Source organism: Aulonocara sp. 'chitande type north' Nkhata Bay, linkage group LG18 (assembly GCF_057382095.1).
Source record: "Aulonocara sp. 'chitande type north' Nkhata Bay isolate Kocher_YH1m ecotype deep benthic linkage group LG18, A_spYH_male_GT1.1, whole genome shotgun sequence".
NCBI lineage: Eukaryota > Metazoa > Chordata > Actinopteri > Cichliformes > Cichlidae > Aulonocara > Aulonocara sp. 'chitande type north' Nkhata Bay.
The window spans coordinates 9,563,712-9,631,178 of record NC_141361.1 but is presented as its reverse complement, the minus strand read 5'-3'; the positions used below and the strand labels follow the sequence as shown (position 1 = coordinate 9,631,178).

The 67,467-nt window shown below is 39.4% G+C and overlaps 5 protein-coding genes across 7 annotated transcripts; 2 read left to right on the top strand and 3 right to left on the bottom strand.

Annotated features, from left to right (window-relative positions):
• Positions 1–10,232: 10,232 nt before the first annotated feature.
• pip4p1a (phosphatidylinositol-4,5-bisphosphate 4-phosphatase 1a) lies at positions 10,233–37,277 on the bottom strand. Its single transcript, XM_086272364.1, has 7 exons — positions 37,040–37,277; positions 35,964–36,157; positions 27,319–27,425; positions 24,798–24,903; positions 18,433–18,485; positions 16,371–16,461; positions 10,233–13,053 (listed from the first exon to the last, which is right to left on the bottom strand). Exons 1-7 carry the CDS (start codon positions 37,155–37,157, stop codon positions 12,910–12,912), a joined length of 813 nt encoding a protein of 270 aa, XP_086128490.1. The 5' UTR covers positions 37,158–37,277; the 3' UTR covers positions 10,233–12,909.
• A 1,143-nt stretch (positions 37,278–38,420) lies between these two features.
• Positions 38,421–41,893, bottom strand: dnaaf6 (dynein axonemal assembly factor 6). 2 transcript variants are annotated; one of them, XM_086270500.1, is made up of 7 exons: positions 41,761–41,893; positions 41,533–41,660; positions 41,107–41,173; positions 40,908–41,013; positions 40,596–40,692; positions 38,984–39,069; positions 38,421–38,743 (listed from the first exon to the last, which is right to left on the bottom strand). In XM_086270500.1, the coding sequence occupies exons 2-7, from the start codon at positions 41,626–41,628 to the stop codon at positions 38,614–38,616; spliced, it is 582 nt and encodes a 193-aa protein (XP_086126626.1). In that variant the 5' UTR covers positions 41,629–41,660; positions 41,761–41,893; the 3' UTR covers positions 38,421–38,613. The 2 variants fall into 2 exon arrangements, with proteins under 2 accessions (XP_086126626.1, XP_086126625.1); XM_086270499.1 differs by having other exon boundaries at positions 41,533–41,791.
• A 980-nt stretch (positions 41,894–42,873) lies between these two features.
• On the top strand, positions 42,874–44,029 carry LOC147307981 (MICOS complex subunit MIC26-like). Its single transcript, XM_086270498.1, has one exon. It carries the CDS (start codon positions 42,943–42,945, stop codon positions 43,549–43,551), a length of 609 nt encoding a protein of 202 aa, XP_086126624.1. The 5' UTR covers positions 42,874–42,942; the 3' UTR covers positions 43,552–44,029.
• Positions 44,030–44,916: 887 nt separating this feature from the next.
• Positions 44,917–48,378, bottom strand: eif3f (eukaryotic translation initiation factor 3, subunit F). The gene is made up of 8 exons (XM_086270497.1): positions 48,222–48,378; positions 47,748–47,818; positions 46,786–46,865; positions 46,564–46,701; positions 46,380–46,471; positions 46,078–46,214; positions 45,808–45,921; positions 44,917–45,206 (listed from the first exon to the last, which is right to left on the bottom strand). The coding sequence occupies exons 1-8, from the start codon at positions 48,331–48,333 to the stop codon at positions 45,129–45,131; spliced, it is 822 nt and encodes a 273-aa protein (XP_086126623.1). The 5' UTR covers positions 48,334–48,378; the 3' UTR covers positions 44,917–45,128.
• Positions 48,164–66,435, top strand: kcnj9 (potassium inwardly rectifying channel subfamily J member 9). 2 transcript variants are annotated; one of them, XM_086270495.1, is made up of 11 exons: positions 48,164–48,440; positions 48,742–48,943; positions 49,076–49,321; positions 49,451–49,566; positions 50,157–50,592; positions 51,720–51,933; positions 55,101–55,302; positions 56,957–57,149; positions 57,395–57,592; positions 59,704–59,834; positions 64,834–66,435. In XM_086270495.1, the coding sequence occupies exons 5-11, from the start codon at positions 50,295–50,297 to the stop codon at positions 65,098–65,100; spliced, it is 1,503 nt and encodes a 500-aa protein (XP_086126621.1). In that variant the 5' UTR covers positions 48,164–48,440; positions 48,742–48,943; positions 49,076–49,321; positions 49,451–49,566; positions 50,157–50,294; the 3' UTR covers positions 65,101–66,435. The 2 variants fall into 2 exon arrangements, with proteins under 2 accessions (XP_086126621.1, XP_086126622.1); XM_086270496.1 differs by lacking the exon at positions 49,451–49,566 and having other exon boundaries at positions 48,742–49,321.
• Positions 66,436–67,467: the final 1,032 nt, after the last annotated feature.

Genomic DNA, 67,467 nt, shown 5'->3' with positions numbered 1-67,467 from the left:
TTAGCCTATTACAACAGACTACATACTAGTTTACTACTTTAAGCTGGCTTTGGAAATGTTTTGGCCATTATATTTTACTATGAGCAATAGCCGGTGCAAACATTGCACTTAAGCTACATTACGATATAAAAATGTCTGTATTTGGAGGGAGAAACAATGAGGATTTGACATTCAGTGTCCTTCACAGTGCTGCAAATCTAAAATGAAATCTAAATATGTGGAAAATGATCAGATAGACTCCTGAACACTGATATTAGCCATAAGTCTCATGTTATAAAATACACAAAACTAAAGTTTGGTGAGCTGATGAGTGAGGTCACTCTGACAGAGCAGAGTGAGTAACTTCTCAAATGCTTTAAAAGATTATGGTATGGTTCCATACAGGAAAAAAATCTACAGTGACTTTAATCACAACATGTGATCTTTTAACCTTTAACCTTAACCAAAGTACTTTTGTTACAAAAGCAAAAGCACATGATCCAATCTCATGTTTGCACACTCTCCATCAACCCCAACCACCTCTTCCTGGCTTTAAATTTATTAAAATATATTTCCTAATCAAGCCAGGCTTTTCTTTTTACATTTCTTTGAAGGTAATAATAGAGTTGCACATAAACTTATTTCTAGGACATCTGGTTTGATCTCACATGAGATGTAAAACAGGCCCCAAGGGGTTTGACAAAAGTAAAGACTGGTTCATCCATGGTGCAAAAAGAACAGCCCCAAAAAAGACTTTAATGGAAAATGACTCATTATTTTTTGTTTTTATTTCATCTAATATTAAATTCTTTTTTAATTTTCCTAAAGGACAAGTTTTTTGCTTGAATGATGCGAGCAGAGCTTTTTGATTTAATATTTGTCTAAGCATGTTTTACTCGGTTTGAATAAAAGGTTTTGATTTCCTCCATATTTAAAGTACATTAATCCAACTTTGGATAGTTAAGAGCGAAACAACTTTTGTGCAACAGATACATTTAAAGTAGCTAAAGGCTCGCTTTTAATTAGATCTAAGCTGTTGTCAAAGTCTGTCTTTTTATGAATCCAGAAATTGCTTTTAAGGTCTTAAAAAAGTAATTTCACTTTCTTCCTGTGAGATGAAAAGCTCAACACTTCTTTCATGTTGGTGCAATAGATATGCAGCTAATGTTAAAAAATACTCCTACCATCACCTCTAAGGCTCACTAATTAACACACACACACACACACACACACACACACACACACACACACACACACACACACACTGATACACACACTCACACTGATACACACACGCACAGAAAGGAATATAAAAATTACATTTTGGTGATGTGATGTTTCCTAGCGACCAACAGTCACTTTGAGTTTCGGAATCTTGTTAGTGGGGTTGCCGGGCAACAAGGCCAAATAAAATTCTAAGGAATTAAAATACAGCACTCAGCCTGAAACTACATATCGTCATTTTAATATTTCTACAAGATGTAATATGTTAATGAGCTTTAGATGTGCCGGCTGGTATTATTATTATTATTATTATTAAAGTGCAGCACAGGATGAGATAATAGGGGACATGCCATTGTTCATTTTGTGCTTCATATTTCCCAGAAAAGTATAATTAGTTAAATTAAGAAAATGGAAATTACATGCAGTAAACTATGATTTGAAGGGACCAACCTGGGGACAGTTGCCGTTCCTACACTAATTTAAATTTAACAAAATGCACTGCAAGCTACATTTAGTTTCTTCTGCTTATCCAATTTGGTGGATGGGGTGTTTGGGTCACAGGTCGCCAATCTGTTGCAGGGCTAACACATAGAGTCAGTTTAGAATCACCAATTAACCTGACCCAATGGAGTGTGGGAGGAAGCTGGAGTACTGGGAGAGAACCCACACAGTCACAGGGAAAACATCCAAACTCCACACAGAAAGGCCTTGAAGCCAGGACCTTCTCGCTGTGAAGTGAAACTGCTGTAACACTGTTCTTGGTTTGAAACAAACTTTGTGATTAGTTTAAATATTGTTTGCTCAATCAAAAAAAAATTGGGTTACTAAAAAAATTATATTTCATTATCTATTACGCCTAGCTGTCTTGATTCATTATTGAGTTGCTCTTTCTGTAAAATGTAACAGCTGAAACTGACACCATGAACATGAACATCAAACTGATGCCTTCACTTTGCTGTTTTTGTGTGATCTACAACTTAAAACCCCTTCAAAAAATAATTAAAGGAACAACTGGGGCTATCATACTTAAGCAAATAACTACTGAATGGTTACATTTGATAGAAAAGTCAATATAATTATATTTGCTCTTAAATCTGAAACGTTTTTGAAACCTTGTGGGATTAAAGTCCCTTTTAAACAATCAAAGGCACTTTAAAGACAAAGTTAAAAGATCTCCGGATCTTTTAACTTTGTTAGAGAAGCTTTATGTATGATTCACAAAAAAAGACCATCCTTTTTCATCTCAAACTGGTTGAAAGGTGTATTGTGAGGGTCAAGTTTGTTTCTTTTTTTAACTCTTAAACTGCCTTATGATACCACGAGGCATGGTGTAAATAACCCCACTTTTCAAAAATACTCAACTTCAGAGCAGTCCTAACAAAGACAGCTGATAGACAGTAAAAAAAAAATCCTGCTGTTAGTAGTGGATTTAAACAGACACTTTGGAGACACACATAAACACACAAACACACAACAAAGGAAGTGGCCTCATAGTGAGTATAAAAGCTGACAGTTTGGAAATTGAGCCTTCGGACTGATGGGACTGCAGCACCCAGAAGCAGATGACAGAAAGAGAACTGAGGCTTGCAGCACTGTCTGGGGAATATTACAGTAAAGATGCAATATAAACACAGAGCTATGTGAGGAAAACCCCCTTCTCTGCCTCGCTTACTCTCTAGTGTTTCTGTGCCAGATATTAGCCCAGTCTATCACCAAGAGGAACTGTGCAGGGGGATAAAAAAAAACAAAACAAATATAATGAAGGACTTCTGCCAGGGTATAATAAGACTTCACATTCCCTGAGGAGCAATTTAGGTAGTGGCGCACAAAAATGGGTCCTGAGACGGGAATTTGCTTTCCACCAAGATTGTCATCCTTGTTGTTTTTTTCCCCCTGCTCTTTTCTACTTGAGCAAGCTGCATTATCTCCTCTGTGTGTGTGTGTTTGCGTGTGGACAGAGGATGAGGAGGATGAGGAGGATGAGGAGGATGAGAGAACGGGGGGTGGGGGGTGGGGGGTGGGGGGGTTAAGTCTGGATTTGATCCCTGCTAAAAGGACTGTTTGTTTTACAGCTGACGACCCCAGAGTTTAATCTGGTGCTTAGCTGCCTGCTCAATCTCTCCTTCTCCTTCATCTCCCTGCATCCTCTCATCCTCACTGCCTCCCTCTCTCTCTCCCTCGCTTTCCCCTTCGTCTCTCTCATTCTCACTCATTCAATCGTATCATCCTCTCACAGAGAGTTACCCCCCTCTCCCTCCTCCCCACACTGAAACCTCTCCATCCATCCTCCTCCCTCCGTCCTCCATCCCTTGTCATCTCCTTATTTCGCTCCTCTTTCTTTGTAGTGCCAGGAGCGCTTGTTCGCGATTTACATTTAACTGGATCCATCAGGTTGTGTGTTAGGCGTAAAATTAAGCTAGTGTTACATCATGCGGTACAGTGTGTCTGTGCGTGTATGTGTGTGTGGGAGTATGTAGAGCTGGAGTGCAGTGAAGGTTTGAGTCCCTGAAATGTCTCAGAGTTCCTGTTTGTGTGGGCTTCTAGACGTGCGTGTGTGTGTTTGTGTGAACTGTGTGTGAGTGAGGGCAGGAGGACAATAGTGAGAGTGTATGTTAAACAGGATGATGGTATTGCAGCAGATGAGGGTCATGCTCCAAGTCTTAAGGGTCAAATCCTGTTAGAAGTAAGAGGGATCAAGGCTTTAGCGAGGCACTGCCTTTTTTCTTAACTGCTGCAATATTCACTGAGAGTGTGCAAGAGAAGCTCTGTGAGTGTGTGTGATACATCCTGTGTGTGTGTGTTTGTGTGTGTGTGTGTGTCTGTGGAATAACACATAACCTCTTAAATAAAGCAGGAGATAAGGTGGCGGAAGAAAATTGTGCAGGAAAGGTGAAAAAATCTTCAGGAAACAAAGACGGCATCACTTAGATTTCCCTTTTTTTATTCTTTCCCTGAAGCAAGCAGTCTCAAAGTGTGGCCCGCAGGCCAGTGTTGGCCTGTGGTAATAATTTATAAGGCCTGCGAGTGTGTCAGTCATCCTGGTGCCTCCTCTGAGGTCTAAATCGTCGTCGGTGACGGTCCAACCCCTAATCTGAACTCCGGGCAAACTCTTCTGTTTTTACTAATTTGTTCTCCCAAGTCTTGCCGATCAGGGAACAAAAAAGAAAATAATAATTTTAACTGACAAACATCAAAAACTATTTACATTTTTCCTAAGTTATGTCCATTGTGCCTTTCTACAGGGTTACCATTTAAACCTCATAGGCTTAAACCTTTATCACCCAAGCGTCATACAGGCCGCCTGGATTTATTTGTAATCATTGCTGTAAAATTACAAAAAACTGTTTTCATCTTTCAGGAACCATTTGAAAAATCCACCCTGATGATGATTAAACATCTCAAAACCGACCCAAAAAAGGACAACTAACACAAAACCCCCAAACCTTCGTTACACAGGAAGCACACCCGCATTTTGAAGCAGAAAGCAGAAAACTTGGCACAGTAGAGACTAACTGAGCAGTGACTACTAAATCGATCACAGGCCTGATGGGAAATAAGGGCGATCACTCATGGACCTGAAGGAGAGCTCGAGGAGAAATGAATCTCATCTTGGGTGCACTTCACACAAACAGCGAGAATGGACTTTCAGTTTGAAAGCAGAGACTTTGATAAACGTTATAAATAATAATAATAATGATAATAGTAATCCAAGCCAAGACCCAGGCGTACAGGTGCCAAATATCAGCCCTTGATACATCAGCAACAGATATTGAAGAACAAGAGGACTTTATGGATGTGACAACAAATGTAAAAATCACTGTGATCATTGTGTGCAGCTCTGGAAGCTTTCTGCTATTTTAATCTTTAATAATAAGAAAAATGAAGCATGGATTTGTAATTATTTTGTTTAATGTATATGCTGGCTCCGTTAATTGGCACTCAGTCCTTAAAGCTTTGAGATTGCATTTGTCTCTGTTTGACTGTATTTAATTTAATTTATGCATCAATATGTCTCAGCTTTAAGCCCTCGCTTGCATTGTCTCCCATCAGTTGTGTGTTATGTGTAAGCGCAAACAATGTGTGAGCGCAGGCAGTGCATTATTTCATTATGTTTGCCTTGTTGGAAGACAGAAATCAATCAGTCATCACCAGACTTCTTGTTTTCCTGGCTGTACCAATCAAATATTCCTCATGCATCATTTCACATACATCAAAACAAAACCTGAACCCTTGACCCTTGCAGTAAGGTGATCTGGTGGCTCTGTTGAAAGCGTTTTGCTGGCTTGGATGAGCTCACTTATCGCCTTAAAAGAAAGAGTCACTGCAACTGAGTGGAAAGCTGATCGTCTTTATCCTGCCAAGACACATGTCTGTCACGAGGGTTTTGACACATTGGCACACCATCGATGTCATCACGGCGCATTAGGGAATCTCTCTTGGAAGAATGGAGCAGAGTTCTAGTGTCTTAAAGAAACAATTTCAAGCTGTTTGATGGTAATCAGGGCTCACCTCCTTACTAAGACGCTCTGCGCTTGTATGTTATATTGTTTTGAAAATGTAAATATTCAGTATTAATATATAGTACTTTAGGTGGAAAATGTTAAAACTGCTTTATTTGATAAAGATAAAGACTTGGATCAGTTTTGAGCTGTGCACTGATTACTCCTGACTTCGCTGAGATTTTAACCTGCAAGTGACCTCAGCATACTTCTGCTACTACTTCTCCAGCAACCTTTCATATTTGTTTCATTTGTCCAATAATTTGAGTCATTTAAGGGCCTGAAAATATATAAATGTTTTTCTTGTTTTGTGTGTGCAAGTGTTTAATTTTATTGTTGATTTATTGTAATGTTTACAATATCTTATAGCTAACAAAAGCTACGCCTTTAGGAATTTCATTTCCAAAGCGAGGCTATAATTGCCTCAATTAATTGTGATGAGTGAGTTAAGTCTTTTTTTTACACAAACATGATTGAAAACAATAATTATATTATCATATTAATCATCCTGGTTGAAGCAGCCATCAAAAGATGGGTACACTGTGGTCATGAAGGGAGTAAACAGCAATACTCAGGTGGGCAGTGGGGTTTAAATGATGCTCAGTTGGTAGTGAGGTCCTCAAAGTGTTGCAAGAAACTATCCCCACACTGTTACACCACCACCCTGAACCGTTGCTACAGGGCGGGTTGAATCCCTGTGTTCATGTTGTTTGAGCCAAATTCTGACCGTGCCATCCAAGTGTCACAGCAGAAATTGAGACTGAACTGTAGTTTCCTGTTTTTAGCTGGCAGGAGTTTTCAGTCTTCTGCTGCTTTAGCTCATCTGTTTCAAGATTTCGCATCTTGTCCATTCAGAGATGCTCCTCTGCTTACCTCGGGTGTAATGAGCAGTTACCGGAGTTACTATTGCCTTCCTACCAGCTCATAGTCTGGCCATTCTCAACTGTCCTCTGACATCACCTGAAGAACCGACGCTTGATGGATATCCTCTCTTTTTCGGACCATTCTCTGTAAACTCTAGAAATGGTTGTGCAGGAAATTTCCAGTAGATCAGCAGTTTCTGAAATACTCTGACCATCTCGTCTGATGTAAACAACCACTTAAATTACTTTCCTTCCTCATTATGATGCTCAGTTTGAACTTCAGCAGTTCGTCTACATTCCTGAACTCACCAAGCTGCTGCCATGTGACTGTCTGATTAGACACTTGTATCAACAAGTAATTCAGCAGGTCTACTTAATAAAGTGGTTGGTGAATGTAAAACACAAATAGTGGCATTAAAACACACTGTGTGTAATAGCATAACGTGGGTCATAAAAGACCCCAATCTGTCATTGTGTTTGTTAAAATAGCTTGGTCCCCCGAGGCTACAATGTTGAATTACAGTGGTATGATTTTGCCTTTTTTCCCCACACCCTGAAGACACATTAAGTGTTTAAAAATATTCTTCAAATGAAAACAGTTCAATTAGCCAGAATGCCATTAGTACTTTGACACATGCTCTAATTATTAGGCTGCCGTTCCTCTTCGTTGCGGATTCTCTCTGAATGTTGGCCCAAAATAAAAGCAGCTCTGTCAAATGTGCACGATGCACATTGAATATACAGAATTAATTCCATTGCTCCATTTTAAAACAATCCCACCATGCTAATATAAAATAAGTGTCTTTTTCCCTTCTTTTTTTCCCCTAATACTGGATTAGCCAAATAACAGTGCCTTTCATACATTGGCGGCTGTACAAGGCAAACTGATTTGAGTGCAGTGCTGACCCTCATAATCCGAAAGTAGAACAAATACGATGATTTACAGCTTTGCGTTCTCTTTCCTGTTATTTCATTGTTTTTTAGTCCCAAATCATCAAAGCTGTCACTGAAGCACCTCACAAGGGAAAACTGTCAAGATGGCAACGACTGAACAAAAGTGAAGAACAGAGACTGTAAAGCTCTCCGAGGAGGCAGAGCGGTATAATTTCATGAATGAAAAATTAAGTCAATACAATTACAATAAAATGGCCCTGGAGCACTTTTGAGTAGGAGTGCGTATTTATGTGAGACAACGGCTCAGTTGTTGTGTTACAGAATAAAAGTTGGCTAAAGCCTGAAAACCAGGAGGTTATGAGTGCAATTGTCTTCTTCACTGCTTTTTTTTTTTTTGTCTACTCCCCTCCAGCCTCCGTGGTTCATGCGGCCCTCTGGGGAGCTGTGGTTTCTGAAAGGTTTTTCAGTGTCCTTAATCTCTCCATCTCTTTGTGTCCAGGCAAAAAATATATCCGCATGAAACTCGAGAAGTCGACAGGGGCCAAGTTGTGTGAGAAAATGATGAGCTTCTTTCCAGCATTTTGTAAGAATAAAAAAAAAAAAAGTAAGAGAGAAGAAGATAAAACTAATTTGGCTTCAGCACAAAGCTTTTAATTAGTGATTCTAAAACGGGAGACCTTTAGATTCAGCAAAAAGAGGAATGCTTTGATTTCACTCTTTTTAATAACTAGGAATGATCCTAATTAAAAGAAAGGATGACAGTTTTAATCACGGGTTTCTGCTTCCATCATTATCCCAGAACCCAAACAGTACATAAATACAAATATCTCGTGTATGTGCAAAGGTGAATAGTGTACGTCGGTGATTCTAAACAAACCCCAGACCACCAATTATTTCACTAACTGCAAGGGTTTTTTTTTTTTTACACTAGAAGAGCAAGACATCCAGACGTGTTAATTATCCCGTGGCTAGACACTACCTGGACCTACATATTAGCAGCACATCCACGTTACAAGCCTTTGGAATTAAGCATTTTCCTCTTTCCAGAAGAAGAAGTGAAGATTTAACCAAAGGGGAGCTGGATTTATAAATTAAAGGCCACTAAATATCTTGGCTTAAATGAGGACTTTATTTTTCTGAATAAATTTTGCTGCTTATAGAATTTTAATTGAAATAAGATGAATACTCTGGGCCAAATGGATGCCATTTTCCGATATCTTATATCTCAACACCCTTTTAGTCTCTTACATACAAAAGTATAATACATTCACTTGGCCAAGCATAAATAAATGAATAAATAAATAACAAACTGCTGTTTTTCTGAATTAACAAGCTATCTTAAAATTCCCAAAGAGCCTCTATCGACTCGAAAGCTTGATTTCATGAGCAGTAAGCCCTCCTCCCATTCCTGCTTAGTTTAATGCACTTTTATTTGGTTTAGGCTTGAAAAATGTGCAGATACTGGCATCGCTGTATCCTGAGTCATCACACAGCCAGTCTGAATGATCCTGGAGAAACACTGCAGTGTCCAGTAAATAAACAGTCTGTATCACCACTATGTGTAATGCTTGAAAATGCCAGTATATCCCAGTGTTTCAAATCTAAACAGAAATAAAAGTGTGTTGGGTGCAAGGGGAGCTTATTGCTCTAGAAATCAAGTTTGCCTCTACGGCAAGATACGAGAAGCAGTACTGTGCATTCGGAAAATCTAATAAAAATACAATAAAATTATAGAGGAAACTGTAGTTCTAACCAGTTTTAGTCACGGCTTTGATGGGCATGTTTATGAACATGTGGGATGTCTACGTGACTGTGAGTCGAATGCCTTCGCAAAGTGTTGTGTTTGTACTGCGACGCTGCTTCTAAACTTTTGAAATTCTGCCCCTGACAAATACAGCTCAATTATAATATTGATGATAAAAATGTAAAGATAAAAACAAGTAAAAGCTGAACTAAAACTAAACATTTTAACCCTTTAAATTGTGAATCATGACACAATTGCCAGAAAATTGAACTGTCTTGAAACTGGAGTGTTGATCTACAGCTGGCATTTTTGATGCAATTTCTTGCTCATAGCTTGTCTGTGAAGGTTCTCAGTCATCCAGGTCATCGTAGTCAAAGGAGCTTGCAAAGAAAAGAGTCTGGACTTCTTTAAGTCCAGACTCTTTTCTTTGCAAGCTCCTTTGACTTGCTCATAGCTTTTTTTTCTTAAACAAAAACATATGAGGGGGTTTAAGATTTTAAAAATCTGACATGATACACAATAAATAGGGTTAAGCAATGGAAACTGAACTCAAATGGTCAAATCCACTCTAGAGTTTAACTGAAAGCAAACTGAATGTTAACCAAAAAGTCAAAATGAAAGAGAAAAAATAAACTATAATAACTCTGGTTTGGGCCTCACCTGGGAAAAAGTGTGATGCAACATTAATGGAAGCAGATAAGGCTACGTCCCATCTGAGGCAGCTTCTTTTGAATTATGCCGTTGATGGCTCAGAGTTGAGACACGTTCATTTTTCCCAGCAGATATTATAAAAGCACTAATCCGTTTTTACAAACATGACCATGGCATGAAAATAAAACCATTGTAAATGTTATTCCAAAGAGAGCGCCTTGAAGTTCTTTGATTTTTTTAAGCTATAAACAGTTTGATTATTCCAGGAAGCACGAGCAGTGAAATCCTCTTTTCAAAACCCCAGATCTGTTTGGAAGACATGAGCAGAGAATAAAGGCATTCGAAAATTTTATGTTGGTAGATAAAAAGATCTCACATCTCCAGTTTTGTACATCATCATGTCTTTATTCGAGTGTAAACAAACTCCGAAAAGAGCATCAGCCAGGTTCTTGATTATTGGCGTTAACATGATTAATTTGTTTTGCAGTCGTGGGTAAAACACAGTCACTCCACTGCAAAAAAGGGTCCTTTAAACAAGTCATCTTGCACCGCCTTCGATTATCTCATTTCTTTTTGTTTCCAACAGTCTTAAAAATTAATGCACCGACCATAACTTTAAACAGGCAGATCGTTCTTTAAAAGAAAGAAAAAACAAACAGAAATAAAACAAAAACAACAACAAATGCCCTCGGAGCAAGAAAATGAAATCACCTTCCTCCACACCCCACATCGTTCACAATAAATAAGACTGTAAAACTGTAAAAAGCTGAAATGTTAAGTTGATCCTAGTTTGCAGTGTGTATAATAAATAACATGATGCATCCATATTGACCTCAGTTCAGTCTAGCAGGGTAACTTTATCTCTTCATTCTTGCTGTATGCAGTGTTTCTTACTTCCGGCTAAGGTGCTGAGAGTGTGTGTGTGTGTGTGTGTGTGTGTGTAAGAGTAAGAGAGAGAGAGAGAAATGCCATCGCTCAGGAATGTGATTCAGTGTTGTTTTGTTGGTATGTTAATAGTTATGTTTTGAACACGAACGTGTGTCCAGAGGCTCATTAGGTTAGTAGTTGATCACAAAAAAAAAAAAATTTAAAAATCATTAAATATGTAACAGTTCAAGGAGCTGCAAAAATAACCCTCTCAAACAGAACAATTAAAAGTTGAGCAGCGATCACAGCAGTAGTGTTAAGCTCAGAGTGCAACAGAATCCGTTTAATCACTTCCATCATACAACAAATATATTTACAATCAAAAAACAAAACATAAATCATTAAAGAATTATTACCACATTCAGATTCAGAACCACAGACGAGTTACGGACTAGCACTGTGTGAGAATGTATTCATAGTGTGTGTTTGTGTTACTGACCTATTCTGACCTTTCCACGTAACATCTCCCGCTGGCCTTAATGTGGAAACTTCACCAGTAGCAGCCTCCGTCTTCAGTGACCAAAAAAGCGACGTGTGTACTGTTAAGTGATCCTGAACTGTCCCAAAACACAAAAAGAGCAAAGCGACGTGGTTTTTTTAATGTTGAAATAAGGTGACTTATGTGAAACTTGATGCATTTGGACGCAGATCTTGAAGTGGTAAGGGTTTCTACCCTCAGCTGTGAAACTCTCATGTCCTGTATTTTTGCAGAATAAGCCCAGATTTCAGCACTTTAAAAAAAAACAAAAAACAAACATCCTGTCCCTGTGGTTCAACAACTAAACACACGTCTAAAAGAAACTCCACATATACTCTAAGGGTTTTGCAGATGCAACAAGGCAGATATCAGTATTCTAAAAGTCAGTACCCATTTGTGGTTTATTTGTTTTGGTATTCTGTACTTCAGAGAGCCACGCTGTACAAAATGCACCATGAGCAAACCGCACGCACGTATCTTTTGGAAACGGGAATAAGTGGGGAGGAAGGATTCTGTCAAGCTCTGCTGTTAATGTTATTTTGACTGCAAAGAAGTTGGTGCAAACCTGTTGGCTGGATTTTGGCTCCAAGAAAAAAAGAAGCTTTCAAATGCGGTTACATTCTTGTCGGACCACAACTTTCACGCGTGTCACTTCTTTCCCGGCTGAAAAAAACAAACCGCGGTGTGGAGGAAATCTGTCTCCAGGTCTGGCTTTGAAGACGGAGGCTGGTTTGCCTTTGACAAACTGCTTTCTGAGCTGGTGCAACTCTAAAAGAGCATCCTGCTTTTGTTGTGTGATGGTATGCATTAATGTGGCTGTGTATGTATGTTTGTGTGTGTGCGTGCGTGCGTACGTGCGAGTGTTGAATCCTTCTATCACACCTCCTTTTAAGGCTTTCAAGCTGCTTTGGATCAAAGTCAGTCCCAGGGGATAATTCAGCATAAACACAGAGTTCAGAAACATCATAGCCTACCTTCACACGCTGCTGAATTCAATTTTTCAGACACTTTTCAACACCTACTTGATCTTTTAGATTCACAAAAGGAGGCTGATGTCCCTCCAGCCGCCTATCTTCTTACTGGCATCAATTTGTTAGCTTCATCTGACTTTTGTTTTTCAGTTTAAAAGGAAATGTTAAATGCTGAAATACTCAACCTAATGACAAATTAGGATTAGAAAGGGCAAGTACCCCCTGCCACCCAAAAAAACTAAAGGCGGCCCGATAATCACATCTAAGACTTAACTTTAAGCCCTCGTCTTAGAAGTCGCAAGTGCAGCAGATGCGCTGCAGACGAAAAACAGCGCAGGGGTAAAGAGCAAAAAAAACTGTGTTAAAAAAAAAAGTTAAAATGAGCCCCACACTGGCCACGAGATTAGAACAGATAAACAGTACATTAGGCTATACGCGTCATCATAATTACCGATAGATATATATAGCAGTCGCAGCCGCCACCATCCAGTTTTGGAAACACGTTGGACTAAAAGGGAAAGGGACAGGAGGAGGAGAACTGTTTCTTTCTGTAGTAGGGATTTAAATAAATATCGTGTTTTGTTTCGTTTTTCTTCATTAAAGCCAACTTTCCTCCGGCCAGGCGGTTTGGAAAGAGAGATACGGCAGATGATGGAGAGGTGTTGGTGGTGGTGGGGCTTTATGTGAAGTTCTGCAGGGGCTGGCTGACCCTCATGCAGGCCCAGTAGAAGGCCCGAGCCAGGGTGACGAGAACCAGGAGCAGCAGCACGGCCCACGAGGCGTAGATTCCCTTGTAGGTCTGAGCCTTCACCCACGTTCCAGCCTGCAGAGAAACAACAAGCAGAGGGAGCATTCAGGCATCCATCTGCTCCCCACAAAGCCCTTTCAAGAGGGACATGTAAGCAGTGGCAGAGCCAGGCATTTTTTATAAGGCTGGAGAAGCTTGTTTATTTATTTAGTTTTTTAGGTGGAAAATGCAGGTATGACGGCCATGCAGAAAAACAAAAGGATGAGAAGAAGCCAATTTTATATAAATCCTAAAATAAAAACAAAAACATGTGGAACAGTCACTCCTATTATTATTGGTGATTAAACACAAAAGATATTTATAATGCACTGTTAAAATGTGTCCATGTGGGAACAAGTGTGGCTCCACAACAAAAAAGTCCTGCTAAAAAAACTGAAGTTACTGACTGTAACTCCAGTTCTGGGATTACGTGCGACCCAGACGGAATTTTGGATGGCCAGAAAACGCCGATCAACCTAAATGTAAGGGAACGAAGGAGCCTAGTCTGCAGGTACGTTTGAATAGGTTTCCTGCATTTATCCTCAGATCAGTTTTGTTGCTGTAATCTGCACAAGTTTGAAGTAATCTCCGCCACGACTTTGCAGAGATTATCATGTCCAATAATCCTTACATAAATCTGCCAATAGGTTGATGAAAAACAACAACAACAAAACAAACCTGGAAACTGCTCTGTGTTTATACACCACTACTGTGTTTAATCATCAGCAATTATTATTATTATTGGCTCTTGGGTTGTTGTTTTTTTACTTACTAATATTGTAGTATTTTTATCTTCCAATATAAAGCACTTTGGTAGGACTGTTATTTTGAATTGATGGTATAAAAACGAAACTACACCGAAATGCAATAAATTGGACTGGATTACTGAGACTTTACAAGATTACTCCTTTAAATCAATAACATTTATTTTAACCTTAAGAAATGTCTTTAAAAGTGGATTTTCTTGAACTCTGAGTATAAATCAAACAAAAAGCAAAACAAAAATACCTACGTTTTAAAAGTCTCTCGAGTTATGCCTGAATTATGATACTACATTAAACGGTGTAACAGGTCTTTTTCATACTATATTCATTAGCACAAGGAAGCTGCTTTCAAATAAAATATAATGGGCCTGTAACTGATAATTATGATAATGGAATAGATAGTAGTCTGTCAGTGTAGACGTGTGCCACTTTTCTTGTTTCCATAGCTCTGAAAATGTGTGCACACATCACAGTCTGTTCTCAAGCTTCCTCGCTACCCTGCGTTTCCATAAAAGCAGCTGCTCAAGATTTACTGTCTGTAAGACCAAGATAGACAGCTTTAGTTTTACTCGTGATGGCAGAGTGATGCAGACACACCAGTGGACAAGGACAAATGTAAACAAGCAGGTCGCCCACTGCAGCGAGTACTCAGCAAAGTAGTATAGACTGGGCTTTAGATTCGGTTAGACTGTGTAGTCTGTCTTGCAAGGGAAACCGCCATTCAACAAGGGAAGATGAAGAGAAGAGGGTGACTTTACAGATGTGTAAAGAAAAGAACTGCGCTGGATTTATAAACTAAGAAAAATATCATACATTTAAATGAAATTTCAAGGCAGCCCAAACTAAAACGATCAGATTTTTAGCTTTTAAACTGACTTGGCAGCAACACAATTTCTCCTCTCAAGGACAGAAAAACAAAGACCAGTTAACATTTAGCCCCATATCCACACTTAGTGATTAATTCACCAGCACCACACTAATGCAGTGACAGGTTTTTTTCCCACAATTTTTCAAGCAGAAGCTAATATTCAATACGTAGGAGTGACTGAGAGATAAGAGAGAAAACAGCTTTGCCATCAAATATTAAGTGTGCAGCTGCTCAGAAGAAAATTATTTAATGAAGATGGCAAAAGTGACTTTGAGAAAACCCACAGGGATTTTCTGGGAGTACGGAAATATAAATTCCCTTTTCAAAGTCAAAACACTCAAGCAAAATTCACATGGGTATTAAAAGAAGCAGGAAAAGAAAAAGGATTTAGAGGCGTTTCTGTTGTCAAGAATATCTAAACTTAATATTACCATCTATAATACACTATTATGCTTCCAAATGTTCAGGGCCAGAAGCAGAAATCCAAAAAAGCTCGATAAAAATAGAAATCATGAGGTAATCTTAACAGTTCAAGCAGGCCAAAAGACATCAATATGCTTTCAAGCTTCATCTTTCTTCTTCTATAAACGATGTGTGAACGTTTAATCATTCATGTCGTTCTCAAGGGGTTTTTTACAGTTTAACAGGCAACTCTCAAGACAAAATCCAGGATGTCAAAGCCGTCACAGAGTTGAATCTTAACTTCTTTTTTCCCTTTAACTATTCTGTTTAAAACTCATAATTAAAATTCAGCCTGGAAAGTCAGCTTGATCGGTTACTTGTCTCTGGTTCTTGCTGTTAAAAGGTTATTGACGCAAAACACCCCTAAAGATTAAACTGTCAAAACTTGCTGCTCATGCACCACTCATATAATTAAAAACATCTTTTCATAAAACACAACCTCATTCCACGTCGTGACATTTATTGCCACAACACCAGCATTACGCAATGCTTTCAATGCAGCACATTTAATGTTTGGATTACGGTTCTTAAAGCTGCCAGGCATGCAACCCTCTTATGCTCAGCCTCTTTTGATGCTCATCTTGCGCCCTCTGCTGTTCAGAAAGCAGAATGTCCTGACCATTTAGCCCTTCTGTGCATCACTGTTAGACTTTTACATCCCTCATTTACTCTAGACTCTCTAAAACAGCTGTTATCTCCTTTATTATTCTGATAATATTCCACTGCAGCATCTATTTACAATCACTTAAATGCAGGCAACAACAGAAATTCTAAAAAGCACCGTGAGCTCTGATGGATTTTTGCACACGTCAAACTGAGAGAACAAGAAGCGACGAGGCAAAGCAGGAGATCAGAACTCAGCACAAATGTTCTGTTTTGTTATTCTGTGGGTGTTGAAGGCAGCGTCGCAGCGTGACACAGCTTACAGTTAAAGCAGGTTGTGTTTGTGCTTTTTCTCAATGACAAATAGAGGCCTGTCACACCGTGTCTGCAGAGCAGCCGCGAGGCGCCAACCTTCCATGTTAAACAAGCGACGACAAAAGAAAAGATAGCAATCATGTTGCTTCTCCCTGCTACCTTTGTTTTATCTATAATTGTGGACTTTTCGCTTCATAAAACAAAACAGGAAGGACATGAGAACCATTTTCTAAAAAGATAAATGCCCGGCAGACAGCTATTCATAATCTCTTTTTTAATACTGAACAACAGCTCCTTGACTCATGTGGGTGTCAGACTGGCGTTGGGCGGCGTGTGCTCACCATCAATCCGGCGGTTGAAATGCTGAATAGCAAGCAGAGTAGAAAACACCACAAGCTCCGCCTCCGTGGATACCTCTGACCAATTGAAGACCTGTAGAGGAGAGATAGAAATTAATATTGCTTATTTAAATGCAGCAAAAAACCCTGCAGGTTTATGTATTTTTCTGTTCAGACTCATAGTGTGAGAAGTTCAGCCATTAACTATATCAAGTGCTTCCTGTCTTTTCCTTACTCATAACTGCTGTCCTCTTTATTTTAATATCTCCAGTTTTTCCCCAAGGAACTCCAGTAATTTGCATGACCCTTAAACTTATTAGGAATAATATCTGCATCAGTACCGTTTTGTGTTTATCTAAAACTACCCAAGTTGCCACAATGTCCAGCCTCTCAGTAAAACTCTACATACACAACCCACAGAGTGCATACAATTTTACTTAGAATACAATTGCACTTAAGCCCTCCTTACTGTGAAGGAACAGGGGAAAAAAGACTTTTAAACATACCAAATAAATGGTAGTTAGAGCCACATGTGCCACATGAAACAGGGAGTTTCAGACCTCGATGAAGTAACAAAGATATTAACCGATTCCAGCTTTTTATAAACAAAATGTTAGAAACACAAACAACGCCTCTTTCCTGCCATATTGAATTAGGAAGGTAGGACAGTGAAATTAATTTTCCATCTCTGAGCTGGCCAAATAACACCAGGCTGTCTGTGCAGCTGGCTGCGTGACCAGTGTGCAGAGATACTACAGTAATATTCAATATTACTTAACTCACACATCACTGACCTCCCTTTGAGTTTATTTACTTAAGAAAATGCACTTTTGTGAAAACATGCAGATGTTCAAACCTAATGTTGGCAGGTTTGTACAACTAGTGTGTTCACCCTCACAAATAGACTGCATGCAGTACACTACAAGTACCCAGATTATGCAAAATGTAGAACACTTGTCACCCTCCATGGCTGCCATCGTGCCCAAGTGGCAGACGGGGAGGGGCCACTGAATAATTTTCAGCCAGTAGGTTGGCATTAAAATTACATGTGTTTGCTGTTTATGTGTGTTAAAATTTTCCTCAGTATTAAAGGATTTAGTATTGGGCGTGTGGACAGTGCCTCAACAAGTTATGAATGCATGCAAACTGTGGCTGCTAGAGCAACAACCTTGGATCATTTGCCATGTTTGGTTTGAGACAACGCTGCTACCTTTGTCACATTCAGGTTTTCCAGTCAGGTTCAACAGCGTGACAGCAAGCAGCGTGAACAATATCACCCCGAAACTGGAGCAGCTAAATATAATTCAGCCATCATTAACTGTGTGTGTTGGTTTTTTGGGTTTGTTTTTTTCCACCAGAATATTTCCTTTTGTGTCACATTATAAAAACAATTACAATAACTACTTTTGGTAGCTTCATTTTAGTTTGCATTTCTACATTCTTCATTTTTAACCTGCAGAAACGCACCTGTCCAGACTGAATGGAGGTTCTGTAGATGCTTTTGTGTTGACAAACTACAGTCTTGTGACTAAATCTGTTCACAAAAACTGCACCTGCACACCTGTGCACTGCAAGACAGCTGACATACTGGCACGTCTCTTCAGTACCAGAACAAAAGGCAGCTATTTGCTTTGTATATCCGTTCTGATTATTCAGTTTCTTTTTTTTTAAACGTATAATCAATAACATGTATTTAACCGCATCCTATATTATTTCAAATTTATCATGCAATTGCAATAGATACTAGCATCCTGCATCCATTTCTCACCATGTTAAGAAGCTCATGCAGACAGTGATGCAGTAATCTGTAACCTGAGGTACTAAACATATATGGACATACAATGTGACAGATCAGAAGCCTCATGACATTTAACACTAATTGAGGTCTGTGAGGAAACGGGAAGTAAGAGATTTAATTAAAGTGTCCCTGAAGTCACTGCTTATTACCTTTTTGTTACTGTGTCTGAGTAAAACCTTACAGCTTAATGCCAAACGGTGTAAAAGCAAAAACTGCGTACGGTGAGAGGAGAGTGGTGTAATGGATGATTTGCTTATAGCTACTTACACTTTCCTGCAGTGTGGGCACCTGGCCAGCGTCCGATCTGTGAACTCTGTCCACTGAAATTACAAAGAGAAAGATGTGAGCTTCGGCTTCAGCTAAAAACGTTTGCCAACTTAGCAGTTATGGTGGCGACACACTTACACTCACATTAATTCTCTTTTTGACCTCTAACAGACAAACTAGTGATTCTGCTTCTGTTAGGTTTATAATGAAACAGGCACAAAAGTTTGCCTTTGACTTCACTCAGAAAAATAAAAATAAACGTAGCACCAGGTAAAAATTAAATAAGTATAGCTGTGCAGCAGATTGATAAGCAAATGTGAGCAGGTGTTGGAGAGAAGTCCTATACAGTTTGTTTATAAAGTGCTAACAGCAGATAGATTTGTTTCCCCCCCCCCCCCATCCATTTGGGCTGGTCAGAAGATTTTTATCATCAGGACAGGATACTGAAGGGAGTGAGAAAGTGTAAAGGGCCTGCAACTGAAACACTGCAGTAAAATAACACTCTTCCAAATAATCAAAATTCAAATACAATGATGTCTTCCAATGACTATCAGCATAAATTATCCAGATGAAAACACGATGTTTCTGCATTCTTTTTGTGGCCGACATTTTTTGTCTTTTCTTTAGCGCGTCTCTCCAAACTCAGTCTGAGGTGAGTTTATCCAGGATGACAGGAAGAACAACTTTGATTAAAATCAGAAATAAAATTTTTCTTTAAAGTTAAAAGAAGGCATTGTGTTTTATCAGGACTTCAATACTGAGCAAAATAAACCTGATTAGGATCGCTGCTATAATTGAGCAGCCCCAGGGTAACTTTCTTTTTGTTTTTTAAATAAATGTTGAGTTTTCCTGGCTCAAAATTGGCTTTTGGCACACACAGGTGAGTCAAAGTCAGTTTTAATTGACTTTACAGAGGTCTGACCATTAGACATTTTACCAAAATTTTAAGCTTGAGTAATGAAACCCTCCCTCTACAGAAAAAAAAAAAAGTTTTTATACAAAGCATAAAAAACATGCAAATGTAATGTAAATGAAGAGGACTTTCTTTCTTCTGACAGGAACATTTGTCGTTAACGTCTCTCAATCATATGGATATCAGCTGCAAGGAGCAAAGAACTCCTCGTCTCTCTTCAAGTCACATCAATCATAAACGCCACATAAGGCTCTGCTGGGGTGTGAAGAGCTCAGATATATGTTAATGTGACGTCATGTTAATTTATCAATAGTGCTTGGACAAAACAAAATGCTCCTGATGTAACAGTGCACCCAGCTCATTTAAAGTAAAAATGAGCTTTACCTGACAATGTAATGTGGGAATTTGACACTTGAATTCAACAAACGTGTGATGTTTCAAAAGGAAAGTTAACATGTTAAATAATGAAAAAATAATCAGGATTATAATTTTTGCTACAATCGTGCTCCTCTACATGCAGATTAATTGTCTTTAAAGTCCTGCAATTTCCTTCTTGCAGAGAAATATGTAACTTTCAGTCACATAAAGTAATAAATGAGAACATAAAAATTAGGCTTGGTTCATAAATCATTGCTTTAATTCCAATAACATGTTAAATCAGGGCTAGACAACTTTCTTTTTCTTCCCCCCCACAGGGAGGTACAATGATAAAGTGCGAGAAGGACCACTATTTATGTTAAACTTGATGAATTTTGGTAGGCAGAAAAAAAGGCCCTTTTTTCTAAAACCAAGAATTTCCTATTACAAAGACATGAAACATCATCTCCTCCTTTAGGCTGCTCCCCCTAGCGTATGATCTGCCACTTAAGATACTGCACAATCCCAATATTCTACAGAACATATTAAACGTTTAAGCTGAGAAATTATATTATTTCACAAAAGTTTTTGCTCTTTCTAAACTCAATGGTAGCAACTTGTCTCAGAAAAGTTGGGTTGGGGCAACAAAAGCCTGGAAAAGTAAGTGGTACTACAAGGAAACAGCTGGAGAAACATTTTGTTACTAATCAGGTTAATTGGCAACAAGTCAGTAACATGATTAGGTATAAAAGGAGCATTAGAGGGGCAGTTTCTCAAAAGCCAAGGTGGTTAGAGGTTCAGTAATCTATGGGGAAAAAAAATACCTCTAAAACTTGTGGAAAAATTTCAGAATAATAATCTTCAATGTCAAATTGTGAAGACTTTGAATATCTCATCACCTGAAGTGCATAAAGCCATCAGTTTCATCAGAAATCTCTGTGTGCAAGAGTCAAGGCTGAAAATCAATATTGAACGTCTATGATCTTCTGGCCCTCGGGCATGATTCTGTCACGAAAATTCCTGCATGGGCTCGGGAACACCTCAAGGAATCATCGTCTGTGAAGACAGTTCACTGTGCCATCCACTAATGCAGGTTAAAGCTCCATCATGCAAAGAAGCTGTATGAGAACATGATCCAGAAACACCACCAGCTTCTCTGAACCAACGCTCATTTAAAATGAACTGAGGCAAAGTGGAAAACTGTTGTGTGGTCACACGAATCAAAGTTTTTAAGTGTTTATGAAAAACATGGATGTGAGATCCTGGACTAAAGAGCAGAGGAACCATGTGCCTTTTTATCAGCACTGTTTCCTAAAGCCAGCATTTCTGATGACATGGGGATGTGGGGTGTTAGAAGACGAGGGAATCCTACTCAGCAGAAAATATGGATGGACCTGTCACAACAGTTTGACACGTGTTGCTGTCATCAAATTCAAAATGACCTTATTATGTTCTTGAAATGGTACATTTCCTCAGTTTAAACATGTTCTATTGTGAATAGAACATGGATTCATATGAAATTTGTTTGCTCCCAAGTAATTCACTTCAACACCCATTAACCAAATACTTCCTGTTAATTTTTTTCCCTTTAGTAGTTTCCCTTTAATGTCTAGGGCCAGACTCATATGGTTCACAGGCTAAATGTGGCTATTGAGCCCTTTGTTGCCCATGTGTGCAATAGATTATTTTGATATAAGGTAATATTTTGCTTTTTATGTCAGGTACAAGTTATGAACTAGTCTTGAAGGCCTTTTTTTTTCTTTTTTCTAAATACACCTACTGATATTCAATCCAAATATCCAAATTCTTGGCAGCAGGTGCTGCTTGCTACACAAAAGCAAAATAAGAAAAATTGTTCTCTCTCACGACACAGACAGTTACTTTCTTCCCAACGTTGGGCCGTGATACATTTGTAAACCCTGCAGGGCAGAATTCACTGTGTGCATGCTGTACATTATTCTTGTCTTGAAAGAAACACTGAGAACATTATCACCAGGATCTGCAACAAAAGATTAACTGGAACGCCACCCAGGGCACAGATCTGAACTTTTTGTTCAGCCGCCCTGTCTTTAAGCATGTAGGAAAGGTCCAGCTGAATGCTAAACGCCCAGCACCATCCATCTCACCTCGGAGGTGGGTATAGTCAGAGAAATCGAGAACGGCGGTGTATTCTATTCTTCTCCCAGTATACCCACCTCCTCTCATCCACCATATATCTAAACCATCCTACCTGTCCCACTGATTGTTAAAAGAGCAGCAAGAAGAATTTCCCTTCCTCTCTTTAGCAGAAAATGACCATAATATATCAGCAGAGAGCTGATAGGGTTATTGATCTGTACCAATAATTCAACATATACTTGGCGTAGTGCTTTTTGGATGTTCAATAATTCACTCACTACAGTACATTTCACAACAAAAACCTTGCAGGGCTACTCAAACTGTTACAGGTTTGTAGCTTTGGCTGCAGACGATAAAAGCGTCACCCGAAAGACAGTGTTTTATTCAGCTGTTCTGCATAGTAACACATCCCTTCTGCAAAAATGTGTTTTAATGGCTCTGGACCTTCCTTAGTGACAGGACTTTCATTGGTCATCTACAGTATTTTTAAGAAAAATACAGTAAATAGAGGTTATGACTTTAGCACAGTTAATAACACCATGCAGAAATATTACATTGATACTATGAATGAATGAATATTCTGAGTTACAGGCCCAATTTACTCTACCAACTAAAATGTGTATCTCATAATATTGATGCTCAGAGTTGGTAATAAAAAAAATATCTTTTTGTCAGACTTGGAGTGGGAGTAAAATTGATTTGATTGCAGTTTTTAGTAGAGATTAAATATATTTTTCAGCCTTAAATTTAAATTTCAGCACTCCCCTCTGAACCTTGAGCTCCTGTAACTGTAAAAATACTCCCAGTATTAAGTAAAATTTTGCATGATTTTGTTAGATATGCTAAAGTTATTGTACAAAAAAACAAAAAACAAACTCAAACAGCTGAATCTGAGGGGAAACTTTTTTTAAGATTCAGCTGATTTAATATGGAATATTAACCACACAAATTGTACTGATGTTTCAACTCCTACACGCTGCTTCAGAGGTTAATATTTATAATCAATAGATTTTTAATATTTTTAAAGGGGATCTGGTGTGCTTATTTCTAGTTCCATAGTTATATATTAGTGAACTCTCCAGATTAAATATGCATGACTAATAGTACAAAATAATCTTTTGTTTCTCTAACAATGTCTGAAGCAAGCTGTTCCTCTCCCTTTTCCTTGCAAACAGAAGGTTGAAGGTGGAGCGAAGAGCTCAGGATAGCAGAGCCAACAGCAGAAAAAAACGGTCTGAAACTGAATATTCAGATGAGTCTGAAGACTGATCTGTTGACTTGTACAAACCCTGACATCATTATTTAAAACTATGATCAGCCGCCACTGTAATATAAGCCTGGAATTAAGAAAAGCAAAACATGTTTCTTTTAACTACAGCAAATATTAATGACACCCTAATAATTTGATTTTAGGAATTACACATCTTAAAACCCACAGCACTGTATGCACACAGCAGATGAACAGAAAACCCAACAAAAATCTATTGATTAGTTTTTGGGACTTGAACCATTACCTCACCAAACTGCCAGGTTATGGTCTCTCTGAACTGCTTCGTAAGATGTATTGTTGTTCCAAATGGCTACACAGGAAGATGAAGTCAAAGGCTGGCCATCACAGCGAAGGGAAAGGCGTGATGTCTTTTTAAAAACAGTGATAAGGGCGTCAGCTTCAGGGAGACACTGACAGGGCTGTATTGAGTTGTACGTATTAAATGTGCCACAAATAAAAATAATGAAAAAAGGAAAAGTAGAAAGAGGAATACACTGCTGTTTAGAGATAAGAGGAAAGCATGTGTGTGGTGGGGGTATGACAGTATCTGACCAAGTGACACAGAGTTCAGACAGACCATAAATCCTGCTTAAGTGTGTCACGCGAGGACACCTTGGAGAGCATGGCCAGTTCGATTCACTGACTCTATAATTTTCACAGCTGAGCTCAGACTGATCTCGCATGTACTGGTTTTATATTTCTTTGCACAAAGGATTAGATTTCCCTTTCAATCCTAATCCAAACTACTTATTGAAATAGTAGTATAACATTTTAAGAAATTAGTGAGGTTTAGTTAAAGAAGAAAAGATCAAGCCCTTCTCAAAAAGGAGTCATCTTGGCACCAACTTCAGGCTGTTAGTTTGTGGTAATACAACTATATATTACTGGACATCTTACTGGACACTAAGGAGTGCCAATACATCTTTCTCTGGCACGTATACTAGAGACTCGAACAAAATTCAGGATAATTCGTGTCGTCTTTCATATAGAAAACCTAAATAAAAACCTGTAACTACAGAAATCTACCACTGCACAGCTGAAGGTAAACCTCTACTGAGCTTAGGCGCCAGTAAAAGAAGGCTGTGTTCCTTTAATGTTTCTAATATAAGTGTGCCTTCATACATAGATGTGCTTTCATATACATCTATGTATGAAGGCACACTGTGGTTTTACAGGTGGTTAAACCTCTTCTAAGGTTGGACCTGTGACATAGATTAACCTTGTCTATTTAGTCAAGCTCTCCATTGAATTAAAATAAAGGTCTAAGCTTAATTCAGGTCTTGAAGATACTGGGAGATGGGCATCGTTACCTTGAACCTTAAGTCAACTTAAATAAGCCTAATCCACAGCTGATTCGGCATTATACCTGACAGACACGTTTGAACCCACCATCATTTAAATCAGTAATTCTCAAACATTTTCTGGCATACACCATTTAAGGAGGTTTATTCCCACATCCCAGAGATTTTTAAATTAAAAAAAAGAAAAATTATTCAAGTTGACTTTTAAACCCTACCCATATATTAATTCGATTCTGCTTTACTTCCCTCACAGTTTGAGAACCACTGCTTTAATCTAAATGAGCAAATTCCCCAAAACCTTGAAGGCAGAGCTTTTTATGATTTGAAATCCTGTGGTTATTTCCCCTAAAGCTTCTCATTTATTCTAATTAAATAGATGTTTTTTAAAAAAGCAAAGAGCTGGTACCAGGAAGGTGTTGCTGCAGTGTCCACAGGAGACGCGGGCTCCAGCTGGCTGGGGATCAGGACTGGCCGGACCAGGGTGAACCGGGCCCAGATTTATTATCCTCTTACTGGAAGGAGACAGACAGACACACAACGTCAGCATTCGCACCAGAAGCGACTCGAGATATTATTCAGTGCAAGTGCTAGCTAATAATGCAAGCTGATGCTGGGAGCAGTCGTCTCAAGGGCTGACTGCAGCCTCATGAAATTCATCAGCATTCACTCCTCTCATTACTACACACACTGCTTTCCTACAATCAGCTTTCTCACATGGCTACAGTAGCTCAGAATCACTGATCAGGCCGCGGGGCTGAGATGTGTCTGGTTTAGTCAGCATGTCTGGTTTGAATGCAAAATAGTAATACTGGAGGTAAACTCTTAAAAGTAATTTACTGCAGGAAAAGTGGCCAAAGAGGAATGTGCATACACAACATATTTTATTACTACTTGAGGTTAATGGATGTCTTTTGCTAAACTGTAATACAATAAACTATGACATATGAACAGTTCATTCAGTACAATTCAGTTTTGTTTATTTATTATTCACAACCTTAATAATATAATATTAGAAACTCCAACAATCGAACAACTCCTACAAGGGAGCACTTGGCAACAGCGGGAAGGAAAAACTCTCTTTTAATAGGATGAAACTTCCAAGACTCAAGGAGGGGCAGCAATCCACTGCATCCGGTTGGGTAGTGAGAGAAAAAGTGCCAAGAAAGGCAGGACAAATGGCAAACTACAGCAGAGAGGGCCAGAGTTTAATAATTGTTCATGATTACATATAGCAGTGATATAAACACACTACTGTGAAAAGAGATGAATGAAGAAGATCCGCTCAATCTATCATAGGAAGACCCCCAGCAGCCTAACTAAGGGAGGATTCAGGGTCCAGTCCTAACTATAAGCTTTATCAGAAAGGAAAGTTTTAAGCCTAATCTTAACAGTAGAGAAAGTCTCTGTCTCCCAAACAGAAAACTGGGAGTTGTTTCCATAGTAGAGGGGAATGATAACCGAAGGCTCTGCCTCACATTCTACTTTTGAAAACTATAAGAGCCACAAGTAAGCCTGCAGTCTGAGAGCGAAGTGCTCCATTAGAATAATATTCAACAATGAGGTCTTTAGGATAAGATGGGGACTGAATATTTAAGACTGTGTATGTGAGGAGAAGAATTTTAGATTCTGGATTTAACAGGGAGCCAAACAGAATATGGTGGAAATAACAATCGCAAAATATTAATGTCAAATTGTGTTGTTTCTCCTGCTAATACATTTACATTTTGTATGCCATTGTTAAATATGCAACATATTCTCATTCTGATGAGGTCAGGTAGGATATTTACTCGTTGTTTAAAATGTATACAACAATCTCAAATGAAATTAATGGCTATAGAATTACTGATGTCAGAAATATTTGTCTTCAGCTGCCACGCCAGATAATGCAAGCCTTTTTATCCCTGAGCCTCACTTCATGATCTGCATTTACAACGACACATTAACTCTGAGTTTCACATCTTTATGACAACACATTTTGTAACAGTCAGTTGATGCTTGTTTACATAGCAGCATAAATCTAAAAATTAAAAAAGAAAAAAAAAACATCTAAAAATGTTGCTCTTGCACATTTTATGCCTTGGGCATAAACAGAAATCTTTTCTGTTACAAATTACACATGGCAGCTGCAACATAATGTTGAGACGACATGCAAAAGCTGTGCATCTCCAGTGACTGACATCAGCCATCTGCTTCTTACTATAACAGTCCCATACTATGAAAAAAGTCCCCTCTTTATGTGTTTAGGTAATTTCCTGTCAAGAGAGAACCAACTGGATCTGAACTTTCAGCAACCTTTAAAAAGAAAAAAATATAAAAGACATATCCCAAAAGTTACATTTTCATAAAACTAACTTTTCCAGTTAACTTTGCCCTTCTTTGTTCTGAAGAGGCTGCTGTGCTCATTATGCCCTCTGAGATTATAATATGAAGGAATTTGCTAAGTGTTCATTTGGTTGGTAGCTGCTCCGCAGGAATTCGGTGCATAATTAAAAGCAGATAGATGCTGAATGAATATTGTGATTTTTTTTCTTTGCTGCGAGGTTCAGAATAACAATTAAATCTCAACATAACCCCCACATCTCCAAATACACATTTAAGAAAAAAAAATACACATAATGCATCCACTGTATCATCCACACAGACACACCTCTCATAATTCTAATGACATGCAGAAGTGAAACTCACGATGCAGTTGTTCTAATTAGGCTGTTATTTCCTCATCCGGCTGGCTGAGCACTGCATGTAAACTGTGCTGGGAGCATAGCCTTAATTGAGGGACTGCTGCTCCCATTGCACCTTGTTTCCTCTGCTTCACTTCTCTCTCGCAGAGAGATGCAGTGTTATTGCAGTCTCACAGTGGCGTGCACACACACACACACATTCACACACACACACACATTCACAGACATACACAAATAACTTCTCACCAATATGGTCGGGGACAGGCAATCCTCTGGGAAGTGACTTTGCAGATGAGCAGACAGTTGCAGGGGCATCGCACGTACTTCTTTCCTGCTGGGGCATTCTTAATGGGCTGCAGAGGGAGACAGAAACACACAGGAGGGAGAGATAAAACCGCAGAACAACACATTCGAATAGGAATAGATAACAAGCCAATTATTCATGATGGACGAGAATTAACCAATACTACACGAGGGAGAGGAGTATGCCAGAAGATATTGGCGTGAGTGTACAGAAGCTGCAGGTTAAGGAAGATAGTTGTGATTTATTATGGGAAACTGTTTAAAAGACTAATAAAGAGTGCAGTCAACAGACAACTAACCAAATGAACATCTATGGGAGATTTTGGACTGATGTTTAAAGCCTTGTCCACATATAAAAACAATTCAGGGTCTATCGCTTTGTACCTGGTTGTAAGTGGACATAGATGGCGGTGACTGTCATAGTAAAACCACTATACAGGTGGTGTAATAATCACATTTGAATTTCAATTACAATTTCAGCTTCTGCTGACAACTAAAACAAGATAAAGTTTTGCAATAATGGAGTTTGCTTTTGCTTGTGCCCCTCCATAAATGTTTAAATTCACTCTCTGCCAGACTGTGGCAGGTCTAGTTACGCTCAAGCTTATTTATTTAAAGCTATTCAGTAAGAAAAAAATAATTATTATTATTTTTTAATTTTTAAGGTTTAAAAAGTCTATATTTTTACCCCCCAAGCATGTAATCGTGTCAAATAACCACAATCTTTTTTGGGTGTTGTTGTTGTTCATCCATCTCTACAGTCTTGTACAACCTATAGAATATTTCTCAATGAATCAAGAAGTGCTGAAGTCCGTGCTGAAATCAGTTAACAGTGTTAAGGATGCACTGATATATTGGCTGACCATTAGCATCATCAGGCTTTGAGCTTGGATGACAACCACTGGCCAACAATGAAAGTGGGCAGTGTTTATTTGTTGTGTAAGGGCCAAAAGCACAAGCTATATAAACGATATTACTCAATTTCGATTCAGTTTTATTAATATCGCGCCAAATCACAACTTCTTTTAGCAACCTGAAGCGTTGCCCCCTGGTGGTCTGGTAAAAGAAGGCAGGCATAACATATTTCCCATTTACATTCACTTCATGTTCCTAGACGCCACATCATTTCCATACTTTAAACAGTCTATGGATATTCTGATAATAACAAAAGCAAAATCAACAGCTTTTTCAGTCAAGTTATTACTTGTAAGCAGGGAGGTGGGTTGCAACTAATTTTTTTGTTTCGTTTTTACCAGCCCAATGGTATGATGTAATGCACTTCTATTGCCAGATGGTGGTGCTAAAGTACCTAGAAGAACAAAAATGAACTGATATAATGCCTTTCTACTCCATTTAGCACTTAAAGCTAACTAGTCACCCAATCACACACGCACATATTCATAGAATGCTTTCTATCAATCTCACACACAAACATACCCACACACACTCCAATGGCTGTACTAGGGATCATTCGAAGTTCAGCATGCCCAAGGACACTTCAACATGCAGAGTGGAGGACTCAGAGATCGATCGACCTGTTCCAGTTGGTAGATGACCAACACTACCCCGTAAGCCAAAGCTGTGAGGAAAGGATGCTAATAATAATAAAGCGCATGTGGCGCAGTGAGATTAGGGACCGATTATTTTTTGAAGTCGTCAAATATCGGAGCGCAGCACACCATGACCCCATGTGCTGCTGCGTACACAGCAAATTAAAAAATAAAAATAAAACAGAATGCATGAAATGATTTTTGGTGGCTGTGGCGGGGCGTGGTCGGCGGTGCCGCTGCAGGGGAGGTGGACGCACCTGCAGGGCATCTGCCAGGTTAAAAGTGTGCTGGGTCCACTGTCGTTGTTGTTGTGTAGTTAGGCTGGCAGCTATAAAGCTGCAGCTGTGTTGTAACAGCAACTGAGTGATAAGTGTGAATAAAGATGCTGAAAAGCATGTTTGTGGAAATGTCATCGTCGGATCTGCCATGGTCCTCTCACAGTGGCCTTCATGTCTGCTCAAACAGCAATGTTTCATCAATTTCATAGCACACACTTGGAAAAAATAAAAATAAAACAGGGTCACTGCTTAACAGATGGGCAGCAGCCTGCTCAGCCTCCTAGTACTGAAGCCCAAGATGGTAAGTTTCAAAATAAGAGCAAGAGGGCTGTCAACTCGTCACTTGGGAGGAATAAAAAAAATAAATAAACAAATAAAAACAGAAAAATTCTAAAATGAGTTGCCAAATATATTTATTCAGCGATTAATATGCATAGGCAACCTGCCCAAGTGATGTTGGAAACACCACAATATTACACAACATCACCCAGAATGAAATAACATCCCGCGTGTCCATCGTGCTGCGTTCTCGCCACAGCGTCATTAAACCCCGGCTAACCAGATCAGAGTGTGCCTTGTTCGTTTCCAGATCCATTATCAATTCCGCTTACAATGCCCGGAGGAATGAAGTTCTTTTCTCCACTCAAGTGAAAACTAATATTAGGAGTGATCATTACACAGTGGATTAGCCAATTTTGTACAATTTTAAAGTTGCCGTGGTAAAATGATATTTCAGTCTTAATATTTATTTCCTACAAAAAAAAAAAAAACGTAATTAAATTCTCACTGTTACAATGATCCGTTTCGGTATAAGAGATTAAAAAAGGGTGAAGTTCGTGTTCCAGTTTAACTGTGTAATATTACAGTCGCAGAGGTTTCTATCATTCAGCCCATAAGATAATCTATCAGTTAAGCAAAATAATGAGCAGTTACAGGAAATTAACCTTGACCACAGTCTAAATATTGTCTTCGGTGAGACAACAACTCATCCAACGCTGCATGTGACAACTCCATATATAATCATTTCTTCCGCTCTATGAGCTATATCGCTGCTCCCAAGAGACTGCATCATGATTATAACCATTAACTGCGATAATAAACATTTTTTTAAATGCAAATCTGAGGCTGTAAAATAACAATTAATACTGCTTGCAATTACTGTTCCTGATTGCCATCCCACGCCTGCTGTCAAATTAAAACAGGAATGAGCACATCAAAATCTTACTAATTCATGAGTCTAATTAAGGATAATAAACATCCCGCAAATTACACATATTTACTTAAAACAAATAACCGCTGTCTGACATCATCCTCTGCATATCTTTTGGATTTGAGCCAACCCCTGATGTATGTAATAAAGCACGTTTGCACTCTCAGATCGACATCAGTGTAAATGTTTTGCATGTTTCATGAGGTGGTGGAAAACAGGATATCCTCACACCTCTGACATATTTCTGCATATCTGCATATGTCGCCTCCATCTGTAAATTCCTCATTATGCCCATTGGTACATCTGAACACACTTCATATTTCTTCTTCCATGCGCACACAGATTTGCATGGCTAGTGAAGCACACTTGTGGAGCCCCATCAACCTGTGAATCTGGCAGCGATAACTGTACAAATTACACAGGGTGTTACCATCAGCACGACTGTCAAATTGACCCAATCATTGGGATCTTCTTCCACGGTCAAACCCGCGAGTTAAACTTGGTAATTAAAGTTGCAGCTGAGCATCTGTTTACTGCACACCTGACCAATCTTTAGCTGGTGGTAGCAAATGAAGAACTTCATTATATTATTGCCAAATTATTTGCGATACCTGTGTAATTACAACATTAGAATAATTAGACTGGCTTCTAAACAATGTCAAGCTTCGTTTAGAGCTATTAGTATTGTTTGCTGAGCCTTTCACAATGTTTGATTGTGTACCTCACCTCTATTTTCCCATCAGCATTCACTCCAAACAAGGCTGGAAACTAGAGCTCAACTATTATGGGTCATTTGAGGCCTCTGATGATTGCTGGAAGTAAAAATGATTGAGATTCATCAGCCATACTCTTCGTGTTTATACATTTTAGAGATGTTCCCGGCAACTAATTTACCAATTGTTTATTTTTGTAAAAAGTAATCACCTAGAATCTTACAGCCAAGTGTGTGTATTTAATAGCCATTTGTAGTCAGATTGTTCAATAATCATGCTGTTTAATTGACAGGTGTCGCTATATAACAGCACACAACACACAATATCAGATTAGCTAGCAGAGTTTGGTTAATATTAAAGGCGCCACATGCATGCATTAAATAAGAGAGTGAAAAGGCAATCTGTGTGGGCTTGTGGGGGAGGGTATCATAAGATTTTAAAACCAACAGGTAACTGCTATTGTGCACGATTAAAATAAGAATAATTATTTTAACCAACTAAATATCTGCTGATGACTAGCTAGGGCGGCAACTGTTAAACGACTAGTTGTGCATCTCCATAATACACACGCATACACATGTAGAAGGTTAAGTGATGAGGTTGCTGTTAATCAACACTCCAGCAATGCAATTCCCAAGCCAGTTTCCAACTTGTCATTAAGACACCACTAAAATCTGCTGTGAGCAAAAGAAGGTGACCAGGTGTCTTCCAGCATTTTTAATTGTTGTCCCACCATTCCATATACTGGGACTACGTCCAACATTTTTGAGTTTTTCTTATTTACTAAAGTCAACAATGAAGAGCAGACATTTACTCTAAAGCCTGCCTTTCATCCAAAGCGGTCCTCATGGGTCAAGGGCAGCTTTTGTTACTTATGCTATGCTCAACAGGGAAAATTTTATGTCAAGAGAATATGATGCAATGGACCACAAATAAAGGGAAATGCAAAAGTAAAGAGTGGAAAAATTACTTGAAGAGGATGAAGCTAGTAAAAAGCTTTTCCTATGTTTCTTCTTCTACATTACAAAAACATTGTGGTTTAAAAAAATGATATCCCAGTCTATGCAGTCCTACTGAAGTTCAGTTATGATTAGCAGAGGGAACAGCAGCTGAAATAACAGTTAAAACTTTTAAAAGTTATTGTACATAACTAGAGAGAGAGCTGTGAACGTTTTATTTATCATTAATCCCTCTATAATCTGTCCGTTTTTATTTTTAGCAACAGTATTGGTAATATGTATTATAAACAGTGGTGTTGCAATGCGCTCTGCTAAACAAACTGTAATGAAACCACTTATGATCAACTCCAAACCTCTTTTTTTGCCCCTTACATTCAGTTTAAAAGTTAGTCATACAGGATAACATATACACTGATAGCAATAGACTGATCGGCCGTCTAGGCAATTATTATCCCAATGGGCTCTATGAGACACTGGGCCTGCTGTGGAGGGCCACATGAATAAGTGGAACTCAATTCAATGTCAATTTTATTTTTTTATTTATTTTTTAAATGGATGCGGCCCTGCTCTACTGGAACTAAGTGCTAATCAATAAATTATTTCTAATAATTTGCTAAATTTATGAGTATTAGAGACATATATCCTATAAACACCTACTGGATTGCTAATGTGAAACTGTACAAATCTGCAAGCAAGTCTCATCATGATTTGATTTTTCTTATTTCTTTTATTTTTGCCCCTTCATCTCCACAGTCATTTAGCCTTTGACCTAGAAATCAATCTCACTGTGTCATCCCGGATGACTCAATCCCTAACATGCAACTGCAGGACATAGAAGAAAGAAGAGGAGGCTTGACATAGGTAGCTATAACTGAAGATGTAGAGCTATATCGCATGCCAAAGTATATTTAACTTGCAATATATTAAACAGCTGTGACACACAACTTGAATAGCAGGGGTTACTTTCTGGTATTTCTGTTATTCACCAATGTTGTATGTGAAAAATAAAACAAAGATAAGTGAAACATTTACATTCTTGTCATGGTGCAATGACTTATTTGACAGCTGAGATGACACATTTGAAACAAAAAAACATAAAAATATGCATAGCGGATTTCAGCTGAGTCATGTGATACTTAGCTGAATTCCCTCTAAAATAACATTTTGAAAGTGAGGATGTCACACGTTGTTTAAATGCTTTTTGCCTGACTTGCCCCTTCCTCCCCTCCTCGTATCGGACATCTTTCTCTGAGAGGCACCAAAGGAACCACTATACCCACTACATTGGTCACCTTGCATGCCACCAGTGGCTTAATAACAGTCACATCCATTTATGCTCATCATTATAGTACAGGTACCTGTTGCATTATTCACCTGAACAACAGGTGTTGCCACTCAGACAACACCTCCACATCAGTGCTGGTACAAGAGCAGAAATTCCAGTGTTTGGGGTTTTTTTGTGAATCTGACATTGCCATTTTATCATTAAAACGGCAATGTCATATGTTGCCGTTCGCCAGACACCGGACAGCAGGTATAATGGGACCCTAACACTTGAAGAGAGGAAGCGAGGAGAGAAATGAGTTCAAATGAGATTGCACTCTCCTGCCCAAAACAATCAAATTAAGTTTAGGACAAACTAGTTTGCACCAGATGAGCCCTGGAAAAGCAACTGTGTTTTCAAACCCTGAGACTACTCAGCTGATTTCCTGCAAATCTAACTTGACGCGTGGCGATTGGGAAACAAACAAACAAAAAAAAAAGTATGATGTAATTTATAAATGTTTAATGGTGTGTGATTGCTATGCACAGTAGGCTGAAAAGTGTTTCATTACAGTATTTTCACAAGGATTATAGGAACCATTAGTGACCTCACAGCAAACTCTGGGGATTATCCAGAGTAATGAGGATGTTGATTCTGGAAAAAAAAATGCTTTTAAATTTTTTGATGGCTCTGAGCAAAAAAAGGGGAAGATTACATCCACCTTATATTAACATAAAGGGTGACAACACCAAATTTGGCAATGTGGTCACAACACATGTTTTGTAATTGTAGCTGGGCAGTATATCGCTTTATTTTAAAGACCGCAACATTATTTACATTTTGTCTTGCCCTATCTATCTATCTATCTATCTATCTATCTATCTATCTATCTATCTATATATATACATACACATATATACATACATACACATATATACACATGTGTGTGTTAGTCTGTACATTAAATGCATGGAACATATTGATAGGTTACCTATATTAAATGTATATAAACATACTTCTGACAGAAACATAAACTATTTATAACACTAACAGTTTACAAACTTATACAGCTGAACAGCATTCTGGGTAATGTTAGCCAGCCAGGTAGCATAACAGTCTATTAACAGCTGGGAGGAGCTCTGTTAATATATTCAAGACTGATGGAGGATGAAGGACTGTGTTTACAGTATTTCAGTTTAAAAAGTTAAAATATGAATTTTGCCTTGATTTCTGAACCTGATTGTTTCTGTGCTGGATTTTCACTCAGGGTACGGCTCAAACAGCCTCCAGACATATCTATAGTCATGTGATTCTAGGATCTCATGTTACTAAAGACTAGCAGGAGTTATTCCTGGAGACATAAATAATAACTCTAAATGGAGATTCCTTCACAGCTCTTCTGTAGAAACATTAATGCTAAAGACCCATGTGCTGATTTTGTTTAGAAACAGCTGAAAAAATAAAGCGGGATTACTGCTCTCATGCCCCTCTGAAACTCTCTTTGGCCTTGCAGTAGTGGTACATGAGTCTTTTGGGTGTCACGTGGGCTTAAATGCTAACCGTTTACATCTCACAAGATATGGATATAGGAATGTTTGACTAGTGAAGGTCGGAACTGTCACAACTGTGTTATAACAAATGAACTGAAAAGCAGAACAGACACCCTGCTGAAGACTGGCATTATATCCCTGTGTTGTACATTTAACGTTTGTTAACAGAGCTTAAGAGCGGATTATTTACCGTTTTGATCGTGTGGTTTCATTTTAATTATGTTTTCTTTCTTTTTAAGTGTTTTATACTTTATATACTCCTGGAGGAGAATGGGCCACTGTAAGCCTATAGAAAGGGCCACTGTAAGCCTATATAAAGGCTCAGTTACACCAATATATTAATAATACTACAACTACAACTTCTAATAATACAGAGATGTACTATTGAACCTCTATAATCTTAAAAATACCACAAAACAAAAATTTTGCTCATACCTTCCCTACATCACACATTGGTTTGCGCATTAACATACTGGAGGCTCTGGTGTGAAGGTGCTCAGTACCTAAAGATACTGCACACACAGTAGCTCCTTGTAAGTCACAAGGTATTTACGCTCTACTCATAATACTCAAAACGTTTTTCTAATTTTACAAAATGAACCTCACGTTATACTAAATAAGACGTGTTCTTTTCTATGTTCTTCTGTTGTCCTAAATCTTTTTTATGTGTTAAAACAGTTTATAGTAACAATTCAATTACAAACAGCTAGATGCTGGGCTAGTACAGGAATAGTTGTAATTTGTGCTAAAAAAACAAAAAAAAACAAAAACATAAAACAAACAAAACAAAATACAATCCCTCATTTTCAGAACCAAAAATGGGGGGGGGGGGGGAAAGCCAACTTAATTCATGTTGAAATTGTTTGATTCATACTGGGGTTCACCTTTTTCCATCTGGACAAAGGTCTATGGTCGCAAAATGTAAAACAAATATCTTTGTTTCTGCAGCCATCATTCAGATCAACAAATTGTATCTTCTATTCCTTTGAGCTGACATAATGTAACCTGAAGTAGCCAACGGGCTTTACACCTGGGTCTACAGATTCCTCTGGAAACCAACCTACCGTAGCTTCATTGCAAACCCCACACTTCACCACGTGCTGGTGAATCTTGCCCTCCACAGAGATGAGGCTCTGACACACCCTGCAGCTGATAACAGGGGCACTGCCACTCTCTGGTGAGGTGAGAGGGGAATAGGGCGGAGGGTCCTCCCCTAGGAGCACCGATGGCTGCGTGGGGCTGGGGAATGGAGGGAAACCTGAAGGCAAGGGGAAAAATACAACAGTAGTAAGGACTAGTGAAGGGACACAGTCATAAGAGTTGTGCAGTGAGCTGGAAAAAGCCTCAATTCCCATGACAAATACCCTGTTATGATAAACAAGATAATAAGATTTGGTCTGGAGTTCAGCAGAAAGGAGCTTTAGAAGAAAAACACTCCTGGAATGCTGAGCGGGCTGAGCTTTAACAAATGAGGCTGGGTATTTGTGAAAGACATTTGTGAAAGGTATTTGTGAAAGCCATTTACTCACAGTGTGTGAGTAAATGGCTCAGTTCCATCTAGAAGTCATATGCAGCATGCAGCCCATGTTTCTCAGTTGATCTATTCAGGCACATTTGTCCCTTTCTAGGTGAACGATCATTGGTCGTCGCTCTCCTTTGCAGAATCCCTCGGCAGCCTCCATAATGGCTTTCTCACATGCCAATCAAATCAGGTGTTTCTCGTATGCTAGCTAGCTTAGAGAAACAGTTATCTAGCTTGTGAAGAAAATCGGCTCTCTTAAACTGCCAAATTATATGCACTAATTTGTGTTAAACCCGTAAATGAAATATAATTTGATAATAACGTTACCGAGCTGCATGACTGAGGCTTTGCGGATGGTTTGCCGGTGCTAAGCAGCGCTAGCTGTCAAGCTAGGTTAGCCAGTGAGCACAGCGTTGATTCCCTCCTGTGCTTTCTTCCATTATTTTAAAACTATCGGTTTTATTCAAACAGTAAATGCTTTGTAGCTTTACACCACATACTGACCAAACACAATCACACTAGGGTGACCCCTTCTTGTTGTGATGGCTGAGCTAGAAGAAGAGGCTAATAAAAGCTAAGCTAACTGAGGGTGGAGGAGAGAGCACCATGGATACTCACTCGGTGGTTTGTTGGGCACACCGTACGGTCCCGCACCGGGGGACAACCCGCCGTTACCGCTGCCGAGAGCACCATCGCCCAGATCTGATAATAACGGGGACCTCTCGCCGTCCGCCATACCGAGAGCGAGGCGTGGGGATTAGGGGGGGAGAAAGCGGAGAGAGATTGCAGACCGATACGGTGTTGTATTGTTGTGTCGGAAATGCAGGCGTCACATGATCACACCACCACCACTACGACCGCTGCTGCGGTAACGATGCCCGGGGGTGTGGCACTGCTCACCGGGGGGTGCTACGAGTTGCGAATGTAGGAAAGTTACATTGGAATTATTTGTGAATTATTTACCCCCAGTATTCGATGCACCAGTATAACAAACGCAGGTAGCTAGTTTTTCTCTCCAGTCATCAATGGAAAATTACTAAAATACTCTACTTAGATACTTTTCTTTGATCATGGTAAAAATTAAACAGTCCTTCAGACACTTGACTTGAAATGAGGAGAATGAATGAACAATTAATAGTTAAAGTTTAAGCCTGCATGATGAAAACTGTCTATGTGTCTTTCTATATAAGTTGTTATTAGCAGTAATATTACTTGCAGTAATATTAGAAATAGTAGTGGTGGCGCTGGTAGTAGTAGTATGATTGATTGTTTCCAAAACGAGAACAAGTATAAAGATGATAAGAGTTAGTATGTAATTCAGTAAATGCAGCATCTCCATTAAGTTTTGTGTGAATATAAAAGTATTTTTTTAAAATGAAGGCTGAGCAATTTTCTTGTATATCATCTTCAGGCAGCACTGAGCTCTGGGTACTCCTGTATGGAGTTTGCATGTTCAAAACTCTCCCCACAGCCCAAAGACATTAATGAGGAAAGATTGACTGGTAATTCTAAATTCTCCTAGGTGGGACTGTGACATGAATCTTTTTTCGGTCACTATATATTAGCCCTGCTGGGATAGGCTCCAGTCCAGTGAAAAGTTGTATAAAATGGCTTCAAAAGACCCGAATTCAAAGATTAATTAAGCTGTGTACCAAATTAAGATGTGTACACCATGAAAGTCAGTAATAACAGCTACATTAAGTTGTTGTACTGCAATATACACTATGAATGGTAAATGTTATGCAGATAAAAGATTGTTTAAAAATAGACAGTTCCAGGTATCATGATCAGTGTTCCTCAAAATAAGGGTTTCCCCAACCTTACACACAGTACGCTTGCATAATGGTGAGCAAAGGCTGAATACATCTGTACATATTGTATGTTTTTTGTTTATTTTTATCAAATTTGCAAAAAAATTTAAAGTAAATTTTTTCATGTTGTCATTGTAGGGTATTGGGTGTAGAAATTTGAAGTGAAAAATGAAAATAATCCATTTTGGAGTCAAGTATTTATTAGAAATCCACAATTTAACAGTCATAGAGGCTGTGATGGCACAAGCAATAGCTTAAACTCACAAAATTCATGAAGAAATTCATAGCAGAGTTTTTGCTGATTATTTTCCAATTCCTTTCTGGTTTTAATGCTTAATGTGTCAGTTTGTATAATGTTATTTGCTGCTAAATCATCCTTTTTCATTGCATATTGATGAAGTCCATAGGACGCTTCATTAGTAGAGTCACCTCCAGTTCCTCCCTCTCACTGAAGAACTGGGCCTTGCTCTCATTTTTGTGGACCGGATCGGGGAGATGGAGCCCCAGTTTGCTGAAAACAGATGGAAAGGCAGGTTAAAAAAAAAAACAAGTAGCACTGAGGGGGGGATGATATATGTCTAACACTGAAAGACATTAAGAGTTGTGTGATAAAGCAATCAAAGCTCAGATCTTGGCATGCACCTCTGATTAAAAGGAAATATCTGAAACAGGGCGCTTCTGGCCTTAAATGTTGCCTCTAAGTCTTCAGGGAATTAAAAATGAAAGCAAACATTTTCAAAGGATCTCTTACTATTTCGGCGTCCGTAGATCAAGGAACTTTTCTTTCACATCCAGTACCACCTCTTTTGCTTTAGTGTCTGGTAGTTTGATTTTTACCTACAAGTGAGGGAAAAGTTAGCATTGTTATTATTCTACACTGTTCACATTAATATATATATATATGTATCATTTTAATTTTAAAAACATTTCCCCTTTTTTATTCTTCAATTGTAATGCAAGATTAGGTTTTTAAAAATACTTTCCTCCTTCCAGTATATGTGATGCTGGGTTTTTTAGATTGTTAGTTGTTTCCTACTTTGAATATTACTTCTACTTCTACTTCCACTTTTTAAAGGTTAACACACATTACATGTGAAACATCCCAGTTTGAGATCCTGAAACAGCTAGTGTACTACAGTGTTGATTTCAAAGCCGGATAAATGGTTGCATCATGAAGGGCATCCAGCATAAAATGTGTGCCAAATCAAATATGCGGATCTGCTGTGGAGATCCTTCCAGTAGGTGAAATAGCTGCTGTAATTATTGTGCCATATCGGTGATTATTCCAGAATCAAGCATCTTACTATGACCAATCTAAAAGAGTGAATGCATGTAATCTCAATATTTATAAGTGTTTTAACACAAACTATTTTAAATACACACTCCAAATATTATTTATTGGAAATCTTTTTACATATGTTTTAATGCATGCTCAATAATACAGGTGAGGAAATCCCAGAAAGTTGATTCTTTTCATTTGGATTTCAGTAGGAGAAACACTACATCACCCATCCAAGTGACTTTGTCAGTCTCAGCTAAATGCAGGTTTCCCCAACCTTACATACAGTATGCTTGCATAATGACTGAAACTAGCAGCATTGCTTAACAAAGAGCCAGAAGGTCTGTGGTTATGACAATGCGTGTTCTGATCATGAAAGCAATAGTGCTTTCTCTCATTATGCAACTGTATTGTTTATAAGTTTGGGGAAACCTGCTGTCAGCTGAGACTGAAGGAGTAACCCGGTGAAATGTTTCTCCCACTGAAATCTAGATGAACAAAATCAGCTTTATAAATCTATAAACAAGACTTTTGTTTAGATTTTGTTTAGAAGATTGGAAGTTAAAGACAATGAAAAAACACCCTGATCTATGATGTCTTCTTTGTAATTTGTTGCTGATCGAAGTATTGTAAGTCAGTTCATCTGTATTTTGGAGTGAAAATGATACAAACATACTAAAACACACAATTCCCTTAAATATACATAACATTTCATATTTACACAAAGTAACAGACAAAGGCAATCTTAGCAATTTGAGAACATTTTGAAGTATCTGTCAGAGATCAGGTGAACAGTAGAGGAAAGATAAACACTATTAGAAGCATTTAAATATTTTTTACATATATAGAGCCTGGTCACTATAGCGTTAACCTGTCTCACCTGTGCTCCTGAACATTTTTAGACTGTTCCTTTCTAAAGTCTAAAACTAACTACGTCTTCAACAGAATTATCTGAAGCCAGCCAACATTTAACAGGAGATTCATGCCTTGCTGCTCTTGATCACAACCTTGTGCATTTCATTTTAGTATCAAAAAAGTGCACTGAGTGAAGTGTTAAGAAATCTTGTGACACTTGGTAAGTTACCAGCATGGCTTCACAACACATGGAGGATGGATCCTTTCTGCTTAATCCCAAGAAGAGATCCTCTGTTCCTACACTCTGCTTCAGGATTATTTCATACCTGCACACAGAGGTTATAAATGAAGCAGACACACTAAAACCAAACACAACAAATATCACATTACCAGACATTAAAAGGAGATTAAACTCAGAAACAGACAGTGTTTGAGAAAGTATGAGGACTCTTTTGAACCTTTAAATATCCGCTTTTCATAATGTTTGATGCTTTTTTACATCCACTGTTGGTGTGTGTCTCTTTCTGCATTGCAGTCTTACTCAGGTTGTGGCCTTGGGTCAGTCAGATCATCATACTGTGAGCCTTCGGCCACTTCTTCTTCACACCAGATATCTTTGCTGTTCTTCTTCGTGTTTGCGGTTGACACTAATTAAACAGTCACATAAAGAGAGAAAGACAAATGCAGAAACAGTATGCTTGAATAAATACTTTTTTAGAGTGCTTATAATTGAAAAATACCTTGTTTTTCGTTTTTGGGTAGGGGGCCAATATGTCCGGGACCCAAACGTGCATATGCTTTCACATCCTGTGAACATAAACTAATATTAGTGTGGGGAGAGACTTGGCTTAATGGTTGCTGTAGTTGAAATACAATGATACATATTCTGTCCACTTCGTTTTACTCCATATTCTCCCATTGGTCCTCCCTGCCCACACCTGCAGACTAATAAACTTTACACCATTTTTCTAAATACCCTAAAATTTATATTTTTATTGAAAAATTATTTTTAAAGGTTCATTTTGCTAGTGTTGATTGATTATCCTTCCTATATACATAGGATTAAAATGTTGCTTTTTGAAAAATGTAAAGAGACTACAATTTCTGAGGAATATACTAAAGGCTAGTGTTAGCAGGGTTTTAACATGAACGCATGTAGATCTTACTTTACACTCATCTTCCTCTTCTTCATCCTGCTGACTGGACAACAAGGCAGACAGAGCCCGGAGGCTCTTTGCGGAAGATACCCCAAGACAATCCATTCAGAAAAAACTAATAAACAAAATAAAAAGCGCTGCGGACACAAACGAGGAGAAGAAAGCTGCTAAACTATAAGTAACTATGACAAAACAATTATTTTAATTGGTGCTAGTATACTAATTTTAGCAGCTCACGTTTGGATTGTTGACGCTTTCTGTTTCCCTGGAGACGCCAGGCTTTCCCGCTGCCATGGCAACCAGTGACGTCGAACAAATTACGTGGCCAGAGTCACGGTTACGCAGATCGCCGTGAGCTAAGAAGCCTTGCCAGGGAATTTCTAATATCACGATCTCCTCTTGCTCTCTTTTTTTTTTTATTGCAGCTTTGAGAATAATGCATACTGTACTGTATACGAGAAAAACTAGGCACTGAGAAAACAAACAACAAAGAAACAAAGACTTATTTTAGCACAGAGTTGTATAAGAATGAACGACTGCTTCATTAATGTAATGTCCCACTGACTATTTAAATTTAACTGAAAGTTAATTCACGTAATGGTTTAAAATAGGTGTCATATTTATGCCTGAATGGGTTAGCAAGATGGCTGCTGGGTGACTTTTATAGGACACTGTTACAGGCTAAATGCTTTATGCACTGTAAACAGCTTTGCTTTAGATTAGTCCGGCAAAAGTGCAGTCTAAATATCAGTGGTGTATCTAAGATTATAAATAAAAGAAAGAATGACTATAAGTTGTTAAAACTGTTTAAAAAGAAAGTGATGTAAGTACTAATAATTTCATCCAATTTAGCCTACCTCAGGTAGCAGACCTTGCCTTAGCTTTGACTTTTACGTGGAATATTTGAGTATCGTATTATGAGGGCAGTGGATCAGAACAGCAGATATCCCAGTTAAGCACAGAGGACTTTATTGTAGACTACTAAAATAAAGCAGCTTGCTTAAGTCCTCATTCTAACTTCCTATTTTAAAGTTGTCATTAAAAATATAGTTCTTACAGTGTATTTAGTTTACCCATACCTTCACAATCTACCTTTAACAAGTAGGTTATTCCTTTTTTGCAACTTTATTGATAACGAACCCATTCAAACATATGCATGACAGGCAGTCAATTTATGGTGAAACTTTTTTAAACTGCATATCTTTGGAGTTCCATATGAAGCACGGTTTGGAGATGTGGGCACAGACATCATTACTATCTGTAAAGAAAGCCTTGTCCTCACTGATATACTTTATTCCTCCTGCCACTGTTGGCGCGCTTTCAAGCGTAGTAAAAGCGTTTGGGTGAGAATCAGAGAGGCGGGGCTATCTGCCTTGTCCCTCCGTGAATACCGTAGTGAATGCATGGCCCGCGGGGATCATGTTGAAGGTGACAGGTAGTGTCATGCCGGGAGCCCTGCGATTTTCACCGTTCACCGTGTTTGCTGCTGCCGGTGACGGCGAGAAGGAACCAGCGGTGGCTCCGTTAAACGTGGACGAACTGTCTCTGTACACCGCTCCCCCGGAGAAGTTTCAGTACGTGGAGCCTAAAGCCGGGCAGCTGGAGGAGCGAGTCGCCACCCTCAGGAAGTTATCGGAGCCGTACACTGCTTGGTGTCAGGTCACCTATGAGAAAATTAAACCCAAAGTTCAGGGGGTCTTCCAGTTTGGGAACGACGCATACGCCTATGTGAAGAACCCCCCGAAGGACTTCTACCCCCGGGCGGGAATCATCGGCTTTACCGGAGTCCTCGGGCTGGTTCTTGCCAGAGGTTCCAGGATTAAGAAACTCATCTACCCGACCACTCTCATGACCCTGAGCGCCTCTCTCTACTACCCGGAGCAAGCAGCGTCCATCGCAAAGTCAACCGGAGACTCCGTGTACGACTTGGCCGTGCAGAGCTACGCAGCGGCGGAGAAGATCCTAAACCCCCAGAGCAAAGCTGAGAAGGTCAATAAACCCGAAAAGAGCAGCGACTCCGAGACCTAACAGTGACGACCCCGGCGTGACTGCAATAACCGAGCAGTAGCCAATCACACAGCAGCTTTATCCCGATACTGTAAACTGAGCGCTTTCTAGACAGTGTGACTTTTTCATGCCTACACTTTGCACTAAGCTTCACATGAAACTCAGGCCAGGCAAAGGGAAGGGGGGATTTGCAACTTGAATGACTCCCTTCCGATTTGAATGTGTATTTATGTAGAGATAAAGCAGTGTCTTACATTAAAGTTGCTTTACCGCCTTGATTCTGTGTCTTATAATGCCACATGCACAAACAAGATGGTCAGCACCAAAGAGAAGAAAACTAATTCAGGATTTTAATAATCAGTCGTTTATTTTAACAATTTTGTTCAATGGAGTGACAAAGACCAAAGTAGGCAAGTCACATTTGATCTGAAATTGTGTATTAGTTTCAAGTTTTATTTGTCATATACAGGAAACAATTATTATACTCACAGATTTTAAACATATTTTATAAAATAGGTTTTGCTAAAAAGTCATTATCCTACATAAACTCAAAACATTTGTAGTATTAAGTACTCATTAGACCCATTTGCATTATACTGCTCAGTAATGCTGGATATATCTCAGCTTTATATTTGAATGCTTTTAAAGTAAAAACTTCAAAGTCATTCTAAAGCTTTAAAGTAAATGGTATGGAGTAGAAATGGCTAAAAACACTGAGTGGAAGTAGAAAACAGCATGACCCAGAAGTACTTAGAAGCACTACTTAAAACGACATACACACCCACCATGACATCACCTACTAATTAGTAAAATCTCAGCTTTGAGTTGAGCAATTTTGCTATTGCCAGCTTAGCATTCTGAAACTGGATACGCCAAAACAACCAGTGGTTCAGTCTGAAATTAAGCCCATGCTCATTGGGTAGCAACTTGCAAATAAAATGTCATTAGCCAATGAGCATTTCCTGGAAAATCATAATTTCTGACTTAGTAAATTTAATGTTTTATGAAATATAACTTGAGCTCACAAATAATCAGTAAAATGTTGATGTTAAAAAGGACTGGAAGGCCGTTAACCTTATAATTCTATGTAAACCAAAGTCCTTTTACAGGCAGACGTTCCCACCGCCTGCTGACCTTCAGAAAGAATGAAAGCTTAAGGGGCCTCACACCCTTAAACTATGCTCATCTTTTACACCACAAATGAACTCTAGTCAAAATATATTGGTGGAGGGCCAATCAAATGTCATGGGTCGAACAGCCACCCCATGTCCCCCCTCTACATACGCCCATGATAAGATATAAGGTCAGTTGTCTCCTTAAAAATACATTATTACAGATCAAGAATCATGAAGCAGGTTGACAGCAGTAAATGCGAGGTGTCTAATAAGCAGAAAGGAAACGTGTTAGCAGTATGATCCTTCCTTTAATGTTCATTAGCTACTTGTGACAAACCAAGCAGCCTTAAATTTAATTACCATCTTACCACAGGGAATGAACACTTTGTGACTGTTTAACATCTTTATTTTCATATCAGCCAAAAAAAAAAAAAAAAAAAAAAGGTACAAAAATTAAATATGAATGACTTCAAAGAAACCCTCTCAGAGCAGCACCAGCTTCTCATTGAGAGCAATCTGTGCTTGGGTGAGGTTGGACAGGTAGGTCACCATCAACAGGTCCTGCAACAACAAAAGAGAGCATTTAGATTCACACTAAACTAAAGTGAAAGATTATAACAGCATAACAAGGAAACAAGATTAAAGGATGCTTTAATCTTGTTTCGGGCCCAGATAAATGATGCAAAAATACTTCCATCTTCTAAAGCTTCTAATCCTGAAGTAAAACAGTATGATGCAAGTAGAGCCCAGAGACCATAAATAACCATAAAAACAGGAGGAGAGTTTAATTAAATGCCAAAAACAACTCAGAGCTCACCTAAAGCCTCTTATATAAGAGATATGACAATTCAGTTTACTCTTTTTAGAGCCAATGTGTTTATACGTGGAGAGAAATTAAGTACATTATTGCCACAACAATAAAATTTTCAGCTACTTCCTTGTCACAACAGGTCAGCACAGCGGGTTCGATTTGGCAGTTTATTGCCAGATGATCTTCCTGACGCTAGACTTGTGTCTCTACCACAATAATAAAAATGACAGTGTCTATTAAGCTAGTCTCTACTGCTATTTTTTAAGTGCCATTTGCCTGTCTGTTTAGATCAAATAGCAAAACAAAAACAGTAGTTGTCACTGATATAGTAACTTAAACACGAGCACTTACATTGATGTTGGAATTGAGCATGTTCTCAAAGTCCTCAGGTGAGATAGTGGGCACTTTGTTTACCAGATCCATCAGGAAACGGCCCACGCTGTTGTCTGCTGTCACCTTGCCAGACTGAAACAGAACAACATGAACTTCATAGCCATCATCAGCGCAAAACTTAATTACTGCTCAAATGTTCCCAGGTGACCAATATTAAGTTAAATTGGCAGGGATTTAATTAGAAAAGAAAAAAAAAAACCCAGGGGACAAGTTTGTCTTGATACTCACCAGCACATCCTCAATGTATGCCAGCACTGTGGTCAACATGTCCTGTACCCTGGCTGCAGCACCACCAACCTGAGACAGGTCAGAGGTCAGCCCCTTGGTACGACTGGGGGTCACACGTGTTCGCTGTAGCAGGTCCACTAAAGAACAAATAGAGAGTATAATATAAAGTTTTCTTTCCTTTCATATGCACCCCAGCGAGTTGTTTGAGACACTGGGATTTAATTATTTGGCATTTCACAGATACTTAGTCACGAAGCATTTGTTTTCAAACAGTCGCCTTCATTTATTCTTTGTATTCTTACCGCCTATCCTCTCAGTGTCATAGTACACATACTTGACAGACAGTGGGGTGAACATCACACCAACTGTCTTTCCTGGCACACCCATCTGCGCACTGTGTAGGAGACACACAAACACATTCAGAGAAGCACTTTCAGGCTGTAGATGATCACATAAACACAGGCGCTGACAGAAAGATCAGCCAACCTGACGTAGGCGCGGATGTTCATTTTGCCACTCTGCAGTGCCGTGTCCACGGTCAGGTGAATGGGATTAGAGGCCTCACGGCTGTAGTACTCGTGGATGAGCACTGAATGTTCTGTGATATCAAAGCCTGTGGCATACCTGTCAGAAAAGATGAACATCTGCTAAAGAATACTGTTTTTTCCACTTTTAACTTTAAATTGTTAATATGACCGACTGACGCACCATCCGATGATGACCTCTGTAGGTGAAACCCTCTTGTGAAGCTCGTACATGTTCTTGGCAAACTCCATGTCCACAGCAACCTGTTGTCAAAAACAATGCATTTAAGCACAGCCATGTACACGGTCTCGTAAACATTTCTACAGAATCATCTTTCACTTGTGAAAGAATTCAGTGATAATTACATAACTGCACATTACCTGCACATGTGATGTGACAATAAAAGTGATTTGATTTGATAATACATGTATTAGTCATAGCTACCCTGTAAGATATTTTGTAATTCACTGTCTCACAAAGCAGGATTAAACATAGTAGGTGGTATCAAAAACCTTAGAAACTAACGATTTAGCCTCCACCCCATACCTGATAGCATAACACCACCTATAGTTTTCTGAGGGGGGTTGTTTCTATTGTTTACTCAGCTACTCAAAAGTAGTGCTTTGCAACACTATTACACATATCAAAATGAAGTATCGCTACAGTGACCCAGATCATATCCAGAAAAGAACTTCTTGTAACAGGAAGAATCACAATCAGAATACTTTATTAATCCCCAAGGAAATCATGTAGCCTCAGTAGCCATTTAGAAAAACTACCAGGAATTTATTCAGCCTGGTATTTAGCAGCCATATCGAAATTAAAACCTTAATGGACATTTAAAAACCCAGACTCATCTAATTAAAGACACAAAAGCACAAACACACAAGTTTGATAAATTTTAGTTATCTTTTTCTTTGTTGATGCTCCTAAGATTTTAATTCATGACTCTTTGAGTTTCGGATATTTCTAACTGAATAATGCGTTATTCTTTAGATTACTTGCTGAATGTCAGTTTCGTGTCTTGTTTATTACTCGATGGCCGATGTGGAGTGGCTACTGTATTACTGGCCCTTTCCACTTGGCTTCAACATCAGCAATAAATAAAATTATGTTAGCTGCAAATAAAGAGTTTAGTAACATACCTCATCTTCAGATTCATTGTGAGGGACAGAGAAGCAGTTGGTCACCTCGATAGAGTGCTTGTCAATAGTACCTGAAAAAAGCAAATGTTTCAGTTCTTACATTATATTGTTGTAGCGACGAGCAGCTTCACTGTAAGTTAGCAAACAAGAGGATTCTCCATTAAATCGACAGTAATAAGCGCTAACATCAGCGATCTTTTCCTGTTGCTAAGCATCAAATGAGTGCAAACCCCACCAAAATGGAAAAAAGTCCAGGTGATTTGCTAACTTTTTAACTATATGAACAACTGAGTGGGCGGCCAGCTGTTACGAGTGATGCCGCTAGCTAACTAACAGTAGCTAATGCTAGTCAGCTGCTGAACTGAACCAGCATGTGTTAGCAGCTAAAGCTAAAAGCAGCTAACTATGCGGCAACTGGTTTCGTGCGAAATCGGTCCAAGCGGCGCAGGACAAACATATTGTCTTTTTACTTACCCAAAAGGGTTCCAATCACACGACTCGCTCCCTCATTTCTTCGCTCGTAAGAGTCGCAGATAGAAGCGAGAACGACGGGATGAATTTTCACAACTGGCCCGAACACCGACATCTTGGAAAAGGAGGGCAGACTACTGATCACACTGCCTGAAGAGACCAACTGATTACCGGCGTCATGGACACATATACCGCCACCTTGAGGCTGGCGGATAAATAGCGGTTAGTGAGAATAATGCTAATTATGATCAAGTCATTGATATCATTGTGATACAATGTTGTAGGACTGTATCTTCCTCTATAAGCGGAATTTTTTAATTAGTGAATTATTCTAACAAGGAGTCTGGTATAATAATAGTAATAATAATGTTATTATGGAAAAGCCATAAAAAGGATTGCATCACAATCAGACCATATTTAAAATGACATATACAATGAGCATTATTACATCCAATCTGTATGTTTATGTTTCTGCATTTTTGCATTGTTACTGCATCACAAAGGCCTTTAATTTCCCCATCAGTGAACTCTGCAGATGCTGAGGGTCTGACCGAGAGGAGGGAGAGGACTGTCCCTTCTGTTGTGGAAATGAGAAGCGTCTGAGGCAAGCAGGCAATCAAGCAGGCAGGCTTGATAGGGGCTGGGCTGATGACAGCATCCTCTACCGCTCCACACCTGACCGACTCCATCAGATACACAGATGATGGAGCTCTCCGCGCTGCCGGGTTATTATCCTGTTGCCTCCATTTCGCACATCCACTGCCAGACACATGTTCTGAAAAAGCCTTATCGTTAATCAGAGTACTTGAACTGTTTTTTTCGGGTTTGTTTGGGTGTGTGTGTGTGTGTGTCTTTAGCTTGGGCTGCCCGCTTTTTATTTTTTGTGAATACTGAGCGGTCGGATCGAGGTGGTCTTTGTTTTCCAGGAAAAGCGAACAAGAGTGGACTGATTATGCTGCGTCGCTCGTAAATACCAGAAATGGGTGTAATTGAACCAAGGTTGCGAATCCTGGCTCGTTCTTGGACTCGATTTTCGCCGTTCTTATGGCAAAACATCTGCCCAATCTGGGTCTTACACATCTACAAGTTGGTGCACTGAGCAGGTAGGATTTTACTCGTTTATCTTTGGTCTGTGTGACATTAAAACCGTAGCTGAGCTGTTTGGTTCCTGTAGCCCTCTTGCCGGCTCACAGACACTCTTTAACAGAGGCTATTTCTGATCCATCCATCAGGCGTAGTGCGTCATCTTGACTGTCACCATCAGTCTCCTCTGGCGTCCAATCCGCCAGTTGTCCAAATGGACGCACATCATCCAAGGCTATAGAGGACTAGGACTCCATTTTACTGAGTAAATATTTCATCACGTGTCGTTATCCATGTATATATTTAACTCGGCTTCTTATATAGGACTTATGTAAGACTATTTCAACAGGCCTGCTGTATAAATCCAGCATATTTAAAATAGCACGAAGTGCACTTATACAACACACACGTCTGGGCCACACACACACTCCTAGCCCGAGGCTTTTTATGAAACATACAGACCAGTTAAAGTGGCTCTGATATGCATATGCCATGTCGTGCATCAGGAATAGGGGTCTTTCAGAGAACTAATTTATTCTACCATTGTGTCTAATTTCCAAGGACTTTCAAAGTTATCCATATTCAATCTGAAAATAAGGACTTATTCCTTTATTTTATTATTAAAAGACTTCAAATGAGACTTTGACAATAGTAATAAAAGCACAAAAAATGATACACATTTATTTATAGGTTTTTAGAATTTATTATAGCAACATCAGAGTTCAAGCACTCCTGTGAGGAGGTCTTGTTTCTTTAAAGAAATCATTTGACAGTGAATTATTGTGACAGTAAAACAGATAATCAATTCCATTGTTTCATTTGATCAGATCATTGTGTTCTTCTGCTTTATTCCAGGCTTCAGACAAGCAAACAAATGGTTCAGTCAATAGGTACTGGACAGACTCTGCCTTAGGGAGGATATCAATAACACATTAATACTCTTTACACGCTTACACACACACACACAAACGCACGCACACACAGACGTAGACCATGGCTCTGGAGAACTCCATCTTCCCCTCCCGTCCGGACTCGCTCTCGCTCCCTGTGGAGGAGAAGGTGGAGAGCGAAGAAGTGGAGGTGGCCACGGAGGTCACAGCCTCCACGGGAGTCTTCAACGTATCGGAGGAGCTGGGCCACGTCGTCACCACAGAGACGACTTCTTCCCTTCCGAACTCGGCTCCGGTCAAGAGATCGTTTCAGTCCAAGCTGGCCGAGCGGGAAGCCAATGCTAATCAGCACAGGAAGAAGACACAGGGGACGGAGAAGGAGAGGGGACGGTTCGGGTGGGGTGAGTGACTCTCAAGATGACATCTTGTCCTTGATCCCCCTTCTGTTTGGAACAGTGCACACACTATGTTCTTTAAATGTTGTGGCTTCTTTCTGGACCTGCAGTTCAACCAGACTGAAATGCATCACTATTAATCTCTTTGTATCTGATAAAAATCTCGAGAGATTTAGAGATATTGACTTACTCCTGGATGAACATTTTCTCCATTCAGCCCTGCACCCTCTTCTCCTCCCCATCTGTCTCGCAGTAGTAGTAGTGACTCTTTTCTAATTTAGACCATACTGCAGAGCTTCACCCCTCAGCAATTTTGACAGTCTTGCTCATTAAGCTCTGCTCTGTTTGCTCCAATCTTTGCCGTACATCTTCATAGAATAAAAAGAAAGAAAGCCTAACTAGGGAACTAGGGAAATGTGCAGTTTATATGACCCTTCGGTGTTTTAACTCCAACTTGTGATCAAGAATTGATGTCATCATCGCAAAGGACAAAAATCCTACAAAGCAGAGCCAGACTTTTTTTGCAGAAAAGGCAGATTTTGTTTTACCTTAAAATAAGTCTCCATAGCTTGAGTAGCATGCACAATGATTGATATTCATTGATTAAAGCGTATGTGATAGCGGTATAGTGTCATAATTTCAGTTCTGGCTTGGTGCATCCACAGTAAAAAGCCTATAAAACAAAACAAAACAAAACACAGATGAAGTCCAGTGTTATAGCTTTTCTTCTCCAAGCGTTTGATGATGTTGTCCCGTCGCACTTCATCTGCTCTGTTTTATTCACCTGTCATTTTTCATTTATGTTTTCCCTTCTTCACCAGTCTGACTTTCCTTTGAGCCACGCTGAATCTCCCTCAGTAGTTTTGTCCCTTGCTACCTCCCTGTGTTTATGCTCACGTCTCTCTAAGTGCCTTCATCCAATTCTCATCGTCTGACTGCAGTCAGAGTTGTAGCTTTAAAAACAAAACATTTCAGAAAGGGAGCCTCATGTTTTTGAAAGTGTTTAATGGAACAATAAAGAGTTGTCTTCAACGCTGTAAAGGATCAAAAGGCGATGGCACTTTTCCTCCCATTTGTTAGCCTCACAGATTTCTAATCGGGCCCCTTCTCTTCTGTCTCCACCCTTCCACCAGCCCGCACTCGCCGTAAGAGACAGCGCTACGTGGAGAAGAACGGTCGATGCAATGTGCAGCATGGTAACATGCGGGAGACTTACCGATACCTGACGGACATCTTCACCACTCTGGTGGACCTCAACTGGCGTTGCTCGCTCTTCGTCTTTGTCATGGCCTACGCTGTAACATGGCTCTTCTTCGGAGCCATCTGGTACCTCATCGCCTACTGCAGGTAAGATTTAAGATAAAGTCATGTGCACTAATGTATTTGGATCTCTTGCAGTGTGGGAAATCACCATTTGATCTCCCGCTGAATTTGTAAGTGTGCTACCTTGCAAAGAAATGAACAGTCTTTAATGACATGACACTCAGTGGAGAAACTCTTGTGGGCAAACACAGCAGTAAGATGTTTCTCATAGTTGGCCACCAGGTTTTCACTCATCTCTGGAGGGATTTTGTCCCACTGCTCTTTACAGAAACTCTCTAAATCATTTTGGCTTCTTGGCTGCCGCTTAACAACGCCAAGCTTCATCTGCCTTTAGAGATTTTCTATAGTTTGAAATTAGGAAACTGGCTAGGCCACTCCATGATCTTAATGTGCTTTTGCAGACACTAATTTGCTGCCTCTGTGGTATGTTTTGCGTCATTATCATGCAGGAAAACTCATCCATGACGCATCTTCAGTGTTCTGGCTGAGGGAAGGAGGTTCTTGTTCAAGATTTTATAGTACATAGCACCGTCCATTTGCCCCTTAATGCAGTGAAGTCATCCTGTACCCTTAGGAGAAAAACAGCCCCAAAGCATAATGCTTCCACCTCCATGCCTGACTGTGGGGATGGTGCACTTTTGGTCATACTTAGCATTTCTCTTTCTCCAAACATGACAAGTCGTGTTGATGACAAACAGCTTGATTTTAATATCATCTGACAACAGCAATTTCTCCCAAGATTTCTCTCAATAATTTAGATATTCACTGGCAAACTTAAGATGGGCTTGTACATGTGTGTTCTTGAGCAGGGAGACCTCGTGGTGTTGTAATGTTACCAGTGGTGCTTTTGGTCACTGTGCTCTCAACTGCCTTCATTAAGCTCCCTCCTTGTAGTTTTGTGTTGATGCACCACCTTTCATCCTCACCCCATGAGGCAAGATTGGTCTGATTGATCATTTTATATTTCTTTCATTTCTGAATATTCACACCAACAGTTTCCACCTTCTCCCCAACTTCTTGCTGGTCTTATAGTCCGTACCAGACATTATGCAGATCTACAATTTTGTCCCTGACAGCCTCTTTGTCTTGTGGTGGAGATGCCTGAATGGGAGAAATTGAGTTGAGATCAGGAGTATCTGTAATTGATTGATTGATTGCAATCTGTTCTACATGGGCACAGAGCCAATCTGTGGAGGCCACAATTCTGGTTAGTTGCAGAGGATCAAATATTTATTTCAATCAGTGACATACAAATGACTTTATAACTTTTGTTTGTTTTTCAGTTGTTATTCTGTCTCCATTACAATGAAATTACCATAAAGGTTAGAGACTGTTCATTTCTTTATAAGTGAGCAAACTTACAAAGTCAGCAGGGCATCAAATGATCATTTCCCACAGATTAAGTCCTGATCCATAGGATCCTATTCTGAATCCAAGTGATATCAGGAATATGGGACCTAATTTAAACTTTATCTTTTCATATGGTAGCAACACATTATGACCAAAAACAGGATTTTCCCTTGTCTGTGTGCTTTTTTCTGACAACAAATCCTCACATTAAAGTTTCTTGTTTTGGGAAATTGTCTTTTCATATCTAGAGTTCGAAAAAAAAAGAAGACCATCTTTATGTTTATGTGATCCCATCCAGCAAAATCTTAGTTGGACAGAAATGTAAACAACACTGTATGTATGTAGCTAAAGAGTTGTTTTTGAGTTACTTGAAAAGACATATAATTTCACTAAAAAGTAAAAGAACATCTCTTCCTATTTGTCACCTCTGCAACCTCCTCAACAAGCAGATTCACAGCCAGACTCTTCTTGCTGTGCCACTGCCCTTTGCCCTTTGATGTAGAAATAAGTTTGGAGCGTTCAGAATTTCATACAAATGTTATTAACCGGAGTGGACATTGTGTTGCAACAATTGTGTCAATTTGCATTAAAAAAACAAAAATACATGTATTTTTGTTCTCTGGCTGTGATGTAGTGGTTTGCTTAACATTCACTTTGAAACAAAGGTTAATTCAATTGTAATCAAAGCCATTCAGAGCTCTTTTAGACCTGTAATCATCAGAAAATTTCAGAGAAAGCATAAACATGGATTTATGTTTGCAATTAATTTGAATTCAAGTCTATGTAATAACTCCAAAAATGCAGAATTGAACCATTTAAACAGAATTTTGCTCATAAATTTGGTGCTTTTCTTTAACGAGTGCAAAAATTGAAGCGATGTACTGTATAAGATATACTGTGCTAATCAGGGAGCTTCAGTGGGGATGGCAGGGAAATTTATTTTAGCTCTTTTCTTGTTTGACAGCTTAGTGCTAAACTAAGCTGACTGCCTTCTGGGTGCGGCATCATATTTAGCAGACAGCTATGAGAACATTATTGATCTTTTCACCGTATTTCCCCCAAAGTCCAACCATTCTTTAAGTGAGCATTAGATTTTTACACATCTACCATAAAGGCCAAAACGAAGCTGCTTTCTCAGCCAAAAAAGCAGATGACAAAGCAGTATTAATATTACAGCGTATTTCATCATGATGTGCTGCGTCTTCATGAGCTGTGATTGCTGGATCTCTGCTCTAATTAACTAACGTATTCGTCTCATAAAAATTGTGACCCTTTTTTATATCAATTGCAGGCCATTCAGTTTTGTGCCAGAAAGCTGTCAGTGTTGCTGCAATCCCTTTGTCACCAGCACAGGTCAATAAAAGTCATAGATTATATAAATGACCTAACACCACTTTCGCTAATTAGCGCTCCCTCTCTGGCTGGAGCTGTGTTAATCGGGGACATTAGTGTGTGTAGTGTGTGTTAGAACAGAAATTCTGCGGACTCTTAGTGGCACAGGATTGAAAAAAACCCTCAAAAGATGCTGAGAGCAAGTTGCGCGTGATGATATATGATGAAAGTGGCGGGTTTCTGCAGCCTCGGCAAGAAGTGACAGCATAAATGTTGGCTTAAGCACCATGTTTAAATCTGATGAACAGGATTGCTCCTATTCATTACAGGAATTAGCTGCAAGGTGGTGGAAAATTTAAATGGAGAGATGAGTCGTCATCTATATATTTCTGCACCTCCAGTCTAAAAATATATATCTTCTCACTCTCAGTCTATTTTTCCCTCTTGACACCCACTTTGTCACCTCCCGCCTTCCCTTTCTCACACATTCTGCTTCTCCTCTTCCCAAGGGGTGATCTCGACCATCTGGAGGATGAGACGTGGACGCCGTGCGTGAACAATGTCAATGGCTTCATCTCGGCTTTCCTCTTCTCCATTGAGACCGAGACCACGATTGGCTATGGTCACCGTGTCATCACCGACCAGTGTCCGGTGGGCACAATGCTGCTGCTGCTGCAGGCTATACTGGGATCGATGGTTAACGCCTTCATGGTGAGCAGCTTAACTGGTAAAAAACAGAGATGGGGAAATATTTAGAAATCCATCCATCCTTCTCTCGATTTCGTACCCCTTACCTGGGTTCAGTTTGCAGTCTAAGCAGACTTCTCTCACCCCAGGCACCTCTTGTAGCTCATCCAGGGGGAAAACGAGTTCCCGAGCCAGCTGATTCTTGCAGGATGACTGAAACGCACAAACCCCTCCACCACAATAACATGGCAATTCAAAGATATACGGAGGATATGATTATTCAGACTTTCAAACATTCACTTTCTGATAAATTATGTTTTTTGTTATATTTGTTGGTTCTGTTTTGCCCCACTGTGTTTCTATTTTCTGCATTTTTCGCCCTCCATTCTGTGTCGCCCTGCCTCTGTCTTCATGTCCTGTCTTTCAGTTGCTCCTTCTTTTACTCTAAAGGTAAAGATGTCTAATTTTCCCATCGGTCTTCTGTGTAAATATGACTGTGTGTTTAAGATCGACTCCAGCTTTCCTGTGATCCTGTATCGGATAAGTGGTAAAGAATGGGATGGATGGATGCCCTTTGGACTTTGTGTTTTTTTTTTGGTCTTTGTAACATTACAAGTTTCCTTTTCAATATTTAAACCAGGTGCATGTCCTGCAATTGGGACCTCTCTTCCTATCTCCTATTAAGCATGAGTTTAAATTCATGCAGTGCCAAAGTGAATATTCTCAGTAATTTTGGGATATAAGAATCTTAAATAGACGCTTTCGTATTTAGAATGAATACTGCTGACATCTGTGATGGTTTGTTATCTGATTATGTATTAATGACGATGTAGACATGAGTGTAACATATGTAGCAAACAAGATTGTCAGATGTGTTTTAGCAAAGCAGGAAGTCAGATTAGAGAAACAAATGGAAACGAAAAATGAAAAACAGGCTTCGGAACTTCTGAGTCAGTGTTCAAATTCAGCTAACTCCTTTTGTGCCTGCAATTTCTGTTTGACCCGAGACTGTTTGCTTAAACGGAAGCTTCCTGTCAGCTCAGCTGAATCAAATAAAATAATGATACGCTGTTTTTTTTTAGCTTAGAGAGAAGATTGAATGCACAAATACAGTGGAGCCATAATGACGCAAATTATATGCAGATGGTATTCTTCCTAAAAAAAAGAATATTTACACAGAAAATGCCGATGAAGCTCAATTTTTTTTGCACGGTGTAAGCACTCTTTTGATGAGGATGAATTCACACTCCGACATCCAGGCTGAATCATGTTTATGCATGTTTGGGAGCTGGAAACATTCCAAATTAACAACTGATGTACACGTAGCGTGGGCTGTTTTACTATGCATATAAAAACAGTTGAGTGTGGGGTTAAGTCAAGTGTCACTGATCTTTTTAGACAAGAGAAACTGGCAATAGCAAGCTCTTCTAAAAAATGATCAAGGTTAGTTTGTATTCAGCGGCCACAATGAATGTGTTCCAGATGTGCAGACTACACCGGAATTATTCAGCTCTTTAGCTGATGTGTTTGTTATAAACACCAAGACATATGTCTTGGTGTTTATATATTATGTTCCTTTCATAATAATCCTCTGCTTTTCTACTTTGTGCAAGGCTCCCTGTGGCTTTGACTTTTTAGCAGGGCCCATGTTTCACATTGTTCCTTCCTCTCTGTCCAGGTGGGCTGCATGTTTGTAAAGATCTCGCAGCCTAACAAACGAGCTGAGACGCTGGTGTTCTCCAAACACGCTGTTATCTCGCCGAGAGACGACAAGCTCTGCCTGATGTTCAGGGTGGGAGACCTTCGAAGTTCCCACATTGTGGGGGCCAACATCAGGGCCAAACTCATCAAGTCTAAGCAGACTCAGGAGGGTGAGACAGTTAATAATGAATCTTTCTTTTTCTTCCTTTGGTGACAAAAACTGTAACAACTACACCTATTGAAAAATCAAATGGCCCAGTATATAATAACAATAATAATAATAATAATAACATACTTGGCCATGTGAACCGCTCATTCTAAGATCTCTTTTGTGTCTTTCTAGTATTCTGTCATTTTAAACCTGAGCTTCCAGGTACAACCTCTCTCCTTGTCTCCACTTTATTGGCTCTTCCAGGTGAGTTCATCCCTCTGGATCAGACAGACATCAGTGTGGGCTTTGAGACGGGCGATGATCGTCTCTTCCTGGTCTCACCATTGGTGATTTCCCATGAGATTGACGCACGTTCACCCTTCTGGGACATGTCGCAGGCCCAGCTAGAGAAAGAAGACTTTGAGATTGTGGTCATTCTAGAAGGAATGGTGGAGGCCACTGGTGAGAAGGCAAACACCAAATTAAGAAACATCTGCGAGTTTAAATCTATTAATGTAACCCCTAAAAAAAGCATGTTTTATTTGTTGTCCTTGATTTTGAAATGAAGAGACTCCTCCTGTGGGCAGAAACCTTGCAAGCTTTGTAAATCACCCTTAAAACTAACCACAGCACTGAGCGCTATTTTGGGGATTGCACTCATACATTATTTTGTCCCGTTTATTAAATCTAGCCCCAGGTCCTATAATAAATCAGCAAGTAAATAGTAAATAAAGAAATCATCTGGTTTAGTAGTTTAGAGTAAATTAAAACATTGAACAAAAAAAAATAAGGAGAAACTCATTTCCATGTATGCACAAGAAATGACAAAAACCTAGAAGTCACGGTCTAGCAATCTGCAGTCTGATGTTACCCCAACAGAAAGCAAACTGTTTAAAACTGGAGACTCATCTACCCTTGGGCAAATCACAGAGCCCTGCTGCGCTTACTCACTCTTGATAAATCATCAGTAAAAGTGGACCTATTATGCTATATATTTCCAGCGCCATATTTTTATTTTTAGCCTCTTCTAGAGTGGCTTTGCATGATTCACAGATTCCATCCATCTTCTTCCGCTTATTTAATTCATTGTCGTGAAGTGGATCCCAGTAGTTGCAGGGATTTAGAATGACCCGATCCAATTTAACCCGATCCATGTCTTTGGACTGTGGGAGGAAGCTGGAGTTCCCAAAGAGAATCCACACATACACAAGGAAACTGTACAACATGCAACCCTCCTTTAGCTAATTTCTTCCAATTGGCTGCCCCTTGGAAACAGATGGGAAAGGATTCCTATCCACTCACCCATCCATCCATCCATCCATCCATCCATCCATCCATCCATCCATCCATCCATCCATCCATCCATCCATCCATCCATCCATCCATCCATCCATCCATGAGTCTGCTAGATGAATAACTGACGACTACTACTACTACTGCATTTTTGTCACAAATATAGAATACACTGAGCAAATTTTCTTAAACGAATAAATGCAAATATTTAGTGGCAGTTCCTACCTTGATTTGCTGCCATCTTTCCTCTCATCCTACTATGTTTTAAAAAAAACAAACAGACAATGCATGATGGGATAGGTAACAAAATACTCATACTAAATACATAGCTGCTACACACTAAGTATTAAGTGAATACAGACAGAGTCTATATTAATCCCTCCTCCTTGATATCATACAAAGTTAAGAGAAAAAAAAACAGTTTTAAAGAAAGTGTACGGAGCAGTCTGAACTTTTGGCTCATAGGGATTACTTGTAAAAATCCTGACTTTAACAGTATACAAGAAAAGAAATAAGGAAAAGCAAAACTAATCCTCTTGAAAAAACATATCATATCAATTTATAAAGCACTTTAAAAAAAAAACAACAGGGATGAACAAAGTGCTAAACAATAGCACCAAATATAAAAGACAAATCGAGGCCACCAGGTAGATGATATAGAGACATAAAAGAGTTGTGGAAGTTAAACAATATAGGAGTACACTAAAGTATGTTTTACTTTCTCCTGCTAGTCTTAAGTGCATCTGGATTTATAGGATATTCATTCCCAAAGTAATTTGCACAAGCTGGGACGTTCCAAATATTATGTGCTTGTTTATCTTTTCTCCCTTATCCCTCTCTTATATCGCCTTACGTCAGATTCATTCTGAGAGGATGATATACTCTACTAGTTTCCTCACAGTTTAGCAAGAACTCAGTGTATCGAGGCTATTCAGGATGTGTATCTGTGAGGTAAAGGTGGCCTCTCCACCTACACCAAATATTGATTCCCTTAGTCAGAGCGCTATGTTACAAAGACTTAGCTGACAGTCATAACTCTGCTGCAGAGAACATCCTTACAACGACAGCTTGCCAGTGAAATTGTTTGTGACTAAATGGGTAAATGAATTATGTTTGTGTAAGAGTTCTTGGTGTGGTGCTTTTACTCTTCTGCTTTGCCATAGCCAGGCACAGCGAATCCAGTTAATATCAAATCATTTATCACACAGACCAGAACAAATGCCGTGAGGGAAAATGTGTATTATGAATCTCTATAGTCATCCATTTGTTTGTGCATGCAGGGATGACATGCCAGGCAAGGAGCTCGTATCTTGCAGAGGAGTTGTTGTGGGGTCACAGGTTCAGCCCAATGATGTCGCTGGCAGAGGGCTTCTTTGACGTCGACTATGGAGCCTTTCACCACACATTTGAGGTAATGTCTCTTGAAGAAGATGTGATGAGGGCAAGCTAATAAAGCACAGCATGATTTGTTGCACTCCCATGACACCTATCACAGGTGTCACTGGAAAAGAGAGGGGGTACACTCTGGGCAGCTCGCCAGTCTTTCGCAGAGTTATACAAAGGGGTGGACAAAGATTGATGCTTTGATTTACACCTAAAGCCAATGTAGAATCACCAGTTAACCTAACATGCACGTCTAGTAAAATCTTCTCTTATAAGTATGTGTACCTCATGAAGATGAAGTGCCTCAGGGTCTGTCTTAAAATATAATTTACTATTTAACAGAAAATCTCACCTCAATTTTCCTAATCATGATCAACAAGCAGATAGCCAAGGACTGCATGAATTTGTGTTTAAATTTACTCACAGAAATTTTAAAGTATTCCAAATATTCTTAGTGGCTATGTTGGTTTCCAAAAACATTTAATATGTGACATTTCTGTTAACAGTATAATTTATTTTAATTATTATTATTATTATTATTTTAATTTATTTTCTCTAGTTATGGAAGAAGGTTTGCTTGGCTATGACGGAAAACATCATAAGGTGAAGGAAAGAGAACAGTAGTGTTCAGAGAACCTGCTTCACTTTGAGTAAGGCACTTCAAAATGTCACAGTGGATGACTGTCCTTAGGACGGGCTACAAAGTACTCATTTGGCTTCATCTCGATGTTTTCTTCTTGTGTTATTATATACAGGCTCTATATATGGACAAGCATGTGAAAGTTACCACTAAAATCCTAAGGCTAGAAATAATTTAAAATAAATGGTGAAGTTAAATTTTTGTATTTTCTCTTCCCTATTAAGAGATGTTCCACTTTATTCCTTTATTAAAGCTTTCTGCATAGCTGAAGTAAAAATAATTAACAATAAGCATCCGCACCAATCTGTCTGTCGATCTCCCGCCGCCCTCTCCTCTCACTTAATGAACAAAACTCCTTCACTTGGGGCAGTAACTCATCCCTGACCCAGAGTGGGCACTCCACCCTTTTCAGGCTGAAAACCATGGCCTCAGATTTGGAGGTGCTGATTCACACTCGGCTGTAAACTGCTCCGGTGCAAGCTGGAGGCTATCACTTGATGAAGCCGACAGAACCACATCCTCCGCAAAAAACAGAGACGAGATTCTGAGACCGCCCAAGTGGATGCATGCCGCCACTTGGCTATGCTTAGAAATTCTGTCCATAAAAATCATGAACAGAATTGATTCAACACCCACCAGGAACGAGTCTGACTTATTGCCAGCTATATGGACCAAGCTATTGCAACAGTTGTGTGAGGATGGAATGGCTTGTAGGGGTTGTTGGGCAAACTCCCCTGCACCCTCAAGTATCCTCGAGATGGTAAAGAGTCCAGGTCCAGTGATGAAAACCGCATTGCTCCTCCTGTATCTGAGGTTCAATTAACGGCCTAGGGAACAAACCCTCTCATCCACCAGGAAAAACTCCAACGTACAAGCAGCAAGCCTAGGGGATACTAAGATACCTACTCTAACCTGCCACCTCTCTCCACGGGCAACTCCAGACTGTGACAGAGTCTAGCCCCTTTCCAGAACTGATTCCAGAGCCCAAGCCGTGCGTTCAGGTGAGCCGACTATATCTAGCTGGTACCTCTCAACCTGAGAACTAGCTCAGGCTCCTTCCCCACCAGAGAGGTGATGTTCCATGTCCCAATCGCTAGACCCTGTAGCCAGGGATCGGTCCACCAGGGTCTCTGACCCTATGGCGCCTCCTGCAGGTGGTGGACCTACAGGAGGGTAGGCACATGTCCCTTTTTTCAAACGCCCTGTGGACTAAGTCCTGGCCACCAGGTAAAAGGTGAAGATCAGTAAAGGAACCTTCCTGAAACGAACATTAGAAATGCCATCTTGAGAACTCCTATTGGGATAAAGTAATGAAATGAACTGAAAATAAACAAAGGAAGCAAATGAACAGTACAGCTTGCGAGTAAAATAGCTACATAAATGTAAGGCTTCACTGTTAGTTCCTCAGAGTTTAAGAAAAAAGACAATTTTCTATAATTCATCATCTGAACTAAGCAACAATTCTTCTAGAAGCACCAAGATTATTATCTACTCTTTGTCTGTTATCCCTATTCCTGTCTCCACCTACACGTGTAACTGGCAGCTGAATTCTCACATTCTCTTGGGGTTGTTGAAAAGCATGCTGGGATGTGTAGGAACTCTGACTAAAGTATTTATTTCATGTTTATTTTTGTAGAGATGTGGACTGTACATTACATGGACATGTGTTACATACGTGGGCATTTGTAGCCTAATGCAATGAGTCTTTAAAAACATAAACAGAAATACTAACTGAAGTGAGCACTGAAGTGAGCAGACAAACACAGAAAATATGGTGAAGTTTGATTCATGTTCAAGTTTGCAGGTTTTTTTCTGCATAAAGGAACTTTGGAAAGATGTTTTTGCCAAAGCAAAATCACACAGATTGTCATAAGATTATAAGTTTTTAACTAGTTTTGTTATTTTGGATGAAATTTACTGAAAATAACAGACAATTTATATATCAAATGGTTTAAAATAGCCTGAGAAAACAGATGTCTTTAAAATAAAATAATGCAGTCAGAGTTGTATAAGTGGATGAGGCAGATTACACTAAAAAGATTAGGAACTCGCATTTAAGCTGGCAGAACTGTCAGGCTGTACTTAGACACAGTAATACTTTGAGATAAATCCTAAGGTCTTCATGCTAATATGCCCAAAGTGACATGTTGATGTTTAGCATATTAACATGTTACTGACTGGCAGTAGACACAATGCATAGTTGAGTCTGATAGCAATGTCTTTAGTTTTGCAGATATGTGATTATGGAAAAGTAGATGGTGGTTTATGGTTGTGGTGGCGCTGACAGAGGGAAAATTGTAAGGATCCATTAAAGTAATTTGATATGAAGACAGTGAGACAATGATGAGGCGTGAGAGATGGGTTCATGGTGGGGGTGGGATCATGTCAGCTCGGCTCTGAGCCCCTTCTTGTTTGCAGTGGTGATGGACAGGCTGACAGATGAGTTCATGCCAGAGTCTCTATTCTGTTCACAGAAGAAGTTGTTATTTGTGGGGAGGCAGGCAGAAAGGTGAAGATACAAGGCGTAGAGGTAATGAAGGTAGATGAATTTAAATACCTAGGGGTCAACTATGCAAAGCAATGGACAAAGCACAAGAAAGATGAGGAAGAGAGTGCAGGCAGGGTGGAGTGGAATACGTGAAAGGGGAGGTTTTTATAAGGTGGTAGTGAGACCTGCTATACTGTATGGTTTGGAGACAGTGGGACTGACATAAAGACAGGAGGCCGAGGTGGAGGTGGCAGAGTTGAAGATGATAAGAGTTTCACTGGGTGTGACCAGGACGGCCAGGATTAGAAATGAGAACATCAGAGGGACAGTTCAGGCTGAGCATTTTAGGAACAAAATAAGAGAGACAAGGTTGAGATGGGATATAGTGGACAAAGGAATTTGAAAATGCTCCTGCCAGGCAGGAGGAAAAGAGGAAGACCACACAGAAGATTAATGGATGTGGCGGATAAGGACAGATGAGAATATTAGGGATAAGGTGACCCCTAAAGAGATCAGTCAAAAGAAGAAAATAATTTTGTAATGGTTTTTATTTTGGTTAGTTATAGTTTTTCAAAAATAAAAGTTCTAAAGCCAGTCGACATTGTCTTCTCAAGCCATTGTGCTAAAACAAGTCCTGCAGTACTTGCTCTTGCCATTTTACCAACATTGTCTGTAATTCAATTACACAGTGATCATTGGATAATAAATACATTTTTAAAGTGTGCTTTCAAACTGCAATGAAAAAATATCTGTCTATTTATTTTATTTTATTTTATTTATTTTATTTATTTTTTTTTTACCATTTTGCTAATGTATGCTGTTTGTTTTGTTAACTTTCCTTTTAATTATTTTATAAATTGAGTTAAGTTTTGCACATCCTGTTATTGCCTTTTCTAAAGCACTTTGCTATTCATGTCTGGGTAAAAGTTTAATATAAATAAATGTTTCCTGCTTGCTTGGTGGGATCCATTTCCAAACAAAATGTATGACAAATATTAAAAGCATAGTTAGATCAAAATAGAAACTTCAGAAACATAGGACACTGTTTGGGTGGTTGAAGGTGAGCGCTATCAAGTGGAAGTTGCTTAAAATTCTCTGCTGCTGCTTCTTTGATGTGTGAAATCAAAATACAGATGCTGTAAAGCAGCGTCTGGTGCTTTGATGTTCTTAAAGCCTATGGAAGATAAATGCACTGGCTCGTGTATAGCACTTTTCTACTGTACTTGAGCACTCAAAGCACTTTATATAAGATGTCTCATGTTTAGCCATTCACACAAGCACTTTTTTCTACATATAAGGGCCACCCCAAAAGCTAATATACTAAAACGGAAAATACTGAAATGGAACTATATGTGTTAACTCTAACTTATGGAATACATGACGGCAATTACAAAGTCAATTCAAATCAATTTTTATAGAACATGTTAACACAGTAGAAGTTAACCAACATGCTGCAGAGTAAACAATCGAGGCATCATTAAACCATTATAATAAATTTTAAATAAATCAAGCTAATTATCTGATGATATACTGTGACCTGAATCTAAACTGAAACTGAAAAGGTCAGCAAGGATTTTGGGTTCATTCGGATGATAGAGCAGGTCATCTGCTAATCAGTAGGTTGGTGGATCATCACTTCCTAGTTGCTCCAGTTTGCATGCCAAGTATCTTTGGGCAAGATACTAACCCGAAGTTGCTCTCTGAGGCATCAATCGGAGTATGACTGTGTGAAAAAGCATACCAAACAGTGCTAGTGTGAATGGGTAAATGAGGCAATTTGTGTAAAGTGCTTTCAGTGGTCAGAGTAGAAAAGTGCTATAAAAGAACCAGTCTATTCATTTTGGACTACACAAAAGTTAACAGAGAAATCCTCATCTTACTTTTCTGCTTCCTTCTAAGGTGGACACGCCATCCTGCTCAGCACGAGAGCTGTCATTAGCTGCAGCCAGACTTGATGCTCATCTCTACTGGTCCATCTCCAGCAGGCTGGATGAAGAGCCCACTCTGGCCAACCAAGCGGCCAAGCAGCCAGACAGCGGCTCGGCCAGCAGCAGAGGAGGGGAGCCGACCTTCATTGTCGGGGAGATGACTGACATCCAGGAGCAATCAGGACTGGGCGAGCTGAATGGCAGCGTTGCCACCGACCAATCAGAATCCGAGGCCTAGAACAGAGAATGTTTGCAAAGACCTTCAGTATATCGCCATTACCATGCCACAGTTTCCAGACCTTTACTTTCAAGGCAACAAGTAGTTTCATTAGGCTCACTTCTGCAGTATACTCCATATCTTATGTTACCATCTGAAAGAGTTTATTTCTTGAAACTTTTGTCTTTTCTTTGTGCGTTCGTCTTTGTTAAAAGTGTACTGTATGTGTGCTATCTCCTTTCAGTTTGTTGTGTTAGCTCCAATCACCCTTGCCTATATCTACATTTAAATGACAATACTATGCTTTAGGTGGGGTCAACAGCAGTATATCCTGTGGACCGAAACAGAAACGTAATATGTCCTGTTGGGTAAAAGGATGGCTTCATGTGCAGAGTTAACTATATAGATTGTATACATTTAAATAGGTACAGTGCATAGATGCTTTATTTTCACATGCACTAACATCGACATGGTAGTAGCCTCACATTTGATTAGATGCAAGGATTGTTATGAGATTTAATGCACATCCATCAGGTGTTAACAGGGTGGGAAATTAACACCAGCACACAGCCGCTGGTACATCTGTCTGTTTGGCAACAAACCATCGTGTGGTGCTAGAAAAATGTCTGAACACCTATTTGACCTGACAAAAGTGTAAAAGCATCTGTGAACATCGCAGCTAGCTTCCTGCCCAGAGATTAAGCACTATTTTCTCTTCAGAGGACACAAAATGGTAAATGGTAAATGGTAAATGGCCTGCATTTGTATAGCGCTTTTCTAGTCCCTAAGGACCCCAAAGCGCTTCACACTACATTCAGTCATTCACCCATTCACACACACATTCACACACTGGCGATGGCAAGCTACATTGTAGCCACAGCTGCCCTGGGGCGCACTGACAGAGGCGAGGCTGCCGGACACTGGCGCCACCGGGCCCTCTGACCACCACCAGTAGGCAAACATGGGGTTAGTATCTTGCCCAAGGATATTTGGCATGCAGCCAGGAGGCAGCTGCATGCCTCCTGGCATGTTAATGTTTGTTAAAACTACTGATAGAAATTTGCTGCACTCGACACATTACGGTGAGTAGGGTATGTAAAACCTTTAACGTAGAGACAGGTTAACACTCAAGCGTATTCGTGGCTTCGTTTCACATGCAGTGTGTGTACAACGAGGGTAAATGTATCTTTTGTCCCCTGCCAAGTAGAAACTTATAAAGCACAACAGTGTCCTGCTCAGTTCAGCCCAAACTCCTGCTTCTGCTGCTGTGTATATATGTGGTCATTTTTACTTGATGTTTTTAATATTTAAGATGAAACATCAATTAGAATGAATAAACTGCAGTATATTCCACAGGATCTGCATCTGTTTATGTTCTGACGAGAAGCTACATGAAATATGCAACATGAGCGTTCACAAGTTTTCGTGTTTGATAAGAAAACTGGTGTTCAGTCCTGAAAATTTGTTTAATCCTTTTTACTATTAAATTATGTAGTCTAACGATAATAGATAGGCTGAATATATCTTCTCAATTATGGTAAATACCATTCAAGGTTCCCATACTTTGCTTTTGCCATTATATACATCAGCAAATTTCAGTGGTGCAAATGGTACTTTCTACCCTCATACACTTACCTGAAAATGAATTACACAAAACATACCCCATTTGATAAAATATGATGAACTGTTAAACTATTAGCTCTATAAGCATTTTATTACGTACACCTTGCTAGTCCCAGGTTTAACCCCTTTCATCCATTGACATGACAGCATAACCCAGTTGCTGCAGATACGCCGACTGAACATCCACGATGCGTCCCAAAGGTGATCTACTGGATTGAGATCTGGCGACTGAGAAGGCCAGTGTACAGCGACCCTGTCGTGTTCACAAAACCAGTTTGAGCTTTGTAAGATGCTACGTTTTCCTGCTCGAATAGCCTTTAGAGGCTGTGGTCATAAAGGAACAGACGTGCTCAGCAAAAAGTCAGGTAGGCCATGGCATTTACTCCCGTACACCATTATACCACCAGAAGCCTGAACTGTGACACAAGGCAGGATCAATCCATGCTTTCATGTTCTTTACACCAAATTCTGACCCTACCATCTGAATGTCACAGCAGAAACTCATCCGACTAGGCAACATTATTCTAGTCTCCCGTTATCCAATTTTATTTTGGTGATCCGGTGTCAACTGAAGCCTCAGTTACCTGTTCTAAGCTGACAGGACTTGTACTGTTGCTTTCTTAAGCAGTCTTTCTATTCTCCTCCAACCTCTCGCATCAACGACACATTTAAACCCAGAGAACTGCCGCCAACTGGATATTTTCTCTTTCCTGACCTGACTACCCTAGAGATAGTTGTGTGGGAAAATACCAGTAGATCAGCAGT

Bases quoted from the DNA above. Each gene is read 5' to 3' on its own strand.
- pip4p1a (XM_086272364.1), bottom strand. From the start codon at position 37,157: ATGGCGGACGGCGAGAGGTCCCCGTTATTATCAGATCTGGGCGATGGT. The intron at 27,426-35,963 runs GTAGGTTGGTTT...CTCCCTCTGCAG, and splicing joins GGGTTTGCAATGAAGCTACG to CCCATTAAGAATGCCCCAGC. The intron at 13,054-16,370 runs GTGAGCACACGC...GTTTCTCTGCAG, and splicing joins TTTCAACCGCCGGATTGATG to GCTGGAACGTGGGTGAAGGC.
- dnaaf6 (XM_086270500.1), bottom strand. From the start codon at position 41,628: ATGGATTGTCTTGGGGTATCTTCCGCAAAGAGCCTCCGGGCTCTGTCT. The intron at 41,174-41,532 runs GTAAGATCTACA...TTATGTTCACAG, and splicing joins AAGAGGAAGATGAGTGTAAA to GATGTGAAAGCATATGCACG. The intron at 41,014-41,106 runs GTATTTTTCAAT...CTGTTTAATTAG, and splicing joins ACCCAAAAACGAAAAACAAG to TGTCAACCGCAAACACGAAG.
- LOC147307981 (XM_086270498.1), top strand. From the start codon at position 42,943: ATGTTGAAGGTGACAGGTAGTGTCATGCCGGGAGCCCTGCGATTTTCA.
- eif3f (XM_086270497.1), bottom strand. From the start codon at position 48,333: ATGTCGGTGTTCGGGCCAGTTGTGAAAATTCATCCCGTCGTTCTCGCT. The intron at 47,819-48,221 runs GTAAGTAAAAAG...TGCTTTTTTCAG, and splicing joins TGTGATTGGAACCCTTTTGG to GTACTATTGACAAGCACTCT. The intron at 46,866-47,747 runs GTATGTTACTAA...TTTTGACAACAG, and splicing joins ACAATGAATCTGAAGATGAG to GTTGCTGTGGACATGGAGTT.
- kcnj9 (XM_086270495.1), top strand. From the start codon at position 50,295: ATGGCTCTGGAGAACTCCATCTTCCCCTCCCGTCCGGACTCGCTCTCG. The intron at 50,593-51,719 runs GTGAGTGACTCT...CCCTTCCACCAG, and splicing joins GAGGGGACGGTTCGGGTGGG to CCCGCACTCGCCGTAAGAGA. The intron at 57,593-59,703 runs GTGAGAAGGCAA...TTGTGCATGCAG, and splicing joins AGGAATGGTGGAGGCCACTG to GGATGACATGCCAGGCAAGG.